The 60948-nt window shown below is 38.4% G+C and overlaps 5 protein-coding genes across 6 annotated transcripts; all 5 read left to right on the top strand.

The window, feature by feature from the left end:
* Nucleotides 1–6380: 6380 nt before the first annotated feature.
* Nucleotides 6381–16661, top strand: LOC108137170 (mucin-19). 2 transcript variants are annotated; one of them, XM_017258742.2, is made up of 6 exons: nucleotides 6381–6518; nucleotides 7134–7311; nucleotides 11843–13413; nucleotides 13587–13745; nucleotides 14375–15085; nucleotides 15808–16661. In XM_017258742.2, exons 2-6 carry the CDS (start codon nucleotides 7298–7300, stop codon nucleotides 16035–16037), a joined length of 2685 nt encoding a protein of 894 aa, XP_017114231.1. In that variant the 5' UTR covers nucleotides 6381–6518; nucleotides 7134–7297; the 3' UTR covers nucleotides 16038–16661. The 2 variants fall into 2 exon arrangements, with proteins under 2 accessions (XP_017114231.1, XP_017114229.1); XM_017258740.2 differs by having other exon boundaries at nucleotides 6383–6489.
* Nucleotides 16662–17195: 534 nt separating this feature from the next.
* On the top strand, nucleotides 17196–17712 carry LOC108137101. Its single transcript, XM_017258626.2, has one exon. It carries the CDS (start codon nucleotides 17220–17222, stop codon nucleotides 17604–17606), a length of 387 nt encoding a protein of 128 aa, XP_017114115.1. The 5' UTR covers nucleotides 17196–17219; the 3' UTR covers nucleotides 17607–17712.
* A 2571-nt stretch (nucleotides 17713–20283) lies between these two features.
* LOC108137110 lies at nucleotides 20284–20612 on the top strand. The gene has a single exon (XM_017258635.2). It carries the CDS (start codon nucleotides 20294–20296, stop codon nucleotides 20513–20515), a length of 222 nt encoding a protein of 73 aa, XP_017114124.1. The 5' UTR covers nucleotides 20284–20293; the 3' UTR covers nucleotides 20516–20612.
* Nucleotides 20613–24716: 4104 nt separating this feature from the next.
* LOC108137070 (protein yellow) lies at nucleotides 24717–30271 on the top strand. The gene is made up of 2 exons (XM_041707088.1): nucleotides 24717–25124; nucleotides 28684–30271. The coding sequence occupies exons 1-2, from the start codon at nucleotides 24887–24889 to the stop codon at nucleotides 30066–30068; spliced, it is 1623 nt and encodes a 540-aa protein (XP_041563022.1). The 5' UTR covers nucleotides 24717–24886; the 3' UTR covers nucleotides 30069–30271.
* Nucleotides 30272–41457: 11186 nt separating this feature from the next.
* Nucleotides 41458–42408, top strand: LOC108137100 (achaete-scute complex protein T5). The gene has a single exon (XM_017258625.2). It carries the CDS (start codon nucleotides 41525–41527, stop codon nucleotides 42176–42178), a length of 654 nt encoding a protein of 217 aa, XP_017114114.1. The 5' UTR covers nucleotides 41458–41524; the 3' UTR covers nucleotides 42179–42408.
* The last annotated feature ends 18540 nt before the right edge of the window (nucleotides 42409–60948 follow it).

Here is a 60948-nt window from a genome sequence, read left to right as displayed (position 1 = left end):
AGGCGTAACCTTGAGCGCTTTTGCGCTTTTGCCGGCCATTAAGTTCGATCATAAAAAATAGACCAAGTTGTTTGCCATGCAAAATAGCAAAAATAGCAAAATATTTAATGAAGTTGTGAGGTGGTTCACTCGCCGGCCCAATGATCAATGATCACAGACGTTGGCTGAGGCAATAATGTCAAAGTGTTAAATGCCATCGAAAGACGGATCGAGAAAAGTAAAAAAAAAAAATGCAGAAAAAAAAGGAGGGGAAAATAGCGAGAAAGGGGGGACTGAAAAAATGTTGTTCACCTTTCAGTCGGGGTCTGAAACAACAACAAAAAAAAAGGAAAATAAGGGGTCTGACTGTCACTTGCAGCTCATGTTGTTTGATGTTCACCTGATCGCACCAGACAAAAACACACAAGGCTAGGAAAATAGTTACAAACAATTGGACTTTACTGTAATTAAAAAACTTAAAAATTTTTTTTATATAAAGATAAATTAAAAAAAGCCAATCTCAATTTTGTTACTTCTTTTATAACTTTAAAACTTTGATTAATTGATTACAATCAAAAAAACATTATTTTTTTTAAGCAGTAAAATATGTTAAGATATTATTAAATATACTTAACGTTTGAACTAAACTATATGTATATAAATTCTAAAACATTAAACATAAAGCCAAATGACTTTTTCAATAGCTATGTTAAAAACTGAGTTGCTTTGAATTATTTTTAAGCTCCAAGAAGATAAAAATGACCTTTCTTTTTATGCAAATTTGGAGCGGAAACCCTTGACATTACCCCTAGTATTTTGCCCCTGGCTGTGCCGGCTGTACACACACTTGTATGCAAATGCCAAATGGTGGTTCGTCTCGGTTGCTTCAGGTTTTTTTTTTCTTTTTCTTTTTGAGGCTTGAGTTTGAGTTTCGGTTTGAGTTTCTTGAGTTTAAGTCCGCTGTCCCTCTCGCTGACCTCCCCCTAGTGCCACGCCCCCTTTGCCATTCGATTATTGAATCGTTTTAATGCCAATTTATGTAACTTTCGGGCAGCGTTTCCACTTCGATCTCCATCTCCACTTTGATCTCCGCTTTTGCGTCGCCGTCGTGACTCAATTTCAAGTTAAACAGTTTAAAATTAAACAAATTTTCGTAATAAAATAAAAGCCGCAGAGAGCAGCAACAACACCCAAAAAGCGAGACCAAAAGCACTTCAAAGTGGGTCACAAAATGATTACAAAAAAATAAAATAAAAATTAAAACTTTACAACTGCAGCCACAACTCGATCATAATTTAATCAACAATATGTGATTTGGAATTTTTTGCTCTTTGCTGCATAATTTCAATGGCGCCGTGATTGATGGATGGATGAGATGGGCGGGCTGATTGACGGATTGACACGGTTTAATGGCTTATAATTCGTGAGCAAATTAGACGGACAAATGTTAAATATCTAACATTGGTTAAATAGGAAAATGTTGGCAGTGAAAGAGGCTACTTTTAAGCTTGATGTATTTTGCGCTCAAGCTATTACAATTATTATTTTGTAGTTGTGATTTTATAAATGAACGCTGCACTGTACAATTGAAAATCATAAATATTTTGTTCGGGAATAAAATAGTAAAAACATAATGCAAAAGATCGAGAATGATTTTGTTATTCAAATCAGATTTCTTTCTGAAATAAAACTGTAAAGTCAATGAAAAAAGCATAGTGCAATCCAATTGTGACGTGGTATTTAAAACAACCATCAAAAGCAGCTCAACAAATCGTTGAACTTTAATGCTTGTTAAATGTTCAACTTAATTTCCATATTTCGACAAATGAGGAAATCTCATCCTCCCACTGATTTCTGCCCACTAAAAGACGAAAGACAAATGATCGCGATGAAGTTGCACTTCAGATTCACGCTTCATTATTCGTTATTATGCATGTGAAAAACTATTCGGCACAGAAATTATTATATCCATATATGTATATATTTGAGCCGGAAATTGCTGGAAGGTCGCCGAAACTAAAACCGATTTAAGGTTCTCGACGAAAAAAATCCAAGTGATTCATTTAATTGAAGCCTACGTGGAAGCCATCATAATGATGATCGGCAACATCTTTATGATCGGCATGGTTATTGAAATCTTTTTTATAACGCATCACAGGCGTTCTCTTGAAAGGCCAACAATTGACGTACATTGAACTCCCGGCGACACTCCTCAAAAGTTGGGGAAATATAAAAAGAATCAAGGGGAAAAAAATTAAAAATATTTTCATTACCCGCAACATAAAAAGATAAACCCCAAAGAAGAAAAAAAGAAAGAAGCGGTAAAAAAAAGTTCTGTCTGATAAAAAGGTATAAAATTCAGGGGTCTTCAGGTGAGGGGACAAAATGTGGGGGTACTACGTGTCCAGATTATGCGAGTGGTTGCTTTTTTGTGCGGCCGAGGGAGGTGTTTATAACCATAAGCTTTGGGTATTTCCTGATTGCTCTGCGAGAGGAGTCTCCCCATTCCTTCCATTGCCCCAGCCACGCCCCCGCCCCCACTATTTAACGCCCCCCGCCCCGCAACATTCACACAACTCTTGCATAATAATTGACAGTTATAAATTTTACTTGGCTCAACATGCGCGCCCAGCTTGAAAATATAAGAAAAACTGAGAAAAAGTGAGTCGATGTACACTGAAGAAAATATAACGTGACAGAGAAAAAGGAAACATATTATAAAAAATTAAAAGACAAGCAAAAGTAGAACGAAAATATATTTCGGAAGATATAGTACAGGAGGTATTTTTAATTTTTCACGTTGAAATAAGAAAAAATTTACAAAAAATTTGAAAACTAAAAAAAAAATTTGTTTTAAGGGGTTTGAAGAATAGCAAATTTTTAACAATTTAAAAAATGTTTACTGGGAAAATATACACTTCCCTTTTTTTCGCCGTGAACATTTTTTTAAAAAACAAATAAAACAGTTTTTTTTTTTGTGTAGGGTGTCTTGAGGAGTGCTTAATACTTTTGGCTCTTGTCCAGTTTGCCGGTCAGTTATCACCCTCAGCTCCCTTTAAAGTTCACGTAACTTTTGTCAACAGAAAGAGACATCACCTGAAGCAGAGAGAGAGACAGATAGATGGTGTGCGAAAGAGACGGATCAATGGCTGGGCCTACGTGCTTTTTTTTTGTATTTTTTTTTGGAGTGGATTGGGGATTGGAGATCTCTGCGACGCCAACGACTGACTGCAGGCCGCATTAACATTCCAAGTTGGCCACTCCTGTTTGCGTACATCTGTATGCAGATATGGCCACATATAGCATATATATATACATATCTATATAAATATACTCTCCCGAACACTTGAAATGTTGGATAACAGTTGTTGTTTTATTTCTTTTTTTCTCCCCTCTGCTGGTTTTGTTTTTATTACAATTTTATGAGTTTTTTACAATACATAAAAGTGTCGGTACCTGAAGTGTTTTTATCTCCCTGTTTTGGGTTCCTTCGAAATGGTACCGGGTAAATGGTATTTTTCTTTATTTTTTGGCCCATGAATTGGCAAAAGCAACCGGCCGAAGAAGCCGCTTTGTGATGTCATCGGTCTTGGCTTATGGTTAATGCTCTTAAATGTGTGATCTTGGGATTACAACATTAAATTTCATCAAATTTTCGCACTTGAAAAGTTACATTTTCGGCTTGGCAAAATAGTGTCAATGGATGTTTCAGAATTTTTTCCGTTTTTTTCTTGCGCTTGTGTTGGCATTCACAATAATGTTACAAGAGATTTGTCAGTTGACCCTCTTTAAAAAAAATACTATTTCAATTTTATTTCTTAATTGATTTATACAATTTTAAGAGCTGCCTACTCTGATGACTGTCCCTCCCTGTTAATTCTGTCTCATTTTTTTTGTCTTATGCAATTACTAAATTGCCCACTCCCAGACTTTAATCATTGCCATTGTAATTATCACCGCCATCATTATTATCAATCATTATATCTCTTTATTCCTGAGACTCCGTCCTTGAGACGCCGCCCCAAGTGCCACGCCTCCAGCCCATTAGCACTCGCTGTGCACTTTTTTTATGGCCATCGAAAACTCGACTTCTGACCTCGAGGCGCTCCCCACGAAATGCATCCTGTTTCCCCCGATCGAAGCTTGGCTTGGTTTTCTTTCTTTATCTTTTACTCATTTTCATGTTGTTTTTTAGTTGGGGTTTTTTATGTCCGTATCGTGGCATCCATAGCAATGTGCCCGGGTAACTTGATCAACGTGACCTCGGCATAGCTTGAGTCACTTATACTTGTATTCCCAAAAGACGATCACTTGAAATTCAATCAGTCCATGCAGCTGCTGCAAAAAGTGGTGGGGGAAAAAACCAAGGCCACACAAGAGGTGCCCAAGGATTCCTTAATTATGCACATATATGGCTGGCATATATGGTACTCAGGATCACTTCCCGGTTCGCTGCACCCGTTACAAAGAAGAAAGCTTTTAGCCTCTTCTGTTTGCCTCTTTTGGTATTTGCAAATATTTATCATATAATCGAATTTGCAAAGCCAACCAAGAAATAAAAATGTGAGACAGCAAAGTAAAGAGCTCCTAATAAAAAACTTTGCGTTCCAGTTTATCGATCAATGCTAATTAGAAAATCCATTGATCAATAACTCGCAGAGTAAACAAAAAAAAAAACAAAAAGGAAAACGAGAGAGAGGCATAGTAATAGAAAGAAAGAGAGGTAGCCTTTTCGCTGTGCAGGTTGATTTTAACCGCTTTGTGGGGATTACCAAACCAAACTCAAACCGTAACAGAAGCCCAACTAAAAACAGCAGAAATATATATATATAAAAGGAAGATGATTAGTAAATATTTGGACCTAAAAATACCTCCACATTTTATATTAAAAGTGAAAATTAAATATTTAAAGTTAAGAGAGATTACCAAACATTGTTTATAAAATAATTGATTTATTATCAAAAATAATGGGTAGACCGCTAAAAAAATATAATTAATAAACAAACTACAGGTTTTCAGGTCTCCTTTTCCAATCACACCTGATAATAAATTAAACCATCGATCGACTGAAATCAACTAAACTTATACATAGATATATTAAACATGCAGCTAGTATACCCTCCAACACCCTGGATGGCGATTAAAAGGTGTCAGTTGGACACTTGCAGGGAACTTTTTGGTTTGCAGGTTGGTTTTTGCCCCACCTTTCGCAGTCGGAAACTAACGATATATCTCCAAGTATGGGACATCCAGTTGGCCAGTTGGAGATCTCGCTGCTGGAATTGCATAAATGCTCGGTAAGCAAATGAGCAACGGTTAATCAATAAGCCCCACAGATTGGATAATATCGTTGGCGGGGCGCGGTAGGTAGCCGGAGGAAACTGGGGAAACCGGGGTGATGATCTGTTGGTTGGCTTGCATACGAGCATGTTGCGTGCCCTGCTAATTGCAGGCGAAGCGGTTAAAAAAAAAAGCGGCCACTGCGGCCAACGCGGCGTATGTGTAATGCGGTTAATCAACGACGACGACGAATGAACGAATGAACAAACGGCCTTGAGACCAGCTGCCAACCAGTTTTGGCTTATGAAATCAGCAGCAGTTAACTGAGACCGAGGCGGCCAGAGAGCATCCCAAAAAATGCAAGTGAATGTCGCTGCTGCACAAAAAAAAAATTCATAAAACATAACCGTATCGGTTTCATATTGATGTCTTAAGTTTTCACCTAAGCTTTTTGTTAGCCCCAATTTATAGGGGTTTGTTAATAAGACTAAACTTTTTTATTTTTTATTTTCGGAGAAGGTTAAAAAAAAATTATTCATTTATATGTAAAAGAACAACAATAATGATTATTTCATAATCTCATATCTTCACGTAAGGTTAAGTAAGGTTATTCTAGTCGCAATAGGTTTAGATATAGAAGAAATCAATAATTTATAAAACATTAAACCGTGTTCCCAAGCGAATTCTTTAGCTGCATATCCTTTAAACAAACATCAAAAAGAATGCTAAACTCAGTTAATTTCTCTGTGTGTGGGTTTTTTAAACTTTGGAATCCCTCTTCGAACCACCGAAACTAGTGCAGTTTTGAACTTCCTAGTGGCCAAACGCCATTGAAAAGCAACAAAGATCGGCAGCAGGTGTGAATGATTTAGTGTTAACATGGCCGTAACAAAAATAAAAAAAATACAAAAAAAAACTCTGCTCCTTTCGATCATTCTGCGCTCCTCTCTCTATCTCTCCCTCTCATTCGCACAGTCAAGACCCCCGATCTCCGATGTTAGCGAAATGTTAAAGCCGAAGTTGAAGTCGAAGTCGAAGTCTCTGCTGCAGTCGCTGCCCCAGTCGACGTCGGCAGAATGGCAACGGCAACGGTTTTCGATGGTTGGAGCGTTCATCATTTTGCCATTTCACGTTCAGCTGGCAGCGAAATCGAAAGTGACTGCTCCCCGAAGACCCAAGATATATATATATATCTATACATATAGAGAGGTCTTCAGAAAAAAGTCCATGGTACTACTGCCAACAGATCCTCCCGGCAGGTGTGTGTGTGTGTGCGAGTGTGTGTGTGTGTTGGTTGGTCATATAAAATAAGAGCTACCAGTGGTTAAAGAAATCAAAACCCAGTCGAAACTTGAGCCCGAAAAAGCCGGAAAGCGGCATAAGTGCATTTTAAAAAACGCAATTTTTTTGCATATTTTTTTGTAAGTTTTTTATAAATAGTTACAACAAGATTTTACAATTTTTAATAGATTTTCCCAAGTTTATTTTAATTTTTTTATTGCCCAGCTAATCAGCACACATCACACTCCCTCATTCACAAATTGATTTCCTTAATTGATTTGATTTTCTGTTGCTGACAAAAAAAAAATTGAAATACAAACAACCAAAAATAGTGTACAAAACGTAAAATAAAAAGTGAAAAGTGAAAGTGCAACTTGAAAAAATGACCAAAGTGAACAACATCAACAAAAGCAAATAAACAACAACAACAAGCTAATGTGTTCAATGTTTAAAAACACACACAAAATCCAAAGTGCATAACAATTAAAGATTTTTCGAAAAATCAATTTCTGTCATTCAATTTTTACACTCTGTATATTTATTTTTACACCCATTTTTTTTACTGTTTTGTTTTGTTTTTTTTTTCGTTGAAGCTGAAGCAGGCAGTTGACTTTCAAAAGTGTCAATAAAATTTATGTAAAAAAGCAGTTAACGAAAAAGTTGATACAAGTTGATACAGCATTGACAACAACAACATCAACAACAACAAGGAGAGCAACCTAGGAGCCACAACAACAGCAACAAAAAACAGCTCAAAATGCTGCTCAAAATGTAAGTAAATTGAAAAAATAATATAAATTATTAAGGGAAGGGGGGCCAAAGGAAAACAAAACTGCCATCGCTCAAGGTCAAGTTAACGATTTAGCGGATTACGCAAAGTGTTTAGGGTCTAATAGTTGTTATTATGGTATTATGATAATGCTAAGTAATTAGGTCTCATTGGAAAATACTTTTAACACAAATCTATAAAACCCAGATTTCTTTGGTAATATTTTGTTTGAAATTAACTCTACTTCTTCCTTAAAAATTGCGTATTTTGGTTTTTTGATTGAAAATATTAAAAGAGTTTGGTTTTAAAAAGGAATTCTTAGCTTTGATTTCCAATATCAGAATATTATACATTTAGGATAAATAAAAAGAATCTCTACAAAATATCCTGATAATACCCGAATTACGTTTTCTACAAATAATAAAAAAAATGATTATATTAAAATCAAGTATACGCCAAGTGGACAGTTTGTTTAATTCCAAATGTTAGCCCGCAGAGGAGTGTTAGCCTTGGTCAATCACACAGGCAGTAAGTCAACCAGTGGGTTAATATGCATGATGAAGGCGTGGCAATGATGCTTTTTATTGTGTTTTTTTTCTTTTTTTGTGCAAAAGGTCAAACCGGCGAGGTGCCGCGATCTCTCTTTCGGAAAGGTCAACTATGCAGAAAACAAATATATTTTTATTTATGTGGGGGAAAAATCACAATCGCAAGAGGTGAAGTCAACAAACCTTTTGGCAAAGACGACGAAGACGACGACGCATCCACTTAACAATGCAAAACTTACTTTACATTTCATGGCTGCAAATATTGCTGCCGATTTAGCAGTAATTTTTTTTTTTAACTGTCTTATTACCGCTTCACTGCCTTTAAAAAACGTCAATGGCCGCCGAAGTTTGAAAAACCGAAAACCAAATTCCGAGTCCGAAGGTAAAGCTGAACAGCACTCGCAGATATATTTCTTCTCCCGTTTTTGGCCAAATGAATTGCCAAATTATAATACAAATTGCATGCCACTCCCGCTAAAAGCTGAAAGAAAAAACAAATTAACAACACTCCTCTACCACCGACTTTTCAGGTTGCACTTCATGCATGCAGCGCCAAAGAAAATATAGACAATGGGCCACAAGGGGCTAAGATTGGGTGTGGAGTTCCATCTAGAGTTACCTACATGAGGGCTTAATATACATAAAAGAGTTTTAAACAACAATAGCGTTAATAGTACACTCAGAAAAACATAATAAGCGGTTAATAAATTACTCTCTTGTAATTAAATTTTTTAACAAAGCCTTATTTACTTTTACTACTTAATAAGGATGGAAAAAGTGGAACCATTTCCAATTGGAAAATAAATAATTTGGTAATTTATTAAGCAAAAAATAAGTTAAAGTATTTAAAGAATATAGTTGTTAATGGTCAAAAAAATTTTTCAAAAGATATAAATTATTTATTATTTTGATGTTTATCCTTTTATATTTATTTGTTTGGAACTTCATAATTCATATTTCCAAAATAATACATTTGTTTAATTTTATATATCCACAACAGACTCATTAAATAATGTCAGTTGTTGAACATTAGTATTTCCTCACAGTGTAGCAATTAAAAACACAAAATCATCACTCAGCTTTGTTAATTTCTATCATTTAACTGCTTATAGTAGCCAAATGCCATTGGATACCGTTAAATGCTCGAAAAAACAGGCAATAAATGATCCAATTTTGTTGAAGGTGTTTAATTGCAATCCAAGTCAAGGCAATCCTGCCATGAATAAGTGTAAATGATTCTTTGGAATTCGATTTACGCATTTTGTGTGAGTCATTAGCAGATTATGCCTGAGCAACTAATTGAAGCTAATAAACTGCGGGAAATTACGTGAGTTTCGAACAAGAAACATGATTGAAATCGAATAAGAAGCTAATTAAGTAGTCAGTATTATTTTTTTTTGGTTGTTTGTACAAGTTATATCAAGGCAATGGTCTCTGGTATTGTGGAATCATATTCACACATTTAATGAGTCAGTTAAAGTCCTAATAATTTTGCCCGTGGTCTCATTTTTGAAATGACATTCAACACTTGATCGGGTTTTCTGGCAACACAATCGATGGCACTATCGCAACCATCGGTTGATTTTTTTAAGTCTGTTTAAACATTAAATGTTTTGGTATTTATGTTTAAAGATATATTTAATATTTATTTGCAGACCCAATTTTGGTTAAATGGACGATAGTGCCCACTAAAAGCTATCGATTATTTTTGACTAAGCACAAAATCTTGGATATTATTTTGCTGCGATTACTGCAATTGTGAATGGGAATATGTATATATATTTGAATGTGTTGAGCGGTGTGCGCATTGTCACCTCATGCATGACATGGCACAACCACTGAGAGACCCTTTTGTCCGAGGAGACACCACTGCACCATCGTAAATGCACCTCCAATGTGCACCACGATGTGGCCATAATTATAACTTTTCTTAAAGTCACAGACTTATGGCTTTTGGCCATTGTTGAGCTGCCGTTTTTGGGGCTGTTGCAATTAAAATAAGTTGAAGTTGTCTACCTTTGCAGTAAGGTGTTGCCAGCTCATGTTGCTGGTTGTTTGGTTGTTGGTTGTTGGTTGTTTGCTAGTCCCCGAAAACTCGTTCGAGAAGTGAACGCCAGCTAGCCAGACTTGCACATAATTCAAAATGTTAAAAGTTATCGTCAAGAGCGCTCTGTTCGCATGCACAGAAAAAAATGCTGCCAAAGAGATCATAAAAGCATAAATGGATTTGAAAAATCGAAAAACTAAAAGATATATTTCAGAATTTTAGTTTTGTCTTGTTTGATATTAATGGTTAGTGTTTAAAAATTTAAAGAGTTACCATAAAACAAATAAATTTTTTAAAGATTTTTAAGGAACCGAATAATTAAATTTTTTCCTGTGCCCACGTTCGGTTTTCTTGCCTGGAAACTAAAAATCTGAATACTGGGGACCTCCGATCTGGTTTGATCTGGTCTGGAATCGAAATGGGTTAACACCTTTTGTATTTTTTTTGTTGTTATGGAAAACCGGTTCGTGATTCCTGGCTCTAGTTTCCCGGTCGTTTTGGAACCGTTTTGCGGTTCGCCTTGAGCATCGCTTTCATTGCATTGCAATGCGGATTCGCAGAGCCCAATGAACTATTGTGTGGTGGCGGTGCCGGTGGTGCTACATAGCCATATACTCATATAGCCATATAGCCGGTGGTGCACGCTCCATTCAACGGCTAGACATGATGGCCAAATCATGATCGCATGCGCAATCGACTTTGTGTGGCTAATGAAATTGTGAAAGGTTTTTCATGCCAGATTAGAGATGAGGCAGCACATCGAAGATCGCCAGATGGAGCTGAAAAGCTGAAAAGCCAACTAAAAACCGGCTAGCCGTGATGGCTGATTAAGAGCACGCGCCAATCACAAACCAGAAAGAAAGGCCATACGTTGTATCACGAACTTATAAATACCCTACATAATTACATTTTCCATTTCTTAATTTACCAATCAAACCAAAAATCTGTAATTTAACATAATAAGTAAAAACAAATAATACGTTTTTATTTCAAGAAATATCTATCTATTTTTAAGATATTCATCATCTTTTCAATTGATTCGTATAAATACTTTTGACCACCCCTGTATTTGGGTTTATTTGTTCTACAACCATTGTTGTATTTTCATTCAAAAAATCAGTCATCTAACTTTGAAAACAAAATAACTGCAAATCATATATTAAAATTGTTGGTAACAATTATGCCATGAAAATACTTGTACTTAGCTTGGACATAAGTTAACTGCCAAATCATTTATCAAACTTTAATCAATAATTCGCAAAATAACCTTTAACGCAAAACTTTTGTTATGGGTTTAAAAATCTGAACTACTGCAAATTAATTTATAAAATTACTAAACTATTTGTTGTTGAATTTACAAATTACAAATTTAATTTTATTATATGCTTATCTTAATATTTTATTTTCACTTGGTTTTCCGGAAAGCTAAACTACCTTGGTTTAAGGAGTTGAAGTTTATGTCTGATTATAGAGTTTTTTGTGGAAGATTAATTGGGTTAGACATGGCTGAATGCCTCGAGCCATGAATTACGACGGGGTACTGATAATACAGAGCTGGCACTTACTTAGGCTATTAAAGTCAAGCCATGAGAGAAAACCTCTCGCAAGTGAAATAAGCTCATTTCTCTCAAATTAATTTCAAATCAAATTAGCTTTTAATCTTGCGTACTAGCAGCTGTCCATCTTAAATTTTGTTTTATAAATACTTAAGCTAATAAAGTAATATCCGCTTGGATAAGAGAAAATATGCAAAGATATAAGCTAATGAATGCTCATCGTTGCTGAGCTCTTTCTGTGGGAATCCGGCTCAAAGGACCATTAATATTACTTTCTTCTTTTCTAATACTAAAGATCTTGGTTCGAATTTTTAGAAAAGTACTTATAAAGATTATTTTATAAGCTGTCGCTAACATATCCTTAATTTTTTTTTTCAAACAGTTTCATCCTGGCCTTCCTGGCCTCCCAATCCTCGGCAGACTCAGCGGATCCCCTAGCGACATCTGCCAGCGAGAGTCAAGTTAAGTTGAGCGAGGAAAATCCAGCTGCGGTGGTCCCTTTCGAGACCTCACACAAACATCCCGACGCCTTAGAGCGGGAGGAAGGCTTCCATACCTCCCATAGAATTAGCATAAGGGCCACAGATTCCGCCGACTATTCGATGAACTTGTTGCCCACTAAAGAGCGTCCCGAGCTGAATCCCGTTCTGAGTGCTCTGATTAACGAGGATGTGATGAAGAGCATCGAGGCTAAACGAGCCATCGAAGAGGAGGAACTGGCCGAAGTGAGGCGTGAAATTGAGGAGGCCGCTCAAGCGGAATTGGCCCAAAAGAGGGCCTCGATCACCACTGAGGCGCCTGCTCCACTGCTGACCACCCTGCCCACAGCCGCCAAGAAGATCGATAACCTGGATGAAGACATTGTGGTGGATCCCCACGAAGAGTTCATCAACCAAAACTTCGCCCTGGAAGGTGCAGGCAGTGAGAACAGCAAGAAGTCCCGCATTGAGATCAAAAAGGGACCCAATGGTCAGGATTACGAGTACGAGTATGTCTACTACTACGAAGAGGACGAGGAGCCCAGCAAGGTAGAGGCATCTGCGGAGCCCGAGGTGCGCGGTAAGACTAGGTACACGAATATCGATAGGAGCACGACAGCCACTCCAAGTGAGAATAGCCTGCAGAGTGGCAAGGCCAAGGGCAGATCCTCAGATGCCTCCGAAGATATCGAGGCCGAACGTCTGCCGATGATCACCAGGTTCCCCAGTCGCGGCAAGAACATTGAAGTGCCCCCAACCCCCGCCTTGGATTCCTTGGAAACCGCCGCCGAGCGCAAGAAGATCAGTGTCAAGCGTCCCAGCTTGGAGTTGGTAGACAGTGCCACCTTCAACACCGATGAGAAGCAGATCAAGGCCACTCGCAAGGGCGGTGAGAGTGAACTGAAGCCAGTGATTGCCGTCGAACAGGAGGAGGCGGCGGCCAGGAAGAAGCAGGAGCAGCAGGCCAAGGACGAGCAGGCCAAAAAGGAACAGCAAAAGGATGCCGAAGCGACCGCCGAACAAGAGGAATCGGAACAGACCACGCCTTCAATGGAGAAGGCCGCCCTCGATCTCTACGCCATTTTGACCAATGAAAACCTTAACAACGAACAGACCACCGCCATTCCAGATACCGAGGGATCCGAGGGTGTCACCACTTTTGTCCCAGACACCGCCAGCACGGATCCGGATGACGCCGGCGGTCTGACCACGCTGACCGATGAGATTTCCTCGACCAGCAGCACCACTACAACGACCACAACGACAACCACCACGACCACCACAACGGAGGCACCCACCACCACCACTACAACAACCACAACCACGGCAGCTCCTTCTCTCTTCGGTGGCAGGAGGTCGGGATTGAATGGTCTGGCCGGTCGCAATCGTTTCAAGCTAAACAGGTCCGAGGGCGGCAGCACCACCACAAGCACCACCGAGGTACCAGCCACCGAAACCACAAAAACTGGCAGAAGTAAGTTTACTTAATTTCGAAGAAAACTATCATTATTTCTTTCTCAATGTGCTCTGATGGTTGGAACCTACCGCAATAAAACAAACATGACAACATAGCAAAAAAAAGAACCATAAAAGAATTACAACTTTCAACGATCAAGTTTAGATATTAATATAAATTTGTTCTCATAGATCGCTTCTCGCGTCCCTCGATTGGAGGACGTTCTCGTCCTGGAGCTCGCACCACCGCAGCACCAGAAGCCACATCATCGGCAGCTCCTTCCGCCGAGGAGGAAGTTGTGGTCGCAAAGGAAGTTAAGCCCGTAAGCACGGGCTTCGCACGCGGCAGACGTAAGTATTGCGTATTATTAATTTACTCTTTCTTTAGGCTTTCTGTTTTAAATTGACCCTCTCAAAAAAAAAGTCTTCATCAATATTCAATAAACTTTAAGTATTCAAACAAATGTATTAATAATTTACCAATATTGCAAAGATTTTACATTGTAAATTTAAGATATCTTGACTACTACTATTTAATCCGCTTGCAACACTTTTCGTCGAACAAACTAACAGCTATCAAAGCTGATTAAATCTAATTTATTTTAAATAATGCATCTAAATGATCGGTTATTAGCATTTACCCTTCAGCTTTGGCTACTGATTTTTTTTAAACTATGTCAAGGGCGAAACGCTTTAGCCCAAAATTGAATATGAGACCTTTGGAAAAGTGAATTTTAGTTGTTATTAGCTTTGATTTGTATGCAAAGTGAAAACACTAGTTAAAGTAATTAAAATTTAGCTCAGGGTTAATCCAGGTATTTCTAAATTGCATAGAATAATGTGGTCTAAATAAAGGGTCTAAGAAATGAATGAAAGAATTTAGGATATATTAAACTGCTTGTGAAAAGTTTGTAAGACTCAGCACTATATAATCAAGAATATATATCAATTTGTATTGACGCCCATCTTCCCCATTTTAGCTCGCAACCGTTTCAATCTGCGCGGCTCCACCACCACTAGCACCACCGAGCGTCCCAGCGAGGAATCTCCCGCTGAAGGTGACGCCCCCGCGGAATCCACCGGCCCCTCATCAACCACCGCAAGGAGCACGCTGCGAGGTCGTCCCGGACTGGGATTACGTGGACGCAGTCGCACCACCACCACCAAGACACCTGCCAACGCAGAGGGTGGTGCCGAGGCGTCTGAGGGTGGTGCCACCACCAGTTCCGAGGAAGCCAAGTCCGCAGCAGCTGCTCCCGCTTCTCCCGCGGAGCCCGTGCGTCCGTCCCGCTTCAATCTTCACCGCGCCGGCGGCAACCGGCTGCTGCCCCGCGGAAAGCTGGGAAGATCGGGAGTCAGCACGGAGGCGCCAAAGGAATCGTCGCCAGCGGCCGAGGATTCAGCCGCCGATAGCAGTAGCCATCACAATGATGTCAAGGAGGAGGAGACGGCGGGCGGCGAGGCCGGCGAGAAGGCGAACAGCGAGGCGGGCGATCCATCCGCCGCTGCCGCTCCTGCGTCTCCCGTTTCCGGGCTGAATCGCCTCAAGACCCGGCCACGCCTCAACGCCCTAACGCACAAGACTGATGCGGTCAAGCCGAAGGCAGCCGCAGCCCCCGCCCCCGCGCCCAGGAAAATCAATCCCCTGCTGGCCAAGCGACGACTCCACCTGGGAGCCACCTCTACCACAGGTAAAGAAGATTGTTAATGACTAGGCTAAAAAGCAGTGAAATGTTTTAGGAAAGAGATGATCTGTGTATGTTTTCAAATTAACTTTTGACATCGAAAATCGACTCATATATTTTTGGATAAAGAACTAAACTAGAAACTTTGAAAGGTATGCTACTTTTGCTATTGAAAAATGGATCAATTGTTAAAATGCCTAATGTTAATGTTGATTATTAGAAATTTTAACCACAGGTTGGAAGTGGTATGCCAATTTAATATATGATTTAATTCCATGATTAAAATACTACTATTGGGAAACATAGAAACAAACAACAATCTTACAAATGGGTTGAACAATTGATAAACGTTTTAATGACAAATTTAAATGCAGATTAATAAACAATTAAGCCCCAGGTCCGATTCGATTTAATGATGCTATAGGAAACTTACAAAGAACTAAAATGAAAATGAGTCGACAAATTTATCAGATATGCCACTTAAGTAGTAGTAGTAGTAGTAGTATCGGATTTAATTTGGTAAATTTATGAGCTCTTAAATTTTAATTCAGGGGTCACTCTTCTACAAGCCATCGAAAACTTGGATATTTCAAGCAAATGACAACTTTAAAAACAAACTTTTAGAGGAATGTTACTTTAAAAATCAATTGCAGTAGATTCCAGAACTCGCAGTTTCACATAGTTCATTTTTCTGAATAGATACTAAAACTATCAATTCGCATTTGCAGAAGCCCCCGCTGAGGAGGAGCACTCTTCGGCAGACTCCTCTGCGGAGCAGCCCGCCAAGGAGGAGGCTTCCGCCGGAGGAAGCGACGAGTCTGGCGGAGATGGAGCCGCCAAGCAGGAGCAGGAAACCACGGAGGCGACGGAGGCAACCACCAAACAGCAGGCCCGTGGATTGGGACTCTTGGGACAGCGTCGTCGTCTGCCGCTTCGCAAGCCCGGAACGATTCTGTAAAGCCACTCAAATCCACACAACACAATCCAATCCAATCCCAACCAGTCCAAACCACACATCGCCATCCGCCCATTGAATCCTGAATAGAATACTCGTCAAGATTCGCTGCTGCATAATCCTAAAATCGGGATGATGGCTCACACAAGCGATAATAACTCTTACAAATTGTTTGATATATACATATATGTACGTCCTTTAAGTTTCCTCCTCCTCGTACTCCTCCTCCCAAGGACTCGTTAGCTTTGTATACATATTACACTAATTAAACTACTGATAAATGCGGATATACAATGTAAGTAGGATCCCTCCTTGCGTCAAGAGAAAAAGTCACCAAAACGGAATTCACGGAGCGAGCCGAAGAACGAGGAGATTCCAAGCCACTCGTAGACCACTAAGCACAAAAAAAAAAACCCCGAAAAATGTAACTGAGATGCGATTGCCCTATAATATATATATACATATAGTAGTATATCCATATCTATATGTATACCCCGACCTTGCCCCCCTCCTTTTTCCTCTGATCACGCATCCGGAAATCGTTGCGTGCATAGCAGATACATTTATTATTATATTTTTTTTCTGAGATACAATTATGAACAAAAAACGACTTTTAATTATATATTGAATAAAAACGAAAGGAAAAATATGAAAATTTAATCAAAGGTGTTTTGTTTATTTTTAGTTGCTAATGTTGCGATACATTCTTGATCTTTAGTAATGTATTACCCTGTATTAAATCCGAATGCAGATATTTTTGATATTCGAAATATCTATAAATATAATTATAGATTAACTATGTATATAAACATGTGAACCCTTCTCACCAGCTAAACAAGTGATTACGATTTTTCCAACAAAAATTTTCCATTTTGTTTGAGCTTGAAATTCTGAATGGAAAAATTTTGAACTTAACCTTGATTAATGCGATTGTTGTTTTCTCCATCTGCGGTCTCGATCTCTTATACTTTAATCTCTGGTATTGTATGTTGGCCAAACATTTACCCAACTTTACGTAACGTGTTGGGGTTCTCCAAACAGAACCAAACGATGTCAAGACTATTATCGATGCAATATATACATATATGTATCTTATCTGATCATCTGTTTTAGTAGTTCGCTTTTTATGTGGAGTATAAATATGTGGAGAACTAACTGCGATCACTTTAGATTGAGTGCAGCACTATGTCGGGCCGGTGGATTATTTTCATAGAGGTTATCTTGGTGATTATCCTCTCACCCGGAGTTAAAAGTGGAAAGCAAAGTTCCGAAACACAATTGGAGGAAGGCAACCAACAGCTAAATCTCATTTTGGAGGCCATAAACGAGCTCGAACGTCAGCGGTTGCAAGAAAGTATTCTAAGTTCGAATTCGGACACAATCAAACAGCGAATCAATAGCAAAAGATTAAAGTGGAATCGAAGGAGGACTATACCAGATCCGGATGAGCCCGAAAATAGTGAGAAGCGAGCATGGGTTACTTCCACTTCAAATGACCAGGACGCACCAAACCCAGATTACCTTAATGTGAACAATTATCTTCCCACTCCTGCGCCCTGGTGGTTCAACTAGAAATAACTAGACCTATACCTTAAATAAAATAAATTTTTTTTTTGTTATTTTAAGTGCGGCTGCATATTCGAAACCAATATAAATCTTTATATAATTTTTGTAAATATTTTACTGTTTTTTTACAAGTGGTTAATGTAGATCTATAATAAAATTCATATTAAATCAAACAATAATACATTTTTATGCATTTTTCTCCAAGACTTACATACATTTTATTTTTAATATATTTCTATAAGCAAAACAAAATTATTTATCATATTGCAAATCTAGATTAAATATATAATTTTAAAACATTTATGTAAATACATAAACATTTGTTTAGCGTTTCCTGCATTTTACTTAAAATTCCCATACATTTTACCAGATATAAACTTTACTCCGATTCCCATCACACAATCCATTCACTGCTAAGCTTTTTTTGTGAAACCCAAAACATTTACCAAATGTTTAAAAGCTTTTGAGCCAACCTTTTTTCCAAATGACCAAGAAGACAGGGGTACAGAGATTGGATTAACGATTTGGAAAATCCTTCTACTCGAAGCATGTAGTTAAACCACAACGAACCGGTTCCGTTTGGAACTTGGGTAATGATTAGCGATTTTGGCCCGCGCTTTGTGGCTCAATTTGTTTGCTTTGATTCGAGTTGATTTGATTACAAAGTGAAATGTTAGCATGGATTGATTGATGGATGGATGCATTGCTGGTCGTCGGAGGGTATCGCTAACGGAATTGAAACCGTTTCAGCCTTGTGGGCAGAGGGAAAAAAATACAACAAAAAAAATAATAAATAGGGTGTGGTGGGTCACTCAGTCAGTCGGATATTTGCTTACTTGGCCAGCCAATTCGCGAAATTTTTTCAGGTAATTTTGATACCCTATTACAAAAAGTATATTAGGCAATACAAAATAAAAATGTATTATCTAATGAGCTATTGTGACCAACATTTTGAGTTGTTAAACGTAGTTTTATAAATAATTGTTTTCTTTGAATTAAAGATACTAAATATACATAGCAGTACACATTTTAAAAATTTTTTTACAGCGTACTGCCATCTTCGATCACATCATCAAATCTCTTATTTCTTGTTTTACTATCCAATCGAATTCAATAGTAGAAGTACATACATTCATTGCGGCTCTAAATACATTTTTGGAGCAAATCATTGTTAGCCTTGACACCGGGGCGTATGCGTAATCGCCCCCAAAATAAGTAATCGAAAAGCCAAAGCGGAACTCTTGGCTCACTGTTTCTGTTGTTTTGTGGTCCACACTTATTTCCGATCTGAAATATTGGCCAATTTCTGAGAATATGCACAGAAAAAGTAAGTGTATATACTAAAATTGTTCACAACTTTTTGATGAAAAAAAACAGTGTCATGCTGTAATATATCCAATATTAAAGGTCAATACTCAAAGCATCTCCTTTTTATTGTTACCTAATATATGTGTTTAAAAATACAAAATTTTGATATTTACTTAGTTTATTGATTTTTTCTCCGTATAGGGCACTTTCAGGACGGCGTGTCGTCAAAAGGCGAGGAAGCAGAGCGTGGCCAAATGCAAGGTCGCTCGTTTAGCTTGTCTTAAACCTACCCATCCAGCTGGTAAATCCACAAAAAAAAAAAAAAAAAAAAAAAAAAAAAACAACATAACCCCACTTAGAACTTCGTTTAGCAGCAGTTGTTCAAACAAAAATTTAGTTAGCTTCGGCCGGTTCAGCTTCAGTTGATAATTATTATAATATGTTGTTGCTGCCTATCGCTCAATTTTTAATTGGTCAAGACAAAGGCACAGTTTTTATGCATAATTGAAGGCTTACAATTTGGATTTCAGCACACAGTCCTTCACATTGCCAAAAAAAAAAAAAACTAATAATAACGAATAAAACTATACCTCTAATTACAATCAAAAAACCGTGGGGGGTGTAAGAAAATAATGGGTCGTTAATCGATGTTTAACCCTGAACGAGTTCGACTACTTCCGAATATAATAATATAATTATATACAGTCCAATTTCTGTTATGGAATTTCTCACAGTAAGGTGTTAAAAAATTTAATTTATTGATCATCCAATAGCAACAATATGAAAATGAAAATTATTCGACTTGAGAAAATGCCTCCGTGGCTATCTTCCGAGAAGAATTTCCAAACGGCTAATAATACCATTACCCAGGGGGAAACCAAATAACTGTCGCTTTTCTATTGCGATGTAAATAGTATTTAAGTCATTACTAATAGCGGCAAGGCAAGTGTCAAAAACAGTGGACGACATGGCTGTGACGTTTTCAATGTTGCAACAAAGTAAAATTGCAACTATTTAGCCAAGTTAATTGGCTGCAAAAGTGACAGTGGCAGCAGCAGAAAAAAAAAACAGGATTTCACCAGGAAATCAACAAACGTAAGTCCAGCAAAAACAAGGAAAAAAAAACACAGCACGCACATCTCGATTTCAGTAGCAGACAGATTTAAATGGGGAGATAAAAAACCAACCCTGGCCACCTCAATTTCTCGTGCCAAAAATTAAAGGCAAATATAGCCCAGTTTTTTTATTATGTGAAAAGACAAACATTTCTGGCAGGAAAATACGCAGCAAAACACTTGAGCTCTAATTGCGTTTTTTAGATGCTAAGGTATAAAAAGCAGAAGTGAATAACTTTCTCCACTCACAAATCGAAAAGTAGTTCCAACATGAAGCTGTTCTACCAAATTATCCTGGGTCTGGTGCTCATCTTTGCCATAATGAGTTCCGTGACTAACGCCAAATCTCTGGAGGATGATGATGCTACCGATGAGTCGGATGAATCCCTAATCGGAGATGCGGAATCGATTGAATCTTCGCCCCAGGACGTGCAACAGGATTATCTCAATGTGGGAGACTATGTGCGTCCTCCTCCTCCATGGTGGTTCTAAATTTTAATTAAACAATTTTTTTTTTATTTTAAATCTGTTGTATTCAATTACTGTATTACTATTCCATAGGACTACATGTTTTGCTCGATTAATAAACATATTCCAACTAGTATAATGTTTGAATTTAATCAGGACAACAAAACTCATAAGAAAAAACTTTTAATATAATCAAAATTTAATTAATTTTCAGTTGCAAAAAATGTAAATTAATGCCCTAAAAATATGTAAAACTTTTCAGCTTTTTCCTAAAATAACCTGAAATTACCTGTTGCTTAAGACTCAAGAAACCACTTATATTTATTTTATGGTCAATTATCCTTAGTTCAGAAAGTATACACTTTTAATGCATATTTATTCCCGTTTAGCTATAAATATTTAAAGCGAAATTTAAGTTTAACTAATAAACCTAGATTCAGTAAGTGCTTTTCATGAATATATTCCATTTACTTTCGTATATTAATTAAAACCACACATTATGGTTTATTAATGTTATGACTGCTGGAAAAAGCTGTTGAACAAGTTAATGCAAAATATATCATGCACATTTACTCACACTTATCTTTTTCACAACCGTCACTAATGGAAATGTTTGCCTTGACGAGATCGGGCGATTATTAATCGATTATCGGCCGATTACCATAAGAAATGCAACCGACAACGATAATTAAGACAAGTCGCAGAGCAGCTCATAAATTTCGAATGCAACCATCCACTGATTAATCCACTCCCCTTAGCGATCTATACTTTATTTACACTGTTTAAGCTTTTTCGACCGCTGGTTGTTCCGCTTGCATGAGACAAGTGCACCGCAATTGCAGTCAAATTATGTCTGAGGCAATGTTTCGAGCAAGTTTACACAGAAATCAAATTACGGCAATCTCTATTCACTTATTTGCTTTGTTTTTGCGCAGTGAACGAACAATGCCTTTACTGGCATCTACTTATTCCTTTTAAAGATGCAATTTACGGAGCTAAATTTCAGAAAAGGACAGATCTAAATTTCTTTTCTTATGGCTTAAACAGATTAAAAGAATTCCTTGTTGAACTATTACAAGTCTTTTTTAAGTTTAGATCTTAAATGCAAGTGCTTTTGTAACATGCTGTAATTTTCAAATAACACATGTATGGCAATACTAATAAATATAAAAAAAAATAATGTATATATATATGTTTTTTAAATTAATTTTGAAACACAATTTATAAGTGAAAACATTGTACGTGACTCTAAGTAGTTAAACTAACTAACCCAAACTCGAAGCAAAAACTACACTTTTTTTTTATTTTATTTATACAAGTTTCAAATTATCTACATAAACCACTTAACGGCTACACAAATATTAAATAATTTAGGAAATAATTTTAGTGCAGTGCATATCAAACGGGGAAATTTTCGATGAGTGCCAGTGAACAGGAAATCATTGTGCGCCGTCTGATTTTGGCCAAGACAAATAAATCCAGCAGGAAAGAGGGGTTCCGGCGGTCAGGGCCATGTACATTGAACTTGAAAACGCTGGATAACATTCAACAGAAACCGAACGGAAAGTGCTGTGTGGCTAAGATTAGAGCCGTTGGGCAACAGGTTTTCCATTTGCCAATGCAAGATGAAAATCCTAACTCGCGATTTGGCGGGGAAAATGTTCAGGCTGCCATAAGTGGGAAAAAAGGAAAACAAAACATGAAACACGGGTCCCGGGCAATGTCATTCGGCATTCGGTTTGATTTTCCGCCCAAGTCAAAGTGATCATGTGTGTAAATAATGCCTAATGTTTGCCTGCCGGTTGCATAAGCGCGTAAGGCAATTATGTCAAAGAGATTTTCTTCATTTTTTTATTTTTATTATTTTCGATTCGCGCAACTTTTTGTTTTTTGGCCACTTAGCGCACGCCATTTGATAATGTTGTTTTATATTTTTATTTTTTTGTGCGATGGCGCAAAAAACTTGTTTCAATTATTGGGAAAATAGCGTATAAATTATCGTTGCAAGCGTTGAAAACGGCGAAAAATTAAACAACTGAAAACTGTAACTGTAAAAGAAACAAATCAAAGCAAAAGCAAAAGCAAAACAAGCACAGCATCCCACACGAGAAACTACTGAAAAACGAGTCAATTCGATTTGAATTAGAGGTTCAACGGCTGCAGCAGGCGATCATCATTAAATGCCATTTTCAGTAGCTACACAGTTTCGTAACGCAACGCACACAATTAATTAAGAAAAACGCAGTGGTCATTTTAAGTGTGCTTGTTTATGGATATATATATATATATAACATATAAATATTTCTCTGTGGGTGAACCGAAAAGCGGCCAGGGAAGCAGGCTAAACAGCTTTAAGAACCACTAATATTTTTACACATTTTGCATGAAATTAGCATATCGATATCAGCAAATACAATCGCCAAGAGACCCAAAAACTGGTCCAAAATGTAAAATAAAAAAATTGTAATTCTTAGTTTTTAATAACAACTTATTAGTTGGAAAAAAAACTATTTGAGTGACCTATAGATCACCAGTGAAAATCTACCTACAAAATGTATTTATGTATAACTTTTGCTAATATATTCTACAAATTATTTGTAACTACTCCACCATGAGCTAAAAACATTTTTCAAACTGATTTCTAGCTCTTCTAGAGCTCCTCAGTTTTTTGAATTCAAATAACCCAACTGGTGGTGATTGTTTCCAACACATATTCTTTAAACAAATTTTTAGACTGCTAATCCTATGTTTTAACCAAGAAACCCCAACTTTTAGTAATATTTTGAAGGTGTTTCGAGTTCCGAGTGTAGACTGTGTGTCTGAAGATTAATGCAAACCACTTCATCAGCAGAGGTCGTTAAACGTGTTGCTGAACCAGGTGCATTTGGTCCAAAACAGTTATAACGCGAACGCATTTGGACCGAATTTGTAGGTTTTTGCATTTTTGTTTGCGGCGGTGGTCGTTAGAGCATTACCCACCTAGGGCACCACTAAACATCCAAGTGGTCCACAGGGAAAACAATATTGCAAGTTACAGACAGTTGCGTGGAGTTACCCAAAACGCACTTCCACAATTTTGAATATCTTGTGTAACTCTTAAATTGGAGTGATACGTACATTTGCCAAAAATCACCTGTCTATAATTAGCGGAAACCAATTGTTTGACCCTCGGTGAATTGTGAATCATCGATGCTGCCCAATCGAAATCTAAGCTCAAGCAATAACAAAAGAACAAGAGATGTAGAAAGAGACCTTGAAATCCCTAAGATTGGCCATGATTGACGGACGCATGCGGAAAGTTACATCAAGCGTCTTGGCACTCACCCTAATACCCTGGCAAAAAGGCTGACTTGGAAAATAAGACTGAAGAGATACCACCCACACGATCTATATAACAATGTTGCTTCTAAACCTGGATATTAACTATAAAATAAAAATATTAATTAATGTATTGTAATCTGTAGAATTAATGACAAGTAATTGCAATTCAACCAAAACTATATAAGTCCATATCATTTTAAATGAATTAAGTACAGTATTTTAAAATTACATAATAGGAATTGAAATCTAAACATTAATAATTTAAAAACATTTTTTTAATGCTTACAGACTTTAAAATGTATATTTTGTTCTAGTCATTCCGCTTGTAAATTTCTTGCTGCCTAAAAGACTGCAACATAACTTTACTAATCAGTTCAGTAAAATAGTTGGATCACTTGAGTTTCATTACATATTAAAATATTTTCAGTAAATTTTCGTATTACTCTTTTTGTATGTTTTATAAATGATTTGCAAATAAATCAGACAAGTCTTAAATACCGATAAAGGCCAGGAATTTTACAGAGCCCAGCCCATACCCTTTCAAAAATGTATGAAAAATTGCAAATTCAGCGAAAGGTTTTGGCTGATTCAGTGAATTCGGGGGTTCGAGATACGATACTTGTATTTATTAAACATGCGTGAAAAATCAATAATGGAAGACAAAAGCCACGCACAAAAATGCCCAAACTTGGCCGATCGATGGGAACCACTAGACCTCCCGAACCACCGAACCACCGAGCCACCCGAACCACTGAAAACCACCGAACAGCACCGAAAAGCACAAGATATCCGACGAAGTGGACGCCTTCGTTGTTTTCGTTTTCATTGGCCTGTCTTCGTCTTTGGAGAAAAAAAACCTCATATAAAACGTGGCCGACATATTACGGCCAACAGTCGTAAGCGCGCCACGGTCCACAGAAGAGGATTAAAATCAGATATCTTAAAGTCCAAGACGAGATAGAACTATCTCCAAACTAGAACCAGAAGCATTTTAAGCTCTAGAGTATTTTTGTTTTTTTTTTTTGTTTTTGCCAACCCATTTTGGCCAAAGTGTTGGGTGTGTTTAGTAGTGCCATGTTTCAGGATAAAGGATGGATCCTGGTGACCCTGATCACCTTGGCAACTCCCTCGTGGGCGGCCTATAAGCTCCAGGAGCGATACAGCTGGAACCAACTGGACTTCGCCTTCCCGAACCCCCGACTTAAGGATCAGGCTCTGGCCAGTGGCGATTATATTCCGCAAAATGCTCTTCCCGTTGGAGTCGAGCACTTTGGCAACAGGCTATTCGTCACGGTTCCCCGCTGGCGAGATGGTAAGTCCGGAATCTGATCCCCAAGTTGTTAACTGGATAGCGATTCCTAATCGAGATTGCTAACGAGCCGATCTTATTTTGGGCATCATTAGCACCTACAAATTGGGCGCGGAATCTGAGTGATTAAGGAATTGTTAACAGTTCGTACATGGTTTTATTGACCAATTTGGACTGTGATGCAAGGAAAATTAGTTCCAAAATAGAATCCACATGAGATTCAATCGGTTTTACAACAAATTGCAGCAAAGTGCAGCACGTTTGATTTATCACATATCAATTAAGTATTGCAGAGCGAAATGTATTTTAATTTTGTAAATTCAAAAATATTTAACTTATTAGAATTAATTTTAGGAGATAAAATTCTTTAAAAAACATGCAATATGCAAACCAAAAATTACTTAAAATAGTAAGTGTTTTCAAGTGACTTATTTTTAAATTGTGCACTAAAGAACGTATACCTATATTCAAAGCTGTGCCTTTTGGAAATGAAACTAATATTTAAAAAAGTAGTAGTTCTAAAAACTGTATTTAAAGAAGCTCTGGGTCCAACTTTTTTGAATGCCTAATAATTTTTTTTTAAATTAGCTTCTTGTTAAACTAATTTTTCTCAAGAAGAAGAAAACGCATAATACAGAAATTTTTCTTGATTACCGGCTAGGCTACCTCAGAACTGTAGCGATAAGTTCCAGAAAATACTGAAAAATATTTCGGGAAGTTTTATTGTTTGATGGTTTTCAGCAGCGCGTTGACCTTTCATAAATCCGGTTGATACTTGCGTGCTGCATTTACATTTGAAAACTTTAAACAATTAACCGTTGTAAAATCGGAGCCAATAGCGCGGCATTGGCATTATAAGGTATAAAGTATTATGGTATTATATGACCATCCGAATTGTGAAGGCTTCTTCAGGGTCGCCACACAAAAATGGAAATGGAAATCCAATCACAAACAATAACATATTATGGTATTATGCCATTAACCAATGATTAGCTTTCAGTCGGATCGAAGTGAGAGTTGTACAAAGTCTTAATATAAAGTCATTGTTCTGCGGCTTGCAGGCTATTTCACACACAAATTGGCAATGGTGTTTTGTTTGGGGAGTTTGCAAAATGACTCAAACAAATATTTCACAAACCAAATCCATTAAATAATATTGCATTGTAGATTCAAAAGAGTTCTGCGGCATTGCGAATTCGGCATTACATTTATGATCATTCATTTTACAACTTAATTTTGGTCAATTAATAATCAATTAAATTAAAAGTAGTTGATAAACAACACATATTCTTAAATTAAGACATTAAGGTAATTAAATTAAAAGTAATTATTATGCGGCACATTTCGTTAAATGAAGACATTAAGGCAATTTTTAAAGCAAAATTAAATATTAAATTTTAAAGAATATATATGATTCAAAAACATTAAATTGCTAAATTAACATTTTTAAAATAAATATCCTCATATTCTGGCAAAGCCTTGATGTCTTTTTTAAAATTTCGAATGCTTACCGCAAAGAAATAAAAACTCAGAAGGCCGAATCGGCAAAAAAAAAAAACCAAATTAAAGCAAACAAAAGTTCGTGAAAGTTGTGGTAAAGTGGAATACTTTGAGGCACGCTTCAATGGCCATCGAAGCAAATCAATTAGTCAGAGCAAATCGGCGGTGGCAATAACAACTTCAAAATCACTTCAAGTTGACAGTTTATGAGCTATGATTAATGGGTCTTATTTGCTCAGGCAAATAAAGAAAATCCAAATCCATTAGATAATAGCCTTGCTGAAGCTTCGTGTAAATCTGATCCGATCACAAAATAAACCGACAGGTATTGCAGCGTTTTTTTTCTGCTTGTACGCTGTGTGTTCCCACATACGTAATAAGCTATGCGACAGGATTACAAATTAAAATCAAGCCTGAGAAATCGTAAATTGAAATTGAAATGAGAATGCAATCGAAAAACTGAAACTAAAACCGAGAATTGCCAACATTAATTGGCCGGATAGCGACTCAATAGCTCGTGTTTCGTACAGATTCATTAGGCGACCAGCCATTGAACCACCAACCACCGGCCACTTAGCCACTTGAGCCACTAAAGCCACTGAGCCACCAAGTGGACGCATTAAGCACTCGATTTGTGTGGGCCATTTCAAGACGCAGGTTTATCTCAATCACAAATGAGATCACAACAAATGGCTGACTTTCAGGGGGCGGAGACTTGAATTGAGACTTGATTCACAGATTAAGTTTACACAACGTTACAGGCAAACAGAAAAACGAAAATGTTTATACTTCAATAAATTGTGAGCATTCTGTAAATTAAATGTGTGCAAAATAAACCTTGATAACAAATTGTTATCCATACCAAAAATCAAACGAACTAAATAAATATGGTTAACAACTATTTGAATTTCTTGAATTTCTTTAAAATACAAAGAATACAAGCATTGAGTCTTTAAATAAAACCAGGCAAAAAATGTTTGTAACAATTAAAAAATAAGGGTATTATTTTTCTTATATTTTCCCCAATTACCCAAATACCCACTTCCACATCTTACAAATTAATATGTAAAGATCACACACGAATTAAAAGGCGCTAATGGGGCGGAAAAATTGCTGTCAGCTCTATGTCGCTTAATCGGTGATAAATGGACCCCGATAGCATGGGGCGGGCAATAGTCCACAAAGGGGGCGTGGCAATATCCGTTGCCCGCTAGCTGAATAAAAATTAAAGAAAATCAAAAACCTGAAATGCCAGGGAAATCAATTAACCAAGATATATAGAAAAGAAGCAACTGGAGCGGAAATCATTTGAAACAGTGCCGATGACGATAGTCGTTCATTTATGTATATATAAATATATATATATATATATATATATACATCTCCGATTTATCGTATATGTATTGATGATGATGTCAGAGCGAGTTGCTTCAGTTTTCCCGCTAATGACATCGGAAATTGCACGCTACTTGCATTAGTGCCACAAACACGAGCCAATTTATATGACTCAAGCTTATAAAAGCGGTGGGGCTTGCTGGCTCCAAATTTAGAACTTCCAGAAATTGTACAATTCCAGAAATTAAAAGTGTCGTTAGCGCAGCGCAATGGTTATTAATTTCAAGTTCCGCGTGTCGAATATGATGACAGTTGTGCACTTAATTTATGGCCCAAGCCTCTTATGATTTCTTTAACATGACCAAGACGGGTTTAAAGACTTTTATTAGTTTCTGGCAAAGAAATATGGACAATTGAATACATTATCTTGCGGACAGAGGAATTTGCAAACTGAATAATGCATTTTAAGTTGATTAATACTAATACTAAAAGTTAAAGAAAAGGTATTGCTTTTTGCATTTTAATTAATTTAGTTTTTATCATAAATATCATATTAAAATATAATTATTATTTATTTATTGGCTGCAAGTTTTTTTAATTCACATTCTTTTAGTTAAACTTCTATCGAGGATAAGACAATAATATTTTATATTTAAAATCCAATAACTACGCTACGATAATATTAATATCATTATTTACCCTCTAATGCTTTCCCTCTTTTTTTCAGGAATCCCCGCCACTCTGACGTATATAGATATGGTTCGCAGTCTCACGGGCTCGCCGGAACTGATTCCGTATCCGGATTGGCGTTCGAACACGGCCGGAGATTGCGCCAATAGCATCACCACCGCCTACCGCATTAAGGTGGATGAGTGCGGTCGTCTGTGGGTCCTGGACACCGGAACCGTGGGCATTGGCAATACCACCACCAATCCGTGCCCGTATGCCGTAAACGTGTTCGATTTGACCACGGATACGCGGATTCGGAGGTACGAACTTCCTGGCGTGGACACCAATCCGAATACTTTTATTGCCAATATTGCTGTGGATATTGGCAAGAATTGCGATGATGCTTATGCCTATTTTGCCGATGAATTGGGCTATGGTTTGATCACTTACTCCTGGGAATTGAATAAATCCTGGAGATTCTCGGCTCATTCGTACTTCTTCCCCGATCCCTTGAGGGGAGATTTCAATGTGGCTGGACTTAATTTCCAATGGGGCGAGGAGGGTATCTTTGGAATGTCCCTTTCGCCCATTCGATCGGATGGTTATCGCACCCTGTACTTTAGTCCCTTGGCCAGCCATCGACAATTTGCCGTCTCCACGAGGATTTTGAGGGACGAGACCAGAACGGAGGATAGTTACCATGACTTTGTGGCCTTAGATGAACGTGGTCCGAATGCCCATACCACTGCGCGAGTAATGAGCGATGACGGTGTGGAACTGTTCAATTTAATCGATCAAAATGCAGTGGGCTGCTGGCACTCATCGATGCCGTACACCCCACAATTCCACGGTATTGTGGATCGCGATGATGTGGGTTTGGTATTCCCGGCTGACGTCAAGATTGATGAGAACAAAAATGTCTGGGTTCTGTCGGATCGGATGCCTGTTTTCCTGCTCTCTGATTTGGACTATGCAGATACCAACTTCCGTATTTACACGGCTCCATTGGCCACTTTAATCGAGAATACGGTGTGCGATTTGAGTAACAATGCCTTTGGACCATCGAATACGGTTTCTAGTCCCAAACAAGCCGCACTGCCCATTGGTCCACCATTGTATACCAAACAATATCGTCCTGTTTTGCCGCAAAAACCGCAGACGAGCTGGGTTTCTTCACCGCCGCCGCCTAGTCGCACTTATTTGCCCGCCAATCCGGGAAATGTGGTCTCCAGCATCAGTGTTTCTACAAATACAGTGGGACCGGCCGGAGTTGAGGTGCCAAAAGCTTACATTTTCAATCAGCACAATGGCATTAACTATGAGACCAGCGGTCCACATCTCTTTCCTACCCATCAACCCGCGCAATCGAGCGCACAGAATGGATTGAAAACCTATGTGAATGCCCGCCAATCTGGATGGTGGCACCACCAGCATCAGGGTTAATATTAACCCAAATTGGTATACGGGGATCATCACACTTGTTGTATAGAATATTTAAAGACACGCAAAAAAAACAAAAAAAAAACACACAAAAAAAAACACTCATGAACAGCGAACCATATACCCAGGGCAACAGCGGTTATTTTATAAATAAAACTCGATTCGCAAGTGGCAAATCAAGAATTTCACCTAGTTTTGAATTTTAAGCAAGAAATAAAACAATTTTTTTTTTAAATATAAAAGAGCATGGCTTTTTTTAACTTATCGAAAGAGAAGAAAACCGAAAAGTAAGTATGCATCATCTTAATATGTTTATTGCTTTACTTTTAAACGTTATGAAGAATATATTAAAATATAATATTTTCTATTGGATAGTTGTATTTCTATTTGGTTAAGATTTTCTGAGAGTTTTTGACCAAATGAAAAAGTCAGTTTACTGACTTATAATTATTTATTGTTGCATACTTTTAGTATAAAAAAAAAATATGTAAAACTCTCTTATGGTATTTATCATATCTTATTTAAAGCTGTTAAGAAATTGCTGCTAAGCTAAAAATGTTACTTTAATTTAAAAAAAAAATTAATATTAAAATGAGAATATTCCAATTTTTAAAAACACAATTTCCGATAGGGGGCGTTGGTTAAAGTTCACAAAGTAGACTTTTACATTTTAAGCAACCAGCCGATAGATGGTGTTATTTAAATTCTACATAGCAGTTTTTTTTACTTTCTTAAGGGTGCATATTTTTGGGGCTGAAGAAAACCAAAAAGTAAACCAGTTTAATTTTTGCATGCTAATATTCCGTTTTCAACGCCCCCCAAAAGTGTAAGGATTTCACACATAATTACAAGTGTGGCCTCACATCTGGAATCTTTCGGCTTAACGGCAACAAAATCACACAGAAAAAAAATGTAGGGGATATGATATTATAAAGAATTTTGGATCAAAAGTATTGATTTTAATATTTTAGCTGTCAATTTGTATCAGCAATGGTAAGCAACAAATTATTAGGACAGCAGGTGGATTTGAACCTGCTCCTTTTTAAATGAATTGGGGGGATTTGTGTATAAGGGCTTGCTGTTATTAATTTTAAACTATTTGAGTTTTAATTAAAATTAAATCATATTGTTTTTTTTTCTGTGCAGCAGCAATTATTCACATCACCCCACACCCAGGCGATGATTTATGCCCCCAGTTTCGGGGGCGTGGCATTTTGTCCAACTTTCGAAAAACAAACAGAGGAATAAGGAGCAGGCAACATTTATTTACTTAGTGATTACGTACGGACATGGATGGACGTACGAGGAAAAAGCCTCCTGTGCGAAACACTTAACGCCAAAAGTGAGCAAAACAACACTTGCTCTATTAACACGCCAGACTGTCTGATATTTATTGGTTAACGTTAAGGGAGTCGGCTTAACGAGAAACGAGAGCATCGTACGTGTGGCTAATTTGCGGTTAAGGCCGCATGATTTACATAGCCAAAAAATAAAGCCAAACCGCAAAAGCCAGTCCATGCAAATTATAGAAATTTCCCTTCAGCTTTTTCGGCCAAAACAAATATTGAGATAAAAGTCGGTGGGGCCCTATAATTTGAGTTATTCAAATGCCATAAATCCGCTGAAACAAACGAGCTGCAAATTTCACGTTAGACGCCCTTTAATTTCACGCTGCCATTTGTGGCTTCCGTTTCGCATGAGTTTTCGTTTTCGGTTGAGAATTTTGGGATTTGCATTTTCAATTTGAATATCCTGCGGTTTCATAATTACGCTGGCCAAAAAGAAAAAAGGAAGCAACCGCCGCCGTTTTGCAGCTTCATCAGCGACTCGCTGAGTTTTTGAGCTTAATTGAAGGCGCCATCTCGTTCCTAGTTTAAACTGAACCACCGCTGTGCTGAAAAAAGGAAAAACTGCAGTGGCTACAAAGTCATCTCAAGCTGTTTTTCATACTTCTGTATATAAGTCAAGTTCGTCGCTTAAGTCATTCGTTTTGCTACGTTAAAAAGAGGCAATTTTAAGCATAGTGTAGGCAGCGTATTTGACAGTCAGAATTCCCACTGAATTCAATTAAAAGCATAGCAAATCAAAAGTTTTATGCTTATTAATCCAAGACTTAATTGATTGCAGCAGGTCGCAAGAAGGCGTGAAATGCAAGCTCAGCTAGGGGCCTCATAAAAAATTATTAAAGGAGCGGATGGAAAATTTAACTGGGGATGAAATAAAAGCGGCGCCACAAAGGATTTCCAAAAACTTTCCTTGCTAATAAATAGCTCGAAAAACAATAAAACAATAAAAAAAAAAATAATATATATTTTTGAAAATATAAATAATTTTTTTAAATACTTTGGAACATTACATTTCTGATTTTCCCAGGCATATTTCATACAATATATATATTTTCGCAAAAACACAAATAAATTCCATTTAATAATTTGTTTTCTTTTTGTTTTTGTTTTTGAATTTTCAATATGTTTTTACCACAAATACAATTATTTAAAGACCACAAACATTCATAAATGCCATTCAAGAATTATGTTTGTTATTTTTCACAATTTTTTTTTAACAGAAGTTCATGCATTAATTGAACATAATAGGAAGAGAGATCTCGCGATTGGGAGCAGGGAAAGTGCAAGTTAATCGCTCAATTCGTAATCGGCTGGCCCCTTGGGATGCGATGATGATTCCGCTGCAATTGAAATTGCATTTTAATGGCCGCACTTTATGACAACATCAGAAGGGGCAACCGCGAAATTGCTGGCCAAAAAGACTTTGTTGGTGGTACGATCGTAAAGGAAGAACAGCCCAGTAGAGAACCAGAAACTCCAGAAAACTGCGATAAGGATAGCGAGCGTGTAGCGTGTAGCCACACGAAAATAAAAAAAAAGATACAATTGTATCTGCAGGTATAAAAGAGGGCAGACCACTTGTGCAGCTGGATAAAAACTAATGCACTTGCAGTCCAATCTAATCGTTTGCCAAATGTCAAACGAGTTTCATTCATGAGGCGATACCCCGACTCCTTAAAAATCCCCTTTTTCCCTTTTTTTCCTTCCTAAAAATGTGAGAGAGTTCATTCATGGAGGACTGTGGCGATAAGTCCGGTTCTTCATTTCCGATATGACAAACACGCGTGAAGAGAGCGTCAAACGTTTTTTTTTCGTCGCTCTTATCGTCATGGCTTAATTAAAAGGTTATTCTTGTAGGCAGGATAACACTTTAGCCGCAAGGATTTCGATTGAGTTGTCTGGGTTTTGAGGGTATTTATTCAGCCCCTTATCTTAAAGACTTTCTGACCTTGCCTCGCAAACGAAAGACGTAAAACTGAAAGTCGACCGCAAAGATCTGGAAAAACGGGGACTCCACGCACACAATACACTCAACACTCGACCACAAATATTTATTCACATGGCCAGGTGAGGATTGACAAATTTCCATTTCGTCAATTCAATCAATAAAGCTAAAGCTAAAATGCAACACCTCAACATGAAACTGCAAAAAAAGCAAGACAAAAAAAAAAAAAAATAAAAAAATGAGTGGCCAAGGCCGATCGAAAACCGCTTTCAATTAAATTGGGGCACACTTTTGCCTGCGGTCCCCGAAACTTCGTTATCATCATCCGCGTCATCATAATCATCATGAGCTGCTGCCTCAGGAGTGAAAATGAAATTGTTGCCCCAGGCGGTGTTTCCAAAAGTCCCCAGCTCATCCTCCTCGAAGCCCCAGTAGAGAAAATACAAACGGCAAAAGTAACAAAAACAAAATGAATAAAAAAGAAAAGAAAGGAAAAGGAAAAGGAATTTTCAACACCCTTTAAATAAATTAAATCCATTTACAGAAAATTCGTCAATGTTTTATAGCCACTTAATGATATTCGTAAACTAAAAAGTACTTTTTATATTTAATACATTAAAATAAGTCATAGTTGACTAAAAAAAACGTAGTTTAACAATGTACCTCATTTAATATAGGCTTGGAAAATTTAAGAACTTTTTTTGGTACACCCATTAAAATATAAATATTAATTCAATACTTAATAACACTAGCTATAAATGACCAAAAATTCACCTTACGTAAACTATTTAAAGTTTTGTTCATAATTAATAACATTTTTAAATATATTTTTTTAGTGAAAGCTATAGGTAATATAGATTTTAGAAAATTTTCCTTAAATATCTCATTGAGCGATAGCTTTGCATACTCCCTGGGAGGGTATATAAATCAAAAAGAAACATAAACGCAATGAAAAGGAAGGAAAAACTGGTAGTTAGCTACTTTTACCCGATCGTTGACAGTGGCCAGGGGACATGGGGGCTAAATCGGGGGTCTTCCAAGAGAACTGGACGACAAGGGGCATATATTGAAATTGAAACTGTTGATGGAAAGTTATGGCAGCTCCATGGGCCGCATAATGATGACGAGCCACGATCATCACGATGGCTCTAGATTATGGGGCGGCCCCGTCTATTCAATCGATCACATATGAATTGACGATGGGAGTGGGAATGAAGGAGGAGCAGGTGGAGGCCATTAAATGGGTGCCCATGTGGGGACAGGAAACATGAGAACGTGTGAATGAGATCCACGAGAAATTGAGTCCGTTCGGTGAGTCTATCCATCACTGAATGCAGGACAAATCACGATATCAGGGGAAAACTTATGGGGAGAATTTATATCTAAATCAGAGATCATTGCCTTCAACTTCTTGTAAGCTTAATTACTAAGCTGATGACTTTATCACTACTAAACGGATATTTTGTGAACTCAAAAACGGCTAAAAATAATATATAGTCGGATGAAGGCTTCAATATTTATAAATTATTATAAATAAAATCAAAGCGAGTTAATTAACCAATACCCACTTCTACTTTTTATTGCTAAGTTTCCAATTAAATGTATAATCTCTTGAGGCTTCAAGTAAGATAACAATAATATTGACAAGAACACAGAATGTATATCAAAGCACCTGTAATTTAATTGTGATCAATCAAAATGTTGTTAGCGCTTTCTGGACCTTCAGGTGTTTCAAATTATGTAAAATTTGCATTTAATATTCAATTACGGTTCCCAGGGTCTTGAAATTATCTCCGGTATGTGCTTCATCATTATTATTTTGATGCCATCCATCCAGTGGAATGGTCTAATAAACTTGCCAATGCCGCTCTGCACCGACTTTCTGTGGGCTACTGTGCGCACCCATATGCAATCGGAAAGGGGTTCAGGATTTGGGCTGCGTGACCCTGTAAGACTTGTAATGGATTTTCTCAGTTACGCGAGGATTGCGTGCGCCGCCCAAAAACAAAAAGAAATACATGGGGAGATATATACGCCGATACTGAAGGAACCTTGCGTGTTTTTCGCCCCTCTTTTTCCCTTTTGGCCAACAATTTGTTAACAATTAGCGCCCATTGGATCTCTCTATGCCAAAAACTCAGAGTCACTTGCCTTTTAAGGTGCTGAGCGGCATTAAGAGCTCCACATTCCATTTCGTCGAGGTGAAACTTCGCCGGTGGTCCAGCCATATATAGCATATATAAATATGCTATACATATATATGCGTACTTGGTCATATCCATATCAATCATGCCGTCGTTGCCGTATGCTAATGATGGCAATTAATCAATGAGAATCAGTTAAGACCTGCAGCACACGGGGCGCACGCAATCGGCCCATTCAGCAAAACCAAAACGAAAAAAAAAAATAAAGAAAGAAAAAACTTAACTGAAAAATAAAATACCAGACCCAGAAAAATGCGAAAAATAAGCCACAAAAAAATTGAACAATATCTGCACTCTAATGATGTGCTGAAGTGGCTGGGCATCTGGAAAATTAATAGCCCGCAAATGGAAAAACATTTGTAATTGCCCCGGAGTCAACTGCCCCATAAAAAAAATTGCCAGACAGGCAGAAGATGTCAGAAAGTCAGGTGGAAAGATAGATTTGTAACTATTTTTTATTTAATTAGTACGTTTTTTTTAATGTACGAATTAAAAAAGTTATACGTTTTTCTGACTACCTTAAAAATTTAAAACTATAAATATACATTGTTATTATTTGCAATTGCGATCTGCAAAATAAAGGTGACCTTTTTTCAACAGAAAGCCATATTAATTGCATCTAATAAAAATGAACTAATGATGTGCTGAAGGGAAGGGAAGGGAATAAATAACCTGGCAATTGGGAAAACATTTGTAATTGCGACGGGTCGGTCGCAAGTGACCCGAATTAAATTGGCAGACATGAGTCAACGCCTACCACAATCACTCCTACCGATATTCCTCACTAATCCCTTGTCCTGCTGTCAGCGTGTGACCCCTTGAAATGACCCCTGAACTATGACCCTAATTGTCCACGCCCCCTGCTAAAAACTATAATCTAAAACTAGACCATTCTCTGGGTCTTTTTTTTGTGCTATTATTATTTTTTGCACGTGGCAGTCAACGCCATTTTATCTCTTTTTTTTCATATAGTATATAAACCTGTTCGACGCATGCAAATAATATAAGTTACTGTGTCAGCGGCAACAGGCAACAGGTGAAATTGTCGCCCCAAGTCCACGCTTTTGGATCCCTATCCCCCCTCTACTTTATTATAGTATTCTTTTTTTTTTGCCAGCCAAGTCAATGTCAAGTGTTGCCCCGGCTGACTTACTACAAAAGTTAATTGCACTGCACGCGCACGCCAAAAGGTAAAAAGAGTCTCGAGTCGCGAGGCTCGAGTCTCGACGAAAGGCTCCCAAAGCCCAGTAAATCCAGTATCCAGTAACCAGTGCCCAAATACCCAGTATTCAGTACCAATCCCATCCCATTTCCAGACCTCAAGACCTCAACTTAAGGCTCGGGCCACGAGGCGCGTGTGTGCAATATCAGGTTTCCATGTCAATTTGCACAGTGCACAGTAGAGATTTTTAATTCATAAAAATATTTGTATTATTTTTGAAAATATTTAAAGCAAAAGTTAGTTATAAAAAAAATTTTTTTATATGTTGCATGAAAATTTTTCTTTATCAAAAGTATTTTTAGAGAACAAGTAAAGTCAAATTTCTCTTTGAGACCCTAAATACCAAAAACAATTTAAGGATCTTGGTTTTCATAAAAATTATCTATTAAAATTTTTAAAAATATGGTTTTCCAATTATCCCAACTTTAGATGCGAAAATGAAAATATAACCTCTTGTCTCTGCCAAATATTAACTATATCAAAAACAAAAAATATTGTTGAAAAATCGTTGTTAATTTGCTAAATATTGGCCCACTGTGCGGGGGCAACTGCCACCGTGGTTGTCATTAGTCCGCTGCACTTGCTGTTGTAATTGTGACAGGAGCAACGAGCACGGATCGCTAAAGGGTCGATCTCCAGTTGAAGGTGCACTTGGTCACCTGTACTCCCGCGGGGGGTTTTCGGTTTTAGGGGGGCTTCACTGTCCACTGTCGACTGGCGGGTTTTCTGCTGATCGTGAGTGCCAGAAGCTGATTTCAGCGCGGCTACCGATAAGCAACCGCTTCCAAGTTGCCTCCTCTATATTTTTTGTATTATTATTTTTATTTTTTTTCGGCTTTGACAGACGCGTTGATTGGTTTTGTTGGGCGGTACGGTACGGCGAATACGGAGTGCTCTTGATTCCATGAGACATGTAAATTGCTGAGAGCTCTGTCGGAGAATACAAAAACTGGTACAATTTTTGTATCGGTAATTTTTTTCGACTGCTCTTGTTGTTGTTGATTGTATTTTGTTGATAGTCATGCTGTGCCACGCCCCATGCCTCCCGTATTTGACAACTTTTTGCATAATTGCAATTGCCAGCAGATGAAAGGGGAAGAAGAAGAGCGAAAAACACAGCAAAAAAAAATGACTGTATAATAAAAAAAAATTAATAAAACAAATCAGATATTCGCGGAGCCATTGAGTTTTGTGATGTGTGTAACTATGTATGCTTTATAATTTAACATCATTTGCATGCATATATAAAGAATAGAATTAGATAACTGATTTTAGGGCATTAAAATAAAACTATTAAAAGATTTCATAGAATAACAATTATAAAGTAAAACATATTTAGGCATGATAATATATTTTTATTTTTTCAAGTGTTTCACCGCGAAAAGAGCCGCTTGATGGTCGAGGCCAAAAGCCGTGGACCATTCATAAATTTTGAGCCAACTCATAAATACGGCAGCAAAGGCTATCGAGGTGTTGGCCTTACAATCTCACGCCGTGATGATGCCTGAAAACCGAAATCCCCCGACTTGGCCCGGCTTTTTGCCTGATTTAATGCAATGCCAAAACAAATTGTTATGTTGGGGCCGCTTGCTGCCCGCAATTAATCAAAGTTCTCGCATTACAATTAATCAAAAATCGCCATCCTTCTTCGTTGGATTTCTGGAGGTGCTGTTGCTGCCTTTTGCTTCTGGCCATAAATATCATTGCCAGTTGGCAATCCAAGGCATTGGCCAAATAGAATTGGCGGCGTCAAAACGCTCACCTTAGATGTCGCACCGATTCGCTGACATATTCGCATTGCTCCCATAAATCAGTTATCAGATATATATATATATCTAAAGAGTGGGAGTCGGGGCATCGAAACCGAAACCGAGAGCGGCTTTCGTTCTTTCATCGTCAATGGATCGGTGATCAGGCGGCAATTTGATGGCCATGAACAGTTGACAGTTGACTTTTGATTCGATCAGCAAATGGAATAAAATTCAATGATATCTAGGCTCAATGTTGAGACAAAAGGGTTTCGTTTTCTCTTTAAGAAGATCCTACCAAAGACTTTAAATTGTGGACAAAAAAAAAACACTGAAAGCCGTTTTCTTTTTGGATTAATATAAACACAAATAATATTTTATATTCTATATTTCATAAATCAAATCATACCACGTAGAAAAAACCCTCTTCAGCTATTATGGTTGTGTTTAATAGATCTGTAATGCTAAATTAATATTTTTTGTACTTTTTTATCAGAAAGTTAAAGTTTATCTATGATTTGTTTTAAACCAAGACCAACCTAAAAGATCAGTTTCTTCTCATATGATACTTTTAGAAATCTTAAATCCGATACCCTATTAAATGATCTCCTTAAATCGCCTCCGCTCTTTAATCAAAATGAAGCTCTCCAAGTGATCGTGAGCCAGCGTTTTCTTGCACCGAAAATGCCACAATCCGTAGGGTAATGACAATTTACTGACCTTGCATCGCAAAATGCCACGGAAGCTGTCCTTTGATCGAAGCTTCACTGTGGCGAAAAGGGTGCCGCTTTTAGGAAGTGTGGAAAAAATGATGCGATGTCAAGTTATTGACAGGCCGAGTCGATATTAATGACGACTTCATCTTCATTCGCTGGATATGCCATATATGCAGCAGCAGACCCCTTAATTCCCCGCAGCAAAGTTATCCCCCAGGTTTTTTCGTTTTGCTGTCGCCGTGTCTTACTAGCAATTATTGAACTAGTTAGTCGGCCCCAAGACAGAAAAGCAGTCGATCCTCGATTCGGCTTCAGTTCAATTATGATCGTAAGCAAAGCAGCAAGCGAGAAAAGCAAAAAGCAAAAAGGCAAAAAGCCAACAGCAAAAGGCAAAACCCAAAAGCCACGACGTACGTACATATTTAAGCCAACATGTCAACATAATTTATATTAAATTTTTGTGTCAGATAATGATAGCGCCTCCTGCTGCCGATCGCCGATCACCAATCGTCGATCCTCGATCCCCGCACAAAACATATCTGCATGGAGCAGCAGTCCGAAATGTACATATATGAAATGGGAAAGGAAAGATACGGCAGCAGAAAGGTTTCATGCTTAATAGTTTATAATTTATATAGCAGTAGTATAGTTTCAATAACAATTTTTTTTTTTGTGTATTTTAAAATTTAAAATTTCCCTTTCTTTCCAACGAGCCACAGCGAATTTGTATTGCATCAACATGGATTTTGCATGACCGACCGGATATGATCGATTCTTTCGACCTCTGGACAGGACATCTGGCTAAAATCGGGGATGCCCTGTGACCTGTGACCTGTGCCTTCAGATGTCCTCAGATGTCCTTGCCCTATGCAATGCGATGCAATCCCCCGCGGCTGCAGCAAAACGAAGTGTTAAACGAGGCCCAGCGTGGGTTAATGCCGAGAAAATGCCAATTCAAATCTATTTCGGCACGGTTTCCTAGCGTGCAACCAGAATCCTCAATCCTCCAGCGGCGATCGATGGACAATGGTCTTCAGAAATACTAGATGAAACACAACCAACCTCTCCTAAATGCTTTCGAAATGCTTTCGACTTTCGGCCCAGTGGAAATCCAACTGCTACGATGGACATAAAGGACCCCGGGGCATTAGGAGTGTTAATAGAAAAGTGCCTCCGGCTGATCAGGTTTTTTTGCAGGATCTGTGAGGATCCTATAGATCCGAATGGGTAACCGTTTGAGGTGTTGACGAGGGGATGGCCTTGGAGGGCCATATTACTTTGGATTCCAGCGGCACAAGGTCTAACTTTCAATGATTGCCAAATGGCACAAGAGATCAGAAGAAGGTCATCGTTAAGGACAATGAAGGTTTTTTTCTTCAAGCATTTCCAAAAGATGTAGGTTTTTTGAACTTAACTACGGCTACTTTTAAGTTGAAGTTTAGAATGATTAGGTTTAGAAATGCCAATATAGTCTTCCTCATTTTCATATATACTTTGAACTCTATTATTTTTTCTTAAATTTTATGGATAACCTTGCTTTAAATCTGTTTATTGATTTAAGGCACACATTTTAAGCATGCTCATGGAGTGAACTAAATTTTTACAGCCTCGTCAACACTCTACACTTTAGTATTTGATTTGTTTAGACCCTCTGATTTATTGTGGCTCAACTATTAGAGTCATAAAAGCTGGCTGGCCACTTTCATTAGGCGCTCGAGCTCCTTTTCCGCAGAGGGGTTGTTACTGGGGTCTCAAGTCTGGGGTCTGGGGTCTGGGGTCTGGACCTTCTTTTTTTTTTGTGTCTGCTTTTTAAACCGGTTGGCAGCCGGCACGCGACAGAGCCGGGTTTAAAGTTTTGGTTTGCAGACGACGACGCAGGCAGCTGAAAATGGGCAAAAACCACTCGAAAGAAACTCTTCTCACTCGAAAAAGGGAACACTCGGCCGGAAAGCAGCTGCAATTTGCAGAGAGAACGGAACGGGAGATATTACTACCTCGCCAATGCTCTGCTCTCTGTACCAATCAGAGAAAAAGACTCCGCTCAAGAGACGATCCTTGAGTGATGACGATGCTGTTGCACCTTTTTTGTTGTGTCGGGGGGCAGGGGCAGGTAGATGATAATGACGCAGGTGAGATCCCGATCCCTAGGCCCTGGAACCCCTATAAATAGCCCGAACGGAACGGGGAAGGGCATCAGAACGGAGCCAGCGCTCAAGTAGAGACGATCCCAGTCATTATTATATACTCAACGTTATAAATTCGAAATCTCTGGAAAAAAATGGCTCTGGGCAGCGAGAATCAGTCTTTGTTCTACGACGATGAGGAGGTGGCAACTTCTCCGGTCAACGGGCCCTCCGTCATCCGACGCAATGCCCGGGAACGCAATCGCGTCAAGCAGGTCAACAATGGCTTCAGTCAACTCCGGCAGCATATTCCCGTGGCCGTAATTGCCGATTTGAGCAATGGTCGTCGGGGAATTGGACCGGGTGCCAATAAAAAACTGAGCAAAGTCAGTACCCTCAAAATGGCCGTAGAGTACATACGCCGTTTGCAGAAAGTCATTGATGAAAACGACAAGCAACAGCATCAGCAGCAGACGCAGCAACAGTTGCAGCAGCAACATCTGCATTTCCAGCAGCAACAGCAGCAGCAGCAACATCAGCAGCTGCAGCAGCAGCAACACTTCTACGCCTGGCAGCAGCAATTGCAATTGCAGTCGCCCACTGGTAGTGTGAGTTCCTGCAACAGCAACAGCAGCAACAGTTCCTATTACACACCAGCAACATCGGCGATCGCAGCAGCAACACCGTCCTCCAATATTGTCACCAAATTGGAAAACAGCTACGAAGACTACCGCAACAATTCCTGCAGCTCTGGTGCCGAAGATGAGGACATCCTCGACTACATATCCCTCTGGCAGGACGATCTGTAGGGATCTCGATTTCGACATCCTTCCCTGCAATTGCTAGTCGCACTCAACCATCAAAAAAACACAACGAACCATTGATTGGCCAACAAGTATTACCTCAGCCACAAAGTATTTATATTCCCCAAAACCAACTTTTTTTTGCCTGTACAAATTAGTGTTTAAGTTTTTATATAGTTTATAAGACTAGGTTGTAAATGGAAGACAATGTACACTTAAGAATCTCTTTTTTTTAAACAAACATGGAGGACATTAAACTGATAATTATAATGAAATATTTTATGAGTTTTCTTATGCGCAAATTGGGTGGGAGAATTGGATGAAAACGATTAAAAAGTCTTAGAAATTTTAAAACTTTTCTAAGCAAAAAATTATTATATTTTATATCAAACTCGAGGTCATTCTAAGGTCATTGTGAGATATTTGACTTTAAAATACAATTAGTCTTCTTAACAAAATAGTTTAATCAATTCTTTCTTTATTTCTTCAAAATATTTTATTATGTTAACTATCTGTTACTATTTTTTATTCAATCGATTTCAAGAATTGATACATTGTATGTTTTAGTTTTGGACGTTGGACAATTCTCTTTTATGTTATCCAGTTTTTTGCCTCCAATAAATGATTTCAATGCCTGAAATAACCGAAAAGTTTCAGAAACTGTTACCGTTAAGTATTTACATGGTCCCCGATGACTTGAAAGTAAATTATCCTAACAATTTGTCAGGACCTTGGTTTCGGATCGAAAAAAAGCAACTTTGCATAAATAAACTCAGATTGAGTAGGGTGAAAAGAAGCCAAGTAATTTATTTTCCGCATTTTTGCATATGGCCAGGCCAAGTTAATCAGAGGCTGAGTGCCGACAATTCCCAAGCGATCGATCGATCGATTGTTGAACTAATTTTGAGTTATTCCAGCAATGCTGGCGAAACAAGAGGCAAAAACACAGGTCGGCAATTGCTCAGATCGCCCCCGACAAAGCTAAGAAATAAAGTGGAATCTGCTGGGGTCTTTTTTGCAACGGAAGCTGTCGCGATGAAGATGCCACAGATAAAATACATATAAGCAATATGTAGGAAGCCAAATGCCAAACGACATTGAACTTGTCCATGGGATAGGACTATGGAGTTCTTTACATCCCACGCGAATTTCCTGTTTTTTTCCCAGAGCTGAAACTCTTTAATAGATCAATGAATATTGGGGGATACGCACTTCCGTTAATCGAGACTCTCGACTCGGAGGCTAAATAACTGCACCTATAACTGATCTGCTGTTTCGGGCAAGTTTCCATGCCAATCGATTCGACATGCGGTGCAAAATAAGAGCAGTCAATTCGAACGTTGCTGCACAGTGAAAAATAAGGCATTACATTCACATATTATTTAAAATTTGGTACCCAAGTTTCCCAATTAAGCCATAACTTGTCAGGATTTCAAAGTGGCATAGCCACCTGTCGAAAGTTGTTGGAAAATTCTCCTAAAATCTACATTATAATGGCTCAAGTTAGACAATTACAAGATTCCAATGCCTTCTCGAATAGGTACTTTTAACAGCTTTTCCAAAGCGCATTTTTTTTTAATCAAATGCGGATTAGTTATCTATTCAAACCCCTTTAGATTTAAGTTCCTTTGTTGGGTAAATCCATTTTTTCTATAACCTATAATTTTTTTTGCCTTAAATTTCGCGCAATGTTCTTTGGGGGCAGCTTTGGAGAAGAATCGAACGGTTCGGTTCTGGGGCCCACAGCTCTCTTCATGGCGCATTTATCAAATTATTATTTCCGGCGTTTTTCCTGTTTTTGCATTGCATATATGAAACGTTTTGTCTTGGCACTAAAACCAAAACCAAAAACAAAATCTCCGGGGCCCAAAGTAGGAAGGATTCTGCCAGCGAGGGAGATGGTGATTTCGAGCTCGAAAAACGGAAAAGGTTAAAGGGGGGTTGCCCTCCTCCATTGGCGGTCTCAATGGGCGACATACGACACAATGTCTCGGCGACAGCAAACGGTGCAAAATCGAACGCTTTTTGTGTGAAGTTAATAATACGTTTGACATGGCCCCGAAAAGGGGATCGATCGCAAAAATATATGCAGAAATATGTAGCAGATCGCTCCAGATCGCCCCGGGGCCGCTTAAAAACCCCAAAGGGGTATTGGCCGTATAAATGTACCCCTTCTTCAGTTGGTTTAAGGGTATATTGAATGTATGCTGAAGTATGTAATAGCACAATCCTAGTTGGTGTATACATAATTATTATATGGAATTAAAAAAATTTATAATAATACCATGCCACCATTGGGCATATAAATGATTCAACAAATACTTTTAAATTGCTAATATCTAACACCATTTTAAGAAAAAAGAAATTCAAACTATTTTCAAGAATGTTATCATAAAGTTGCAATAATAATGCGGTTTTTTAAACATATATATTTGAGTGGTTCAGTTCACAAGGTTGAATATTATTACTTCCAAAAGTAAATCCATACTTTTTAAGTGACATATTCTTGTTACAGAAAAGCCCTGGGTATCTCCAATTCGAAGTCCACAACTAATCTCATTCTTTCTGGGTTTTCTTTACTTTTTATGTTCGGAGCAGCGTTGCTCTTTACATGCAACGCTGGGCGAATAAATTTATGATTTATTAAGGATGCTCTGATTACAACACAACCACGGTTCCAGACACCGTCTGATGCTGACTGATGTCTCGTAAATAACTTCCAGGGAGCAACAAGTGAGTTATTTGTTTAACATGAACGCGACTTTTTGACTCACAAATGTTGACAAAGAATAATGTAATTTATGTTCGGCCCTGACATCTTTCCAGGATTTCTCCACAGCGAGAAAAAGGGGGAGAAGCTCACCCCTCTTTCTTGACAAAGAGTGCTAGAGATGTCACCGCATTGCAATTAGAGATATTCGCGCCGATAGATCTAGATGTCTATATCCCTAAATGGGCGTGTTAGCCCCAAGATAAAAACAAAAATGCCGACAATAGCTCGCGTGCACAATTGTCCACGTAATTGTGATGTTATGTAACTTCTTGCGAAATACAAGTGCAACGCGGCAAAGGGAGTATAAATACAATAGAGAACCAGACCGGTCCTCCATTTTCCACACACAAAGGTGCACTTGTCATTGTTACAGTTTCCTGGGTTTCCCAGTGTTTCCCAGTGTTTCCCTGACCAACGAAAATAATGTTCAATTTCCCAGCCCCTGCAATTAAAAACGCCCACCAAACTCGATTTTACCAAAAGGATCTCCTGTTGCGTGCGTCTGCGTTGCAGGATCAGAAATTGAATTCTGAAGTTTTCATTAGTTAAGCTGATTATACTTGACAATGCAGGTGAAATGATAATGATGCGTTCTGGTTCTGATCCCTCGAAGTACGTAATTCATAATGGAAACCGTTTCAAGGGGATTATTCTGGGATGCAGCATCATTTGACGGCTATTAAAAATTATTGAAAGTGAGAGCACAATTGGGTCCAATAAAACTATCAAAAGGGATTACGATTTTGGATAAGAACATTTAAGTTTAATACTTGTACTTTAAAAAAAAAGGGCAACTTTTATACATGTTATATATACATTTTACATTTTTAAAAACGTAATGCATTTTTTAATTTGTTTTTAAATAGAGTCACGTGACGACTCTTCCTTTCTTTCATTATCTTTCCGAAAAAAAAATGCCTTAATTACCAAGCCAAAATGTCTTAATTCAACCGCGGGGCTTTCACTTTGCGAAATTATTTAAATTAATTACCTTTAGTGCGGCATCCGGCGATCATCAAAAGCGTTCTTTCCTCCTTTAATTATAGACTCGTGCGGGAAGCACCTTTCTTTAATTGCCAGAGAGCAAAGAAAACAAATAAATTGGGGACATTGGAGGCTGGGGAAAACTTTCGTGTAAGATCTCGAAAAAAAAAAAATACTTCCTTTAAAAACAGAGGTTAAAACCCACTAAATTTAAATGTCATTATATTGAATTTATACAAAGAAATTTTTTTAGCTAACCATTTTGATAATATAATAATATTCTCAACAATATTTCATTATTTAATTAAGATAATATTTAGCATGACTAGAAAACGAAAAGAGTGGGCCAAAATACGTATAGTTTTTAACAACATCGGCACCTTGGATGCTTTTAATAGTGTTTCCTAAATTAATTGTTTCGCTTATATGTTTACCAAAGCAGTTTTCAATGTGTCGATTTTTTTTTTGTTTTTAGTTCTTTTCTAGACGGATTCTATGGCTTTTTGAAGTCCCTAGGCTGTGCAGACGATTGAAATCGCTTTTTTAATAAAATTTACGACATTTAATTGGATCAGAAAAGAGCTGCGAACATATTCAACTGCTGGCGGGCCATTCCAGGATCCTCAAGACTAGACCAAGTCGCGTGGCATTACGCCATTGAAAATATGAGTCTTTTATATATTTAAATGCATTCGGATTCGTATCGCATTCACTGCGTGTCTGGGCTAATTAGTCGCCAAGCACTCTCTCTCGGTTTTTGCACCACATATAGGTGAACAGTGGCGTCGACAAAAATAGCAGTGCAAATGTTGTTAATTTTTCTATTTTGCATAGATATTTATTTTTCATTTATCTCAACCATTATAAGGAAAACAGAAAAAAATGCCTAATAAAACAGAATATATTTTAGTTTTTAATTTTCTTGAACATGTATAATTTAGAATAATAATATTTTTTTATTGTAATAATTTAAAAGAAAATTATGCAATAAAACGAACTTTTACATTTACAGCAGAAACGTTAAATCTACAAGTGTTATTGTTTTTGCCGCAGCTGTATTAAGTATGTGATCTCGTCCCGTCGAAATTCACTTTTGATTTCATATGCATTTCATCAAATTGCCGCTGCGCACGCGCATGCCAAAAGGCAGCGACTCGAAGGTGGAGATAAGAGACCTTGGTTTGATTTGAAAATTACTCGCAAAAAACAGAAAAGCACGGCCAGCAGCAGCAGGGAAAAACAAAAAAACAAAAAAAAAGGATATATAAACTGCAAAACAGCAAAAACGGGTTGCAGCCGAGCCGATGCCAATTAAATGTGGTCCAGTCCACATCGTCGAGATCCCCGATCCACAGACTTCGTTGTCATTGCCGCCGCGGTTTACTTCAAATGGGAGACGCGCGCGTCCAGCGCCAAAATGGCAATCTTTTTGAAATTTATGATGAAAAAATGAACACTGTCGCTTTTTTGAACATTTTAATTATACACACAGACAGACGCGAGATATATTTTTTGGATGTGAAGAGAAGATTTTCGGTTGATACCACTATGTTCAGCGGCGCCCCGACTTAACCGGTAGCCAAATACACTTTCAGAAAATGTAGTTATTTCCCTAACTTAAAAAAGAAACTGTTTAGAAATGTTTCTTTTTTTTCTAATATTTATGGTTGTTCTTGTCTTTTAAAACGTAGAAACATTTATTTGCCGAGTTCAGAAGCATTCGATTTGGTATCAGTTTCAAATGGTTGACTAAATCAATTTAACCAACAAATTCAAAAAATTTTCCAAGATTTTCTCGCTGTGCAGGCAGAGAAAACTGCTGCATAGGAGAATCCCAACATGTGGCGGGCATTTGGCGAGTAATTAATAAATTCGAAACGCTGCCACAGGATATTTGCATAAGAAATTATGGCAATGAAATGTTATGACCGCGCCCGTGACAGACGACTTGCATTGCTGGGTTGAAAACTCTGAGCACTGAGGACTCCCTCCTCGAAGGTCACAAATTTAGCGGCTACTTTGAAGCTCTCCTTCTTCCTCCGTTGAGGAGATGGTGCCCCATTGCATAAGCCAGTTGTGTCTGTGATTTTGCCTCCAGCTGCGACGAACAGAGACAGTTAGTCTCTCGCTGGCCAAGATTGTGTGACAGTTATGCATATGATTTTCGGATGGACAATTGTCCTGGACGCAGCGTGCGTCGAATGTCCGAGAAACCGATTGGCACCAAAAGGAAAACAAACACACATCCTTTTTTTTTGCACGTGGCTCGCAACGAGGATAATGCCAGGCATACCGGAATCCCATTGCCCTTTGCCCATTGTGAATGGTAACAATGGTAAAATGGTAAAAGTAGTCAACGCAAATTACATAAGGCTCTATGTCCGATTTGTAAAGGGAGTGTGGTGTAAGGCGTTTGTAAGCCTCTTCAGAGGTTGCGCCCAAAGGATCTGTGTGTTTCTAATTGACCCGGTGACCAGAGATTTGCCGGGATTTCCTCCTCATCACTCGGACGACACGCGGCAGGAGCAGAAGCCACAGACTTCGGCACTTTCAAGTTGGACAGCGCCTTCGAAGGAAGTCAGTGGGTAGCCCCTCAATTGAATGCCCATTATGAATAATTCCCTTGAACAACTGCAAATTACTGGTGGTGCAAAAAGAATGCGAGCGCATCAAAGGAAGGTCCCGATTATATAAGCGCCAAGTACCACAAATACAATCAATACAATCAAAATGGGCTATCTGCAATAAAAGTGTGTTTAATATTTATACAACATAGACTAGTTGTCAATAATTTACTTATTATAAAAACAAACAAAACAAACAAAAAGATATTAATCTTTCAAAAACATTTTTTTTTAATTCAAATAATTTATCATTTTTTTCCCATGACAAATCATTTTGGGAATCAATGTTTGGGTCGATATCCTTTGAAATTTGCTTAGCCCAAAGGCGTACCAAATTTTGCCGCTAATGTGTGCATATTTTTTCCAGTTCCTGCCCGTTTTCACCTAGGTGTATATGCACCGTTCTGCAAACAGTCGAGACTTCCCCTAACTTCCCCTATCCCGTCATACGAAAATACCGAGATGCGACGTGCGTGTGAATCTATTAAAACAGCAGCATCCTCCTCTGATTCTTCCGCTGATCCCGATCCCGATCCCTTCGGTTGATTCCTGATTCCTTCACTCCTCCACCTGGTATACGAAAATTCAATTAAGCAAATCGAACACATTCGATGCGTTTCTACGAAAAAGTCCTTTTTAATGGCCTAGGCCTCCCGTTCTGTTTTGTTGCCTCCACTTCTTTTTTTTTCAACAGGTGGATCTCCAAAGAGTGGTGTTAAAAGTGGAATTATAAAAACAGAGCAGGCAAATTCCGAAAGGTAAAGAAAAAAAAAGGGCGGGAAGTGCCAAAAGGGTTTCGATAGTTTGATTGTTATGCTGATGAGCTGGGATCAGAATAAAAATTGGGATCGTTCGGTGGGCGTAGAAATCAATTTTGAGTCAGTGGATTGATTGAAAATCTGTTGCCTGGATTTAAATCTTTTTTATTTATTTTTTGTTGTTGTGATGTGGGTTGATCTGCAACAGCACTTCCTATTTTATCCTTCGTGTGTTTGTTTAGCTGTGAAAACCGCTAGCTAGCTGGGGAATCGATCTGGCGGTATTTCGATTTCCGGTTTCCGCAAAGGCTTATGCAAATATTTGGCCAACGGAAAGGAGAAGATTGTGTCCACAGAATATGAGTCGTGGGAATCGATCGATTCGATTGCCATGATGCCATTAGTGGGTTAAAGTACACCTTAAACTGCATTTGGTGGGGCGTGCAGTTCAAGGACAATAGATCCTTAGATGCCCGCGGTAATCATGGCCTAACAAGCATCCTCTTTCACGCTCCTGCGGCCCAAGATCAAAGGACCTAATGCACCTGATCCGCCACAAAAAGGTGCTAAATGGGGCGTACTAATGGGATCAATGCAGCGCGCGATTCGAAAGCGGTTTACACGACAATAACAAAAAAAGGAAAATTGTATAGAAATGCCGCAATCGAACAAAGGAGTGGATCGAAAAGCCGCAGGATAACTGCGCAAAGATCATTGAGAGCCAGTCAATTGGATAATCGTGAATAATGACTTTATCAAGGGCACAAAAGTTGACTTGCGCAACAAGTGATAACAATTAAAATGCCAGAATAATAAACCTTCGACGGTGAAATTGGGTCCTTAACAAATGAAACATTGATATTGTCTCCCCTTTGTTTGGAAATTATACTAAATGTATGGAAAGTAATCTGAACCTATTCATTTATTTACAAACCAGTACCTAAAATGTAAACCAGTTAAATATATCTTTCGAAAACTATTTAGCTGTGCTTGAGTAATTCAATATTTCTCGACGTATTTAAATTTGTAACTAGGTGAAATAGTTGTTCCAAGTAAATAAAGTCTTTTTAAAACTACAATATGTTTAAGTTTAGAAAAGAGCTAAATAAATCATTAATCAAGTTAAGTTAATACACATTTGAGAAAATAACCAGTGTTAATTACACATACATTGCATAAATTTCCCGCACTTTCTCGGGCATCGATTGCATTTATTTAGCAAGCCTTTGCAAGCCGCTCACTTGTCACCCGGCCACTCAACAGCTACAGCTTCTTAGTGCGATCGGATCGACTTGCCACCATGACGCGGACTGTCAGTAAGCGGATTCTGCCGCGGATTAGTGTCGATCACTCTGGCGATCTTGTAAGCCGGCCGCTTTTGGGGGCAGCCAACAAGCAACTGGACACGATCACCACCCAGAAATCGAGATTTCTGCTGAAAGTGCGTTCCACACAGAGAAAAAGGAAATAAATCAAGAAAAAAACTTGCAATACCCTTTAGATGCTTGAAAGAAACCGCACAAAAATACGCAGATCCCATAAAAGAGACATTTTTGTATAAAAAAAAAGTTTTAAAAGCATAGAAGTACTTTATCGCATTCATTGTAAGTCTTCTACGTTTTTTATTTTAATTTTTACAATTATATAAATTCTTGAAATTATCTTTTTAATTTTTTAAAGATTTAGTTCAACTCTATATTCATGCAAAGGGTATCAAAAATGTGATGGCTTCTACAGTGAACACCCTAAATAATGTGACTGGATCGAGGGCTCGAGAACCTTTACTTAATTTTTTGCCAAGTCAGCGAGGTGCGAGATCGTTTAACGCCTCTCCCCCGACAATTTCCAGTTTTGGGTTTTCGCGTTAATTGGGCAAGTGTGCGGGTCGCGTCGGCGGCAAGATTCGTTAGCACATTTGCGGTTGTTGGCCAGGATAACAAGGATATGCCACCGAAAGCCGAAAAACTAAAACCCAAAACGGGGCAAACTGGAAAACTGGCAAACTGAAAAACTGAAAAACCAGCCGACGACGCCATCGGTCGGCGGGCTACAAAGGGAGACGGCCACAGAACTCGCGGCACTTGTTAGCTCTCGGAATTTGAAAATGCAACATAATTGCGCTGATTATGAGGCACCATAAAATGCCATTAACAAGCCATCATCTTGGCCTTCCGAGAACGCCGTCCACAGCTCCTTTTATATATTTTACCCATCCGATCGATCGCGCGGTCAAAGTCGAAGGTCCAGTCCACCCTTTCGCGATCGCAATAGAAAGTGAAACGTGATCGCAGCGGGCGTTTTTGTCTCGAAATTGTTTACAAAACGTTTGACCCCTGCTGCAACCTAAAACTATGACCGCAACTAGGACTCGAATTAAGGATTATCTAAGGCTCAAATCTGGTGAGTGCACTCAGGAATATTATTGTGAAATTCAAAAACAAAAGCCTTCGAAAATGTTGAATAAAATTAAATATACATAAACAAAAATATTTAAAGACATATTTTTTTTCGTGGCATCTTAAATATATAATTAAATTTTAATTTTTATTTTATAAATAAATTATAAATTTGTCTTCTAAACTCCATCATAGCCATTTCTTTCAGTGATCTCTTCATTGGTGATAGTTTTTTTTGTTTCTTTTAGGGGGCGTGTGACTATTTTTATTATTATGATTCGATTGGGGCAAACTTTCACCAAATAGAGCAATAAATTCCCAAGTGTTGACGTTGATTTAGCTTAGTCGGAGTTTTTGGGGGCGTGAGCCACACTGCCCTCAGAATCTAAGCATGAAAATTTATGATTTAATTATTGTTTTGGTTCGCTCCCGCTGAGCGTTAAACGCTCTCTAATGGCCAACTGGCCAAATGGTAAGATGGTTAAATGTTTTACTGGCTAAATGGCCAAGTGACCAGACGATCGGTAGAATAAGTCGCAGTCGCAGCAGCGGATGCATAAATCGATATGAAAATCACCAATTATCTTATGCAATACAGCGACAGTCGCAGCGAGGGAGGAGGCCTTATATACAGACTTATAAGCATTGACAACTTGTCGCGGATCGCAGAACCGCATCGGAACGGAACGAATCGAAGAATCGCCAGCATGATGATATACAATAATCGGGCAGCGGCTGCGATCAGAACATTGCGCTAAACGAGCAACTAACCAGAAGAGAAACGAGTTTAATTCGCAGAGTGCTGTTGGCTTAGAGGGGAATAGGTGACTCAGGGATGCTCTTTCGACTTTCTAAACTATTTGGTCAAGCGTTATGAAAAGCAAATAATAATGATTTTCAGCTGAACAACAGATTATATAAAGCCCTATCTTTAAATCGTAAAAAATTTGAAAGCACTCACTGTTTATTGACTTGGAATATATAAAGAACCGAGTATTAATGCTCAATAAAAAATGGTATTTTAGGTCTATTTAGGCTACTATTACTATTACTATTCTGTGATATAAGATATTAATATTTAAACATAATGTTATCCCAAATGATGTATTTCCGAAGATTACAGAGATTATTATAATAAGTTTATTCCTGATTTAATCTAGGTTTCTAACATTTTTCAGCAGCAACTAAGAATATATCGTTCTCATATATTTCGCCACCGAATAAAACCTTTAGATCCAACTATACCCTATACAGTTTAGAGCACCACCGATCCGATTCGGCTGGTCAGTGATGCAAATGGCTGTGGCAGAACGATAACCGATGTCCAGAAAAGTCCAGCTCCGGAGACAAGACGATGAGATTCTGCCTCAAAAGCCTCAAAAGCCCGTTAGTGCGGAGGAGAACGATGATGATGATGATGCTCGATAGCTGGTCAGCGCCCTTTCTTCTGGAGCCTGGAGTTTGAACTCTCGTCGGAAGACTGGATGCTGGAGACTGGAGACGGAAGACTGAAGACCGAGGACTGAAGACCGGACAGAGGATTCCAGATCTGTGCGTTCATTTCCCTCTCAACGCGACTCGGCTCAAATATACAATGATATAATAAATTGAATGACATTCATAAATAAACAATATGTAGCAGAAGTCGTCTTGGTCCACGGATTCTCCCATATTGCTGTCTTTTTCGTTGGGTAGCGCGTAATGAAGACATTAAAAACAGCTCCTTCGCTTTTTTTTCTCACAGTCTTGTGAGTTGTGGGAGCCTTGAAGTAGGTTCCTTTTTCTTTTTCTTTCTTTTTATTTTTCTTTTTCCTTATTGCAAAGGGGAATTTCCCCCTTTCGAGTATTACATGCAAAAACAACAACAACAGCCACCAGAGAACAGCAGCTTCAACATCATCATTATCAACAATAACAAGAGCAAGTGCGCCCACCCAAATGAGCCGGGGGAATGGAAAATATATATAACATATCGTATATGTGGCATAAGGAGCAGGAGTACCAATACCAACCGGTAGCCAAGTTAATCCAGTTTGCTGGATGATGGGGTCGAGAATCCCAGTGACTAAACCAAACTGATGTCTCATTTAACTAAGCAGCGGGACACCAATAACAACATCAGCAGCCAACAGTCAGCAGTCGGCAGTCGGGGCAAAACAAAAAAAAAAGTAACAACATTTTTGGCCAAAATGCAATCATAATAAATGCGTTCGCTGCCTGGGTGGTGACGACATATCCACCATCCATAAGATAAGCACACAGAAAGAAAATCGATACGATGTGTGATCAATTAGATGGGTTTACTCATTTTATTATACCAGATATTTTTGAAATTATTCATATCTACAGAGCAAAATTTGTTGACAATAGTACTATAATATTATTTATAATGCTGATATAAAAGAAAAAAAGGGATTGATTACGATCAGGAATGGCAAAAATTAGCATTTACCAACAATAGTAAAAAAAAAAAACCTTTATAAGGATTCGAAAATGGTGTACTTTTACTTTAAAACCTCCAATTATCAATGTGTAAAATGCTTATATTTGTGATGAGCAAAGTATATATCCATTTGACATAAGGTTTTAAAAATCACATCTTGATTTTCTTTCTGTGCAGAAGACTGGAGACTCAGAACACTAAAGACGAAAGACCCTGTAGACAGCAGAGAATCCAGTGGATGCTCCATTTGACTACATGCAGGTTGCATTAACATATGTATATAAGTCCAGAGGATCGGGTTTTCGGGATTGAGATTGGGTCTTTGCCATGCGCTCTTGATGAACTTAATTGACAACTTTTTGTCAGCGCTCAGTGTGTGCGGATTATGATTGCATTTATGCTAAACCAGGAAAAAAAACATTGATGGCAGAACCAGAAACTAAAATGTTTTGGACTTGGACTAAACGATACCCATTGTCTTTCAGCAAAGTGGCTTTATAACATCTATCAACAAATAATGTTTAGGATCTGTATTTGAAGGACGATAACTAAAAATGTGCTTTTTAGGATGCCTTTTAATGTTGGGTCCTTTGTTAGTTCTACAGTTTAAGCTTTATAAAATAACATCACACATTTCTTGGCGAAACCAATATACCTTTTAAATTCTAATGAGTATATGAAAAGCAGACCATCGATCGTAGGTTCCAACTTTGTTAGTTTAAATAATCCCCGATCGAAGCGCATCAATTTGATTGATTTGATGCAGACGACTGAAAGTCGAGACGGCTTTTGTTTTTTGTTTTTTTTTTTTGCTCATTCCGGTTACCCTTCTTTTGATAAATGCAAAAGAAATGCATGAATGTTCTATGTCGTCTTCTTAAATCCCAAAGAAGTGAGCGACTTTGGGAGGCTAATCATCGCATGCCACGCCCACACGTGACACGTGAACTAAACCGCAAAATCGGATATGGATCAGCACACGGTGACAAAGTCAAAAATGCCAGACATGTTGACAAACCACCGGGTAACCCAATTTGGTTCAATTGCAATCGCTAACTAGATCAAGGCAGTTTTTCGATTTTTCGGCCCTAAACCGCTTTGCAAACGCCTTCGGGTCAAAGAATCCTAATTGCCTTTGACAAAATCGCCGAAGAAAGATCCCAAAGTCGGTGTTCAAAGGCGATTTCCACATCTCGTCCGCCCACAAATCAGATTCCAATGGCTTTCGAGTGGTCCGAGAAGAGAAGAACAATGATGGCCCGGACACAAAGGACACAACAAAGCCTCATGACAATTGTCCAGGAGGCAGCACAACAAACACAAGGCATGTCGTCTTCGGCTACCGAGGATTGCGACTCACGCCCGAGGCTGACGAAAAAGATGACCAGCTGGCAACTGGGATATTTGGATGTGGATGTGGACAGCTCCTGGAATTCGCCAGGCCGACAAAATGTAAAACAAAAGTGTAATTATGCTACCGCCTTTGTACCGAAAATATGGTAGGCGTGGCACAGTAGTCGCCGACTGCCAACGCCAGTGAAAGCCAGCGCCACACGTCACAGTGGTTTCAAATTCAAGGGATTATCGTTTTACTTATATTTTCGTTAAAATTACTCACTAAAATTGGATTATTAAAAAGTTTACAACGTTTTGGCAATTTTACATGGACACATCGAGGTTTTTAACCTTTTTTTCTTGTTCTTCAAAATTAGTCAATAATTTAAATTTAGTATACTAAGTTTAGCTAACTTTGTATTTTGTCCCTTTGTAATATAATATTTCACATTTGTTTAATTTATACAGTGTTAATGTATAAATCTGATAGTTTTCTATTCCATTGGTATTTCTATTCGTTGGTCAAGTTCGTATATGTTTTTTTAGCAAACATTTTGGCCCACTGTTTGGCGTGATCCATGATGAATGTGCGATGGGTTGGCCGACCGGCACCCAAAACGAAATCACATTACAAAAATTATGCATTTTTCTCACGCTTGCGCCACCTTTTGCATCTCGTATGTTAAACTGTCGCTCGCAGCCAAAACGCAATTAAACAAATTTCGCAGGCATTTCGAGGGACGAAAAAATAAAAACAGGGAGCCGCAGAAAGTTCTGAAACGTTTGGAGCGATTTGCAGAATTATTTAATTGTCGGAGCAAACGACTTAATTATTTTTGGCAGCCAGCCCAGAATGTCCCGCGGCCATTTGGACCATCTTATTCCTTCGGGAATAATTCCAAGGTATATACACATACATATGTACATGTATGTTATGCTGGGGCTAAAATCTGGATTTGTGGACTGACTTTTGTGGTCAGAGGGTTTCAGGTTTCATTCACACACACACATGTCTGCAAACTGTTTTGCATGCAAACACGCACATATCCTGGGCAGCCGGACGAAAAAGGACCTGATGGAAAGGACCTGCAAAGGAAAACCCGCTGGAAAACATACCGATCATTGTGTTTTTATTGTATTTTTCTGTTCTGTTCGCTCAGCCTCCGTTTTTTCCGGGAAGCGGGTTTTGAAATTTCGCCGACAACAAACATATACGAAATGGAAATGGATGGAGGGCGAACCACCGTCCAGAAAGACCGAGAGAACCTGAAACAGATCGTAATGAAAATCTCACGCCTAAGAACATTGTTTAAGCCGCATTTAGTTGCGGCTTAGCCGCCAGGATCTCTTGCCTAATCTTAGCGGCAATCTCTAAGGAAATTTGCATCATTTGCGGCCAGCGCGTAATGCAAATCCCAGAGATCCCAGCAGATCGCAGTGGATCAGACCACCGAGGGACCACCGCAAAGCGCATAAAACCGCCTTCGTTTCACCTCCTCGAATCCCCTGGGCAATTATGACAAATGCATCTATAGACATCGTACGTTCCATAAATGCGGGATGAACTAGGCCGAAAAGCAAACAGTTTACGAAGCTTTGTTTAGTGACAGCAGACTGAAGGGAGTTCTCTACTCTTACTAGAGGTATAGTTTTTAAGAAAGAGGTTGAGTCAACAAAAAACAATAAGAAATAAGAAAATTATGCAAAACAAATCAATATATATATATATGAATATATAAAAAAAAAATTGTATCTTAAAATATCTTATTTAATTTTCATAGAAGCTAAATAGAAGTTACAATTCGAAACTATAAAAGTTAATGAATTGTATAAACTACCAAAGTGTTGAGCTAACTTTAAAGATCATTTACAGGGGCTTTCTGACTATGTTTCTTGCATATCTGTATCTCTCCCTCCTCCAAACTTATATCTATCTTTTATCACCTTGTGCCGCAACATTGTTGCATACTGCAGCCGACGGAATCCGGTGAATAACCCCTTTTTTTCCTTCCTGTTGAACGGATCGATCTGCTTCTGTGTGGGGATTCAGATTCCTAATCGCAGGCAAGCTGCAAAAATCGTTGCACATGTCGGGGGCGTTTTTTGTCAACTAGCATTTGATCCTTGATTTCGATTCCGTTTCCTCGATCACCCTGATACAAGTTATATAGATCCCGTTCTGGGTTGCGACTCCTATGTCACTGGGTTAAATTTTCTTGAAAAAGGTGTGCAAGGTGTGGGTACGATGGGGTTAGCAAATGGATGGTTCTCATATTTATTTTTTGGCGTGCGTGCCAGGACTGCAGATGCATTCTGATTTTGTATCTTTGGCACCATACTCTACTACACTTAAAAAAAATTAACCAAATTAAAGAACAAAGTTAAATAAATGTGGCAAACTAAAAAAAAATGTTGGACAAAACAAAGAACAATTAAAAAAAAAAGTTTGTTTTTCATGTTTCTAAAAACGATTTAAATATTTTAAATAATTTTTGTATATGAAATATATAGGAAATACTAGTGTAGTTATTTTGTATAAAACCATAGGAACTTTGAACACGTTAATATATAAATTACATATTATATTATCGTATTGAATTTACAAAACAAACAATTTTATATAAAAATATTTTTTAAGTGTATGCCTTCTTCGGGGTTTGTACCCTTTTTATGACAGCGGGCAGCTGACATTCTGCCTAGAGTAAATTAATATTTTCTTCGTGTCCTACGGCTGAGCATTTCTTCTACACATATAGACGATTGTGTGTTTGAGGAGGCCTTATCACTCGAGACAGGCGCACGCGTTGCACATTGGCACGTCTTCCTGTTGCAGTTGCAGTTGCAGCTTGTCCAGGGCACGCGTGTGTGTCCTTTGCTACCTCACAGATAGAGATACACAAACCCATGAGATACTCGAGCTCGTGTTTGTCTATTTGTTTGCACATCGTTGCTCTAGTCCTTGTGTTTGCTCAGCTTTTGCTGAGGCATATGCATATCGATTTGGAGTGACACTTTGAGGGGAACTTGTTGAAGATTCTAGATCTCCATCTCTAAGTCTCTATTTCGAATGAAGAGTAATCAATAATGAAATAATAGTGATCACAAATGCACGTAAACTTTAATCCGTAATAACAACTTTTGATTGTGACTGAAAATCTGAAATTCAAGCATGCCTATGCGACATCTCTTATGATTCCACAACCTTCGAATAAAACTCTCTACACCTTATCTGCCATCGAAACGAATTACCTGCGAGGGTAATTCAAAGCTGCAACCTCTTTTCCCACCCATTTTTAATTGAATGCCTTTCAGGGGTAAATTGATCGCCTGTGATCTTCTATTAGGGCGCTACCGCCAGCGATCATCGGTTTGCTAGAGATCAATAATGTCGCTGATAACCTGCAATCTATAGCCCCGAACCAACTAGCCGACTACACTCAAGAAAAAATGTCTTTGAAAAAGTATCAAAATATTTCTAAGCTTTCGAATAGGAACAATCAAAACTGGTCTCTTTCAACTAGAATATCACAAAGAGCGACTTAACGATTGTTATTAAATGTTTGGATCTATAAATATTAAATCGCAGACAGTTTTATTGTCTGTGTATACGAATAAACGAAAGAAGATCGAGGCAAGTTGCAGTTCCAGTTTCAAGATCGCAGATCGGAAGAGATCGGCAGTTTCAGCCTGTCATTATGCGCCATGGTTGTGACGACCTTGATCGCGCCACACACTTGATTAATATTTTGTTGAAATGCTTTGTCTCCCTGTCCGAGGTGCCCATTTTCCATATGGCAAATTGATAATGTTCATTAAAATCAATAAATTCATAATTAAGTATTTACGGCGATCGATCTTGGGTCCCCAGATCGCGGTCAGAACCCGACCCGACCCGATCCGTTCCGATCCGACCACCAATTACAGACTAATCAAACAAGCCTGACAACAATTGCCATTGAACGGAGGATGCGGCGGGCGCCTAATTGCCAACAGCAATGTGTCCTTGCGCTTGACAAATTCCATTGGGTCCGAGGCGGAATAGCAAAAGCAGACTGGCAGGCTGGCAGAGTAGCAAAGTAGCAGAGTAGCAAAGTAGCTAAATAGCAAAAGAGCTGGCCGACAAAAGCAATAAAATGCTTTTGTTCTCAACCGCAGCTGGGTGGGACCGACAAGTGTTTAATCGTCGCTAATTATACCAACTAGACGGAGTCGCAGATGGAGTTGCGATCGAAAAGATGCAGCACAGGGCACTGAGCAAAAAATATTGAAAGCAGAATAGCTCACGAAATATATTAATAGTTTTAGGTGCCAAAGGACATGCGATCCGGCTCGAAGGACCAAATGATGCTGATGGATTTTCTTTAATGTGTACACTTTCTTTATGCATGTTAACTTATAAATAATGTACAAATTATTTCAAGGACCCTTTTAAGTAGTTAGGCTACATTTTCAGCAGTGTGGAGTCTGCGCGTGTCAATGTCAGTGGAGTGGACCAGAGTTGGCCTGGCTGGAATGTCAAGCGTCAATTTAATTATGCGAACAATACAAATTGCAGCGGCGGCGGGGAAATGATTATGTCGCCGGCCGTCTGGCAGGCGGCCAACAAATTGCCGCGGCCCTCCGCTAATGGTCACAACGGTCTGATAAGAGAGCACAGCCGAGCAATAATCAGAAAAAAAAAACCAAAGCACAGCTAAAAGGCATAAAAAGCAGAGCAGAGCAGCCTGAAATAAATCAACAGTTGGCGGCGAGACAAATTAACACATAAATTCTAGCGGAGATCGCAACTATGGCTATCCAATTAATAATATGCGGGTAAACTGGCACGATGACAACGCCAGATACACGTAATGCATGGCGCATTACATACTATGGTATATATATGTATGTATATACATATACATATATTTTTATATGTGGTATAGTAAACTCGAATCCGCAGAGGATGCTCAGATCGAGATCTGGGGACTCGTCGGTCGGCTCAGCGATCATTGATCATCGTCAGCAGTTGGGGAAGTGGTTGGGCTTAGTCTGTTGGAATATAGGAGGCGCAAGGCTTTGGCGGCAAGTCTCGCAATCACGATCAACCTGCTGCCAAGATCAGTTATTCCCCCCGCCTCTTTTTGGCTCCCAGAATGTGATTCGGAAATTTCATTTTAATTAAATTGTTGAATGCTCAAGTTGCCGCGCAAAAGTCGCCATTTAGTTGGCATCCTCACTTATTCGGGTGTTACTTTACTTGACTCCACTTTTGCCCCCCCCTGAAAAACAATCCGGTTCGGCTTTTGCGATAATATCAATGCAATACAACGGTTTATTACGATGCCTTGGTCGCAAAACGCGAAACATTTCGCTCTTCAAATTACATTTTAATGAGCTGTGAAAAAATATTTGTACCACTCAGCGGAGGAGATCAAGTCAAGATTGCACAGAAGATTTTTGGGTACTTGTTTTATAGAGGGT

The sequence above is a fragment of the Drosophila elegans genome, unplaced genomic scaffold (assembly GCF_018152505.1).
Source record: "Drosophila elegans isolate 14027-0461.03 unplaced genomic scaffold, ASM1815250v1 contig_149, whole genome shotgun sequence".
NCBI classification, from domain to species: Eukaryota; Metazoa; Arthropoda; class Insecta; order Diptera; family Drosophilidae; genus Drosophila; species Drosophila elegans.
Note: the sequence above shows the minus strand (reverse complement) of the source record. Positions and strands in the feature narration are given on the sequence as shown.

Bases quoted from the DNA above. Each gene is read 5' to 3' on its own strand.
- LOC108137170 (XM_017258742.2), top strand. The intron at 13,414-13,586 runs GTAAGTTTACTT...TTGTTCTCATAG, and splicing joins AACCACAAAAACTGGCAGAA to ATCGCTTCTCGCGTCCCTCG. The intron at 13,746-14,374 runs GTAAGTATTGCG...TCCCCATTTTAG, and splicing joins GGGCTTCGCACGCGGCAGAC to CTCGCAACCGTTTCAATCTG.
- LOC108137101 (XM_017258626.2), top strand. From the start codon at position 17,220: ATGTCGGGCCGGTGGATTATTTTCATAGAGGTTATCTTGGTGATTATC.
- LOC108137110 (XM_017258635.2), top strand. From the start codon at position 20,294: ATGAAGCTGTTCTACCAAATTATCCTGGGTCTGGTGCTCATCTTTGCC.
- LOC108137070 (XM_041707088.1), top strand. From the start codon at position 24,887: ATGTTTCAGGATAAAGGATGGATCCTGGTGACCCTGATCACCTTGGCA. The intron at 25,125-28,683 runs GTAAGTCCGGAA...TCTTTTTTTCAG, and splicing joins GGTTCCCCGCTGGCGAGATG to GAATCCCCGCCACTCTGACG.
- LOC108137100 (XM_017258625.2), top strand. From the start codon at position 41,525: ATGGCTCTGGGCAGCGAGAATCAGTCTTTGTTCTACGACGATGAGGAG.